The sequence below is a fragment of the Bemisia tabaci genome, chromosome 3 (genome assembly GCF_918797505.1).
Source record: "Bemisia tabaci chromosome 3, PGI_BMITA_v3".
In the NCBI taxonomy this organism is placed as follows: domain Eukaryota; kingdom Metazoa; phylum Arthropoda; class Insecta; order Hemiptera; family Aleyrodidae; genus Bemisia; species Bemisia tabaci.
In genome coordinates, this window is record NC_092795.1 from 59559029 (window position 1) to 59618349 (window position 59321).

The 59321-nt window shown below is 39.6% G+C and overlaps 1 protein-coding gene, 1 long non-coding RNA gene and 1 pseudogene across 2 annotated transcripts; 2 read left to right on the forward strand and 1 right to left on the reverse strand.

Moving 5' to 3' along the window:
* Nucleotides 1-10826: 10826 nt before the first annotated feature.
* LOC140223760 (uncharacterized) lies at nucleotides 10827-13069 on the forward strand. The gene is made up of 2 exons (XR_011899636.1): nucleotides 10827-11936; nucleotides 12889-13069. It is a non-coding gene; the product is annotated as an uncharacterized lncRNA (long non-coding RNA).
* Nucleotides 13070-15215: 2146 nt separating this feature from the next.
* LOC109030727 (uncharacterized) lies at nucleotides 15216-25834 on the forward strand (annotated as a pseudogene).
* A 17152-nt stretch (nucleotides 25835-42986) lies between these two features.
* Nucleotides 42987-46631, reverse strand: LOC109030766 (uncharacterized). The gene is made up of 2 exons (XM_019041887.2): nucleotides 45362-46631; nucleotides 42987-43463 (listed from the first exon to the last, which is right to left on the reverse strand). Exon 1 carries the CDS (start codon nucleotides 46178-46180, stop codon nucleotides 45365-45367), a length of 816 nt encoding a protein of 271 aa, XP_018897432.2. The 5' UTR covers nucleotides 46181-46631; the 3' UTR covers nucleotides 42987-43463; nucleotides 45362-45364.
* Between the last annotated feature and the right edge of the window lie 12690 nt (nucleotides 46632-59321).

The window sequence follows — 59321 nt, forward strand, 5'->3', positions numbered from 1 at the left end:
GACCTTTCTCCTCATTTTACTTTAAAACTTTCAATCTTAGAGGAAAATGTCATAGGACCCGAAATAACGGCCGTAAAATTTCCTATCGGTTCATTACACAACATTTTCGAAAAAATAATTTTCGTGACCAAAAATAAGGGTTTTAAAAAGGGCGCAGGCAAAAATTCTTATGATCAGCGACCTTTCTCCTCATTTTACTTTTAAACTTTCAATCTTAGAGGAAAATGTCATAGGACCCGAAATAACGGCCGTAAAATTTCCTATCGGTTCATTACACAAAATTTTCGAAAAAATAATTTTCGTGACCAAAAATAAGGGTTTTAAAAAGGGCGCAGGCAAAAATTCTTATGATCAGCGACCTTTCTCCTCATTTTACTTTTAAACTTTCAATCTTAGAGGAAAATGTCATAGGACCCGAAATAACGGCCGTAAAATTTCCTATCGGTTCATTACACAACATTTTCGAAAAAATAATTTTCGTGACCAAAAATAAGGGTTTTAAAAAGGGCGCAGGCAAAAAATGTTATGATCAGCGACCTTTCTCCTCATTTTACTTTTAAACTTTCAATCTTAGAGGAAAATATCATAGGACCCATAATAACGGCCGTACAATTTCCTATCGGTTCATTACACTGAATTTTCGGAAAAATGGGAGAGGCGATGGAAGGAATACATACAAGAAAAACGACTCGTACCTACCTGTGAAGATCCACTCTAAATTTCGGTTCCTCCGCACTTCCCATGGTTCTTCTTGATTCTCGTTGGCCCTGGGGTTAAAGCTTCGTCTCGAATTGATGAAATACTTCTAAATGAGCAGAGAAGATGACAGTTTTAACGGCTAATGATTCAATAAATTAAAATTAATCTCGTGCTAGACTATGTAGTATTCCTTGGTTATTTTGATCGTAGAATTCATTTTTGACCTTACTTTTCTTGATATAATGACGCAAATACACAATTTTACGCGTTCTTTCAAACTTTTTGTAGAAATATAAAACCATAATTTACTCACAGATAAATTTTACTCGTTCTTGAGGGCATTTCGTGTTGAAACTCGGTATTCTACGGGATTTTTGATCGTAGAATTCATTTTTGACCTTACTTTTGTTGATTTGCTGACACAAACACATGATCTCGGGGATAAAAATGAAGGGTACTCACCGATAGATTGCACTCGTCCTGGTAGACATTTCGTGTTGAAACTACGGAAACTAATGGTATTTTGATCGAAAAATTCATTTATAACTAAACTTATGCCAGCATATATGATGACACATAATTGGGGGGGGGGGGGGGGGGGTGGCAAGCGATCCGGATAAGCAAGGCAAGCACTGCTTGCCCAAATATTTCAGAAGAAAGAGGAAAATTACAAAATGTATCAGTAAGTAAATTGCATTAAAAACAGAAAGAGAGAGAGAGGCAGAGTTACGTATGCAGCAGCCACGCGCAGCTTGCGAAGGGCTGATGAGCGAAGCGCCCAGCGCCAGACGACTTGCGCCAGGCCAGACTGCTCGGCCGGCGGAATCATGGCGGGCGGGGCGGGGAGAGCGGTACGTTCCTAGTCCGAGCGCCTCGCTGCTTTTGCCTCCGATGCGCTGTCCGCTGTTCTGTTGCATCTTCCCGTCGCGGTTGCGATTGCTCCCTCCGAGGCAATTGTGTCCTCCATTTTAATAATACTAGGGGGCTACGCGCCACGCGGCCCAACCCCCTGAAGGCGCTCCGCGCCATCAATGGGCCGCCTCGCGGCCTTATTTTTACCCTCCTATCGATGTTAGTTTTATTTTTCCCCTAAAAAATTACGATATGAGGTATACTTTACTTTTAGAATGAAATAATTTTTGGTTTTGATGAATAAATAAACAAATTTTTTTTTTGAAGTCTGAAGGACGCGTTTTGGAATGACTGCTTGATGAAATATTGCAGTAAAACAACGATCATTGATAATCAGGTAATAATTAAGTACATCGGGAGTCGGGGATCGAACTCACACCATGATCTAAATGGACGCTACCGACGTCTTTGACGACTCGGCCACCGCTCGTCTTAAGGAAGGCAGTGCGAATCTTGTGTAGATAAGTGTAGAGCTGATGCGCAGGCTACACAGCTACTGCGCAACCTCCTCGACCACTGCGCATCCTCCCGCGCATAGCGGTAGCAGTCTCGGAGCATTCTGAAAATTCACTCACTTTTATAACGTGATTGTAAAAAAACCTAGGTCCTATTTCCAAAATCTGAATAGAGCGGGCTCATCTACGGCCAATTACCCGTCGATTACCGCAAAAAACTTGGAAATCGGCCCGGTAGAACGCTCAAACGAACTATGACAAAAAATATAAATTTACATTGTTTAAATGGGAGAATTCGCAAATTTACCACTTAATTTAAAAAAACCTGGGCCATATTTTGAAAATCTGAAAAGAGTTGGCTTATCTAGAGACAATTGCCCGTCGATAGCCGCAAAAATCATAAAAATCGGCTCGGTAGAACGCTGGAACTAAGCGTTACCAGTTTCGCAAAATTAGGAGGTCTCGGAGCTTATAGTATAGAAGAAGAAGAAGAAGATGCCGCTCACTTGGATCTACATGGTGATGAATCAGACAATTCTCAAGCATGTTTATTCGTAACGAGATGTTTTTTTGAGGAGTATAATAACTCAAAAAATTCTAAACGCTGTGGAGTAACGACTAGATATACCTCAAGTAAGGCAGTGGCGTGCGGTCCGGATAAGCAAAGCAAGCACTGCTCGCCCAAAGATTTCAAAAGAAAGAAGAAAATTGCACCTATTAAATGTTTTACATTTTAGCAAATATAATTTATAAAATGTGTTCAGTAAGTAAATTGCATTAAAAACAGAAAGAGAGGGAGACAGAAATACGTACAGAGCCACCAAAGTATGAAAGCGGCAGAGCGGATGGAGGTGGCGCAGCGCGCTGCGCGGCCCACGGGCCAACTCATGCGCTGGAGAATCGCTTGCGATCAGCTGAGCGGAGCGTCACTGCTCGGCGGCGGAATCAAGGCGGGCGGGTAGAGCGGGAGCGGAGTTCAATCGTCGACATCGGCAGAAGTCGAATTCGAAAAAAGGGCAGTCGTCGACTCGAAGCGAACGGGTCGAATGGTTCCGCGAACTGCCGCGAATGTCATGAACATTCGCCGGGGCGAGTTCGGACGAGTTTGTTATTGTTTCTCATTAAACTAACCCCTTTTGAGGACATTAGTAATAGTAATAGTACATCTACATACCTATTTATTAGTCAAGAATGTCTAATATTTTTCACTGAATAAATTTTCGCATGTCGTCGGATAAATTATTTTTTTGGCAGTGTGTCTGTTTAGTAGTAATTTCTTGCCTAGCCACTGCTGTTCATTGTCGGAACGGTGGGAAGTTAATCGAAGCTGTTCAATCCGGAAGTGTTTTTGAGTCAGTTTAAATTAATTAATTAATTTCTTTTTCAGTCTGAGCCCTAATTGAGTGGACATTCTACGACTTTCGTGTAGGTAGGTGGAAAAAATCCACTTTTTGAGGAAAAAGTAGTCTTTCAGCAGTTCATAGATTATCTCCACTCGCTACCACGCCAAAGGAGCATATCATTGCGTCTGATCATTGAAGGTTTCTTGAGAACCAAGTTGATGAAAAATGCAGATGAAACTGTAGCTTTTCTTGTTCTTGAAAAACTTTAATGGCAGATTTTCTTATACAGCGAGGGAAACGTCTCTGCTCCATGGTCATAGTCGCCATGACTGAAGATTTCTTCGATGGTAAAGTTCCTTATCACCTTTAATACGCTTTAATATCACAGGTCTTTACATCTACCTCATTGTAAGTTGCTTTCAAGCCTCTACTTTGACAACTTTATTCTTGATGTGGAAGCCAACGCTTTGTTACCCACAGGAGTTACTTGGAAATAAATACATTCATGTAGGATACCTAGAATTTACTACCGACACGCAGTTTCCTTTGCTTCAATCTGCTTTTGCGCAGTTCCTCATACTGTAACGTGACAAGACTGAGTCATAGAAGGGTGCCTCGGCTCCCTACTAAAGAGAGACAGGGTGCTGAAAACACGAACACAAAAAGATAAGAGGATGAAACACTAAGTATACTTGACTGCAAAAGTGAAAGAGCCGGTTGAGGCCCAGCCTCAAAGAAGTACAACTGGAACTTCTCACACTAGTCCTAATCGGAACATTTTAATTCAAACATGGAAAAAGTTATGACATAGGTACCTATCGAGCATTCTTTTTGCACATCGCGGTAGGACATGATACTTTCAAAGACGAGAAAAATCAAGTTTATTTGCCATGAAATTAAAAAAAAAAATTAGGCATTTTCACCGCGACTTGTTTCTGAAAACACAGAAATGAGACATTGATTTTTACACGCAACTTCATAAGAGTTTTTCACTTTCATTGAAGAAATTTGAAGTTCATTTTATAAATCCTTCCATTTTAAGGGGATGCATAATGAAGGTGACATCACTTAACCACAATCCTATCTGCAGTTGCATCATTTCAGATGTTCTTAAATTTTTTACTATTTTGAAGCATAACGGATCAGTACATGAAGAAAAATTGCATGTAATGCACCGATTCTGAGATGCTATCAATCCATATTCCTTGCACAATGGAAATTTTTCTAGGTTCACCATTGATGTGTATGTCTAATCACATTAAAAGATAAAAATAAATAAAAAAAGCCACTTAGCGCCCCAGCTGGGTCTTATTAGAAAAGATATTAAAAAAACTTAAATTCCCTCCAAGTATCAGAATGGAAAAATCCTGAAGACCTTTCTCTTCAAATCATGGTGCAAAATTAAGAGGAGAACGTTTCTCCAAAGTTCATTTTCAATTAAGTCTATTATTGGACATAGCCTTTCTCTGATGAAGAAAAGGAAGACATTAATGGTGACGCTAGGCTTTTATTGCTCATCAGTCGAGGTCAAATTAAAAATCGAGACCTGGTTACTTAGGTATCTACTTTAAGGGTCAGAAACAAAGCATAAATTTAGATTAATTTACAACCATTGATGGAATTTCCTGATCCACTATGGCTCTCGTTCTGCTAAGAGAGCTACTTAAACTTAGAGGTCTTTAGTGTCGTCCTCGGCAAAGACAAGCAGCCTATACATAATGCTCCATTTGCAACAAACGATAAAATGAAAAGCACAATGAAAAGTAAAATAAAATGCACAATGGTGAACTAGGTTCGATTGGTTCGGTGCGTTCGGGCATCGACGTATGACCATTCGCGAATCGACCTCTGACCGTTCGCCACGAATCGACCATTGCCGATGTCGACCTTTGCTACTCGTTCGTAGAGCGGTACGTTCCGAGTCCGAGCCCTTCGCTGCGCGATCGCAGCTCGCTTCTCTTGGTACTTGGTCATCTCTTGGCCTTGCTCTTGGCCCGTCACCGCAGCGCGCTGCTTCTGCCTCCGATGCGCTATCTTGTTCCCTCTTTCCGTCGCGGCTGCAATTGCTCCTCCGGAGCAAATGCCTTTATATTCTACTAGGGGGTCCGCCCCCTGGCCGCTACGCGGCCCTATTTTTACCCTCCTATCAAATTTTCATTCAGTATGTTATTTTTAGATGCTTAATTAAAAAAAAATCGGATTATGACCGTTGAAAGTTAATAATATTTTTTTTATTTTTGAAGTAGAACCAAGGTGATGTAATGAATGGTCATTACATCACCTTGGTTCTACTTCAAAAATAAAATTAAAATGGTGTTGTTCGAATCAAACTTTATTAATAATATTTGGTCAGTCCTGACTCGACGCAGCGCCTGCCTCCTCACTTTGTATCTGCTGTTACATAAATGCTGTTTACATTAATAAGAAATTCGGCAATTAAGTATTGACCAATGCCAGAATCAAAGCCGGAAGAATGAGGAAAAATTGAGTAAAAACCTTAGGCCGGGCGGCTCCGGTTATTGGGATTTCCCCCTTGCCCCTTCCAGCGCTGCGCCGATCCTCAACTCTCGGAATGAGGAGCCCTCCACGAGGGGAAGCATTGTTCTATTGTCTATTCGGATCACTCAGGTAGAATCTCACACCTCGACGTTTCTAGCGGAAACGACATATCTCTCACGCTCTTAACATTGGACATAAGTCCCATGTGCTTTAAAAGCTCTAGAACATTGAAAGTTCGGGGTTTCACAATTTTTTGCACATCTACAGCTATTACAGATGACATACATGTAAGGATCATCCTTATCGGTCCGGTAGTTCGTCAGAAATAGTGCTTCCAAGATTTTGCTTGTAGCTGTATAATATAGAGATAAAAGATAAAATTTCGCTCACTTGGATCTAATTGGTGATGAATTAGACAATTCTCAATCCTGTATTAAATGCAGAAAGCCCTTTTTTTTGGGGGGGGGGGGAGGGGGAATTTAAATCACTCAAAAAATTCTAAATGCTGTAGAATAAAGACTATAATACCTCAAATAAGTATCAAAATTAGGAGTTAAGAGTATGGAGCCGTCCTCCAATGATCAATAACATTCGAAACAAGTTGAGTAAATGAAATCATAAATAAGAGAGAAAGAAATAAAACCACTATTTTTCAAGACGTTCCATCAGATTTCATCCGAAAAATAGAGCAAATAGAGTAAAATTTTAAGAATTTTCTAGGGTGGCTAGGGGGAGGGGGAAGGGAAAGAGACTACGTTAAACCACTCCCCCCCCCCCCCCCCCGGATGGCGAACGCTAGAGCTTGCCCTGTCGCTGAACCCACCGCACGCCACTGAGTAAGTGGCAAATGGAAATCATAAGTAAGAGAGAATGAAAATAAAACCATTGTTTTTCAGGACGTTCCATCAGATTTCAACCGAAAAATAGATAAGGATATAGTAGAGAGATGAAATAAAACCATTGTTTTTCAGGACGTTCCATCAGATTTCAACCGAAAAATAGAGTAAATTGAGGCTCGCGAGGATCTAAATTTTAACAATTTTCTGGGGAGGCTCCCTGAGGAGGGAATGGGGGTTAGGTTACGTTAAACAACACCCCCCCCCCCCTGGATTACCCTGAGCTTGCCCTGTCACTAAACCCACCGCACGCCACGGGGGGGGGGGGGGGGGGTATTTTCAAACTTTTAGTATCGGAGTGAAAAGAAGTTATTCAAAGATAGATTTTACTAGTTCCGGTTGAAAATTCACGTTTAATTGTTGATACTTGATGGTATGTTCATCGAAAATCCCATTTTTGACCTTACTTATGTTAATTGATTCACATCAATACGTGATTATTCAGCCCATCTCACTCCCTTAAAACTGCACTTTTTCCCCTCCCACCACCTTTTGAGTCATTTTGATACCATCTCTACTTACCTTTTTCCACCCGTAGATGCCTTTCATTATTCAAGGACAACTCTTTTTCAGCCCTTTTCTACTAGACCCAATATGAGAGTCGGCTGAGAGGAGCACAATCCCAGGAAGTAGTGTTTTGGAGGTAACTCTTAAACCAATGCAAAAGGGCGGACAAATATAACGAACACTTCACTCAAAAGTATTAATAGAACATGTAGTAGGTATTACTTAATGTTCTCTCCATTAAATGCCCAACATTTGTAAGCAAACCCAGCCCACCAAGCCCTTTATTATTTGAATAACAGCTTTTTTCTAACTCCGACCAACAATTCATAAACTCCACGAATGATAAATTTCGGTCTAACGAGCAAAAGTAAGACTAAAATTGACTTCTACGATGAAAATACTGTAAGTGTATCAAGTTTTAAAATGAAAATCCAACTGATTGTATCAGTGACGTCCATTAGCTTCGCAGTGTTCGCCGAATATAACCCTGTGGAACAACCGAACAAAATATTTTGAAACAATCAATAAGTATGGCTGGGAGCGGCGCTGGCTTTCGACAGCGGCATGCGGCGCGGGCGCGGCGCGGCGGAGAGGGAAAATCCTGCGACGCGGGACCGCACCGCAGAGACAGGAAGAGAACGAGAGGGGAACGCAATGATGAAGGGGCAAGGGGTAGGGTAGAGGTGATGAGGCGCCGCGCCGGCGCTGGCTCGGCGCAGCCCTGATGACAATGAGATCAGAGCAGAGCGGGTCACTTCTGACCGCGCTCGCGGAGTAAACGTAGCAAAGAGAAAAGGGAGAAAGGGGAGCAGGGATAAAGCGGGAGAGGAGAGGGAGGAGAGCCGCTCATCCGTTCAGAGAGCTGTTTCTGCTGCAAACCGCCGAATTTCCTCATTTTCCTCCGAGCCGATTCGTCCTCCGCTTCCCCCCTGCGCCCGCGGGCGGGCAGCATCTCTCAGTTCTGCATTCTCCCATTTCTTCCTGCAGGTGCGTGTTGCGGAATTACGCCATCACTTAAGGGTGATTTCTCGATATAAAAGGAGTAGTCGTGTCGCCGTGAGTTACCAACGACTTGAAGCCAAACGATTGAAAACCAAGTTGATAAATCAATAGGAATGATGTCCCTGAACTTATCCATACTGAACACTATGATTAGTTATGATTGTATAATATAAGACTTTAAAGGCCGAAAATGTCCGGTCGGTTACGCGTCGCCAACCCCGATTTTGAAGCAAAAGAGCAATTATTTGCGTTAGTAAGTCAGTGCTGATTTGGCAACGTATTTTTATCAAATTGTTCGCTGAAGTCTTCTTGACCAAACCATATTAATAAGACGGCTTTTTCTACACTGAAAACTTTAATTTTTATGAAAACCAGTGAATTTTAGGTCAGTAGCACTAATTTTACACTACACAAAATCCTTATACTAGGGCCCACGAACGATGATCCCTGAGAAATCGGGCGAATAAACGCATGGACCATGTAAATGACAACGCTGCAAGGTCGAGCACGCACATCGACGAGACCGGGTATTGTGAACGCGAAAAGCTACCTATTGTATGCGAACTGCTGCTATTCTACCCCTATCTTCAAGTCAAAATTCTTCATAGGCAGTGCCGCCATGGTTGTCTGCTCTTGAATAATGTCACAATTTCTTTTAAATGATGGAAGCTTCTTTGCTTGTTTGATAATGTAAAGAGCGCTGAGTTTTCTTGTGTTTAGGTTCCTGTGCTTGAATCGATTGATGTAATGTTTAATAGGTAAATGGACGCAAGAAATAGCAGCTGATCAGGAAACTTAATCGTAAAGTGTGAGTACGTTCGTTTTAATTTTTGATAATTTCCTTTGAAATTTTAAGTTATTGAATGCTGCCAAGACCAGGGATTGATAGTAGGTAGACAAAACAAAGCATTCACAGGTGCAATGACCGAGTTTCATTCTGAGCCCTGGTTCACCATTACTTTTTCAAAATGTAAAGAGCGCTGAGTTTTCTTGTGTTTTTGTTCCTGTGCTTGAATCGATTGATGTAATGTTTAATAGGTAATGGACGCAAGAAATAGCAGCTGATCAGGAAACTTATAATCGTAAAGTGTGAGTACGTTCGTTTTAATTTTTGATAATTTCCTTTGAAGTTTTAAGTTATTGAATGCTGCCATGACCAGGGATTGATAGTAGGTAGACAAAACAAAGCATTCAAAGTCGCAATGATCGAGTTTCATTCTGAGCCCTGGTATCACCATTACTTTTTCGAAAATTGAGTGCAATGAACCGATAGGAAATTTTACGGCCGTTATTATGGGTCCTATGACATTTTCCTCTAAGATTGAAAGTTTAAAAGTAAAATGAGGAGAAAGGTCGCTGATCATAAGAATTTTTGCCTGCGCCCTTTTTAAAACCCTTATTTTTGGTCACGAAAATTATTTTTCGAAAATTTTGTGTAATGAACCGATAGGAAATTTTACGGCCGTTATTTCGGGTCCATGACATTTTCCTCTAAGATTGAAAGTTTAAAAGTAAAATGAGGAGAAAGGTCGCTGATCATAAGAATTTTTGCCTGCGCCCTTTTTAAAACCCTTATTTTTGGTCACGAAAATTATTTTTTCGAAAATTTTGTGTAATGAACCGATAGGAAATTTTACGGCCGTTATTTCGGGTCCTATGACATTTTCCTCTAAGATTGAAAGTTTAAAAGTAAAATGAGGAGAAAGGTCGCTGATCATAAGAATTTTTGCCTGCGCCCTTTAAACCCTATTTTGGTCACGAAATATTTTTCGAAATTTTGTGACCGTGAAATTTAGGCGTATTTGGTCCTGACATTTGCCTAAATTGAAAGTTTAAAGTAAATGAGGAGAAAGGTCGCTGATCATAAGATTTTGCCTGCGCCCTTTTTAAAACCTTATTTTGGTCACGAAAATTATTTTTTCGAAAATGTTGTGTAATGAACCGATAGGAAATTTTACGGCCGTTATTTCGAGTCCTATGACATTTTCCTCTAAGATTGAAAGTTTTAAAGTAAAATGAGGAGGAAGGTCGCTGATCGTAAGAATTCTAGCCGCGGCCTTTCTCCGTGAGCCGGTGCGAGAAGAACGGAGCTGAGGTGGTTTTCTTGCCAAACTTCGTGAACGATCGACTATAGCTGTGTCCCCGTAAGAAGCTATGGTAAAGAATCGATAGTGCGATATTCGAGTAGTCGCATGCGATACGATATTCGATATTTGTTCAGCTGTAGGATTCAACATGGCGGCCCGGCCATGCACGTTTTTCTTAGCTCTACCACGCCGGTGCCGGTGCCCGAATTCTGGACCGCTCAATTTATATTACTTTATTTAATCATTAGCCGTTGAAACTGTCATCTTCTTTGCTCATTTAGAAGTATTTCACCAATTCGAGACGATGATTTAACCCCAGGGTCAACGAAAATCAAGAAGAAGCCATGGGAAGTGTGGAGAAACCGAAGTTCTGAGTGGATCTTTATAGAGTACCTGTTTAGGTACTCTAGGTCTTTATAGGTATGAGTCAGTCGTTTTTCATGTATTCCTTTGTCCTTTCAATCACAATCTTTCAACTAAATCGCGGAAGCTTACACTATGTACTGATTTCTCTATGAGAACGTAGGGAAGTTCCCATAACTTACGATGTTACAACAGAACTGTCATCAGACTTCTGTGACGGAACATGTCTTTTTGTCTGTTTGTCTGCATGTAGTCATGCTGTGATAAAGAGGCCAATTTCATCATTTTGAAAGCTCACTAAGACCATCTCTTCCCTGCGAATCGATAGCTTAGCCACTGTTTCACCCTCTCATTTCTCTTTATTCAATGGGCCAGTTGCGCTGGTAACAGAATCATGTTTTGTTGCTTGGTTCTAATCTAGTAGATTAGCTCTAAATAGAAAGATCTGTCCCAACAGCAACTCTCTACCTTGAATATTAACCAAGATATCTCCCCTTGAAAAACTCGATTTAAGTATGATGTCATCCACTGCGGTAGTGCATAATATGATACGTCCTACTGTGGTGGATGATGTCATGAATCGAGTTTTTCTAGGTGAGATACCTCGGTTAATAATCAACGTAGAAATTTGCTGTTTGGGCAGATCTTATCATTTTTAGATGATCTGCAAGAATGAAGTATCATAATACGATTCTGAGACCAGCACAACTGACTTATTCTTCCACTCTTCTGTTTTATTTCCATTGTTGCAAGTCTACATTGCAATTACCTGTTTACTCTGCTCTCTAGAGGTGTCGTCAGCTAAGTTGGCACTTGTTTACATTCCACTTGCAAGCAATTGCTATGCAATTGTTGAGCAGCAATAGAGGATTGACAGCAGTCCGATAGTGAGCTTCGTCAATCATCGATTCCTGATGGATGACTACATTTTAGTTGCTTGCGAACAATATGTATTCAAGTGCCAACGTAGCTGACGACACTTCTACCTCAAGTTAGCAGCCTTGCTTCTTATAGTTTTGTACAAGTTTGTCCTACCTCTTGAGGGCACAAAGTTATTTGACCAATTTTATCTACTCTCCACTGTCAACCTTCTCTGGTATTGAATTGTGCGACACTCAAGAATATTTATTTTCGGTTTACACTGTACTCTCCGTTTTTATTTGAACAGAGTGGGTATGTTTTCAAAACCATTCATTTCTCTAAGTTCCATGTACAACAATGCTTACTTGCTAAGTCACATTTTTACGTCTTTGATGGTCTTTTGCACAAGGGAGTCTCAAAAATGAGTTTTGCTCAAAATGGCGGCAGTAAGGTAACATTAACTTATGCCTTACCCAACATCGACGCCTTAGATGGGCTTATGCTACCTGATCAACCATGTTTTGAAGCTCAGCCATGCTATAGTCATTTATCAAGCTAACTTTGATATCAACTTCGAAGACTGGAATGGGTTTGTCACTGGCGTAGCAAAGAAGCCACCGTTCATGCCAGTTTGGGAAGCTTCACATTTCTGCTGCTTGACCACCGTTAATCTGTCTAATTGAATGGATGATAAATGATATTTCATAATTTTTAGGAGCTTTTCCAAGATAGTTTTGAGAAAAATGAGAGGAAATCGCAAGTTTTGAGCAGGGAATGAATATTATCAAGAACTACAGGTAACATGCTTAAATCGGTGCTCAGAAAAAATGATATGACTCGTTCACTCGTACCTAAATCATTTCAGAGCCGCGGCAGGATCAGAAACATTGTATCTGATAAGTTAGTTCCATGCAAGTGTTTTCAACTTATGTAAAGCAGACATTTTTTAAATTGGTAGAGGCATCTATTTTAAAATAAAATCAGATTTTTATGTATTTCTTTGATGGAAGGTCATCTGATCGTTGATTTCAATTTTAAAGATTTCAAACTATCCAAAGAATCCATCGCAGATCGACTTTTAAATGTAAATGTATCCATTTTTGAACCTTTATAGTAAGTGCACCGAAAATAGTCAACAGGTTTTTTCATTGAAGCTTAATCGACACTGGTTCTGGTCGTGTTAAAAATTCAGAGCTTTGCTATGTTGTGAATTAGAAGTTGTCAATCTACCAATCCTGTAAAATATCTATTTGTAATGCTCCAGAATGATCTGTTGGAAGATGGCTTGGAACATGCGGTCATGCTATACACGTGGCAATGTTGCTCTCGAGCCATCCAGCAACCGAAGTCCAATGAGCAGCTGAACCGGGCGGAAATCTATGGAAAGACTGTTGAAGTATTAGCTCCTGAAGTGAGCAAGCTGCTTTATTTCATGCATTTTCAGGTGAGCATTCTAATTTTGCTAGTTTTCGACATTCGGTAGGTAATTGGAGTAGTGTATTTTAGATGAAAACTTGCATCAAGTTCTCTACTAATGTGTCTAAGAAGTGTAACTGATCTTGCCGGGCCAGAAAAACATGCAAGAAAAAAGGGATATTTGAATGCTTCAAACCACAATTTCCACGAATTGCCTTAATGCTAGTACTTAGTCTAGGTTATTCACCTGACACCTGTAGTCTTTAGTTACATAATTAAAAGACAAATAACTAAACGAAAGTATATCAATTACACTGATAAAATAATTAAATTAATTATCTTTGTCTCTAATATTAAAAATTTTAATAAAAATATTTATTTAATTAACTGAAATTACTTCCCTCTGCTGTTTAGTTCCGTGCAAAAACTGGTGATGGTGCCTATATTGCACAACTATGTGATCTTTTATTTATTTAGTATGAATTGGTACAATTGAAACAATAAAAATTGTTATAGTACAAGGAAAATACCGGTCACCGTGCCTGAAATTACTTGGCGCATTTAGCAAGAAAAGGGTCCTGGCTGTGGATTTGTCAAAGGTCTTGGTCTTTTTAATTTTCATTCAGTTTCTTTGTCTATTGAACTTCCATCTTATTTTTGCCAATATTCATCGGAAAATTTCATTTTATCTAGGACATATGCCATAGGTTTAGATCTCAATTGATGATACAATGATAAATTCTCGCTTGCCAAATTATAATTACTTTATTGAACTATTGCCCTGAGGAAAGTTTCATGCTTTCGAGAGGAGACTACCAAGTGAATTTTATGAAAATTTTCATTTGGAGAATTGTAAAATCATGAAGAATATTCAGTAGGAGTTTCAGCGAATTACTTACATTTGCTCGATCAAAATGGATGAAAAATTGGTGAAGATTCTGAAACACTGCAACTGAAGAGTATCCTTTCTGTGCTTTGATTTTCTCAAAAATTGGAATTACTTAACAAATCCTAATAATGAATTTGAATTTCACTCCATCATTTTCTTCATACTTTACTTTGATTACACAGCACGACAAACAGCCAAACCAATTTTTTCGTTTCCTAGGTGTTAAAGAAGTCCGAAAATGCTCACATAAACTTCAGGAAAATTGTCTGCAGGGCGATTATTGAAATGATATCAACTCTATGTCGCCGCTTTGTCGTGTCGCGCCATTGATTGAGAGCCACTCAGTCGATGGCGCTGAACGATAAAACGGCGACATGGAGTCGATATCATTTCAATATTCGCACCGCTGGTGCTCAGGGTTCCGCCATTTTGAATTTTTCCAAATTGAGAAAACCCACGATTAGATTTTTGCAAATATCTCCTCAAAGGTTCATCTCACAAATAAAACAGAAAAAACCAGCAGAAAGAACATACAATTTCCGGCCGGAAATCACCCTCCTTTGTTTTATCTAGCTTAATTTTTAGGTTGTAAAATTAGCGCTTTCTTCAAAAATTAGCCACAAAAAAGGTGCATTTTTTCTGATTTTAGGAGAAACTTTGCTTCAAATCTCCAGCCACGATTATCTGAGAAAAAAACTGTTAAGCTCATTGAAGAGAACGTAAAATTTACTTCTAAAAGTCATATGTCAATAGTTCCTAAACTTGATTTAATTCTGTGAAACAGCAGTTTATTAGCTCCACCCTTAAATTGAGCTTTTGTCGACTATCTCCTTTAAAATCAAGAAAAAAAACTAAAAACTGAGGCTCAAACTGTGTAAAAATGCGGTAAAATAGTGCTGGGCCCACACTATTTGGAGAGGGGGGGGGGGGAGCCAAAAAGTTCAAAAACTTTCAATCAGAGCCAACAATTTTGAGCTCTAATGAGGATCAGTACAAAACTGATGGGGGAGAGTGTTCAGCTCAGGCAGTTTGCATCGGAATATTAAGGTGAAGTCACGTCGAGAGATCTATAATTTTGTGTCTCTCTATACCTCATCAGTAGATCACACTCGTCAGTGAACTCAACTGAAAATCTTGCACAATCCAAGACCGCATCAAAGCTTAAGTTTGAGGTACAAGTTTTGTACTGCAAGACGGTAAGTTTCGTATTAGTGCTCATCAGAGCTCACAAGTTTTGATTCTGATTGAAAATTTCTGAACTTTTGGGCTTCTGATCTCACTGCATAATGTTATCTACCGATGAGGTATAAAAAGACACAAAATTAGAGATCTCTCGATGTGACCTCATCTTAATATTCCGATGCAAACTGCCTGAGCTGAACACTCTCCCCCATCAGTTTTGTACTGATCCTCATTAGAGCTCAAAATTGTTGGCTCTGATTGAAAGTTTTTGAACTTTTTGGCTCCCCCCCCCCCTCTCCAAATAGTGTGGTCCCAGCACTATTTTACCGCATTTTTACACAGTTTGAGCCTCAGTTTTAGTTTTTTTCTTGATTTTAAAGGAGATAGTCGACAAAAGCTCAATTTAAGGGTGGAGCTAATAAACTGCTGTTTCACAGAATTAAATCAAGTTTAGGAACTATTGACATAAGACTTTTAGAAGTAAATTTTACGTTCTCTTCAATGAGCTTAACAGTTTTTTTCTCAGATAATCGTGGCTGGAGATTTGAAGCAAAGTTTCTCCTAAAATCAGAAAAAATGCACCTTTTTTGTGGCTAATTTTTGAAGAAAGCGCTAATTTTACAACCTAAAAACTAAGCTAGATAAAACAAAGGAGGGTGATTCCGGCCGGAAATTGTATGTTCTTTCTGCTGGTTTTTTCTGTTTTATTTGTGAGATGAACCTTTGAGGAGATATTTGCAAAAATCTAATCGTGGGTTTTCTCAATTTTGAAAAATTCAAAATGGCGTCGTCCTGAGCACCAGACAATTTTTCTGAAGTTTATAGGAGCATTTTCGGACTTCTTTAGCACCTAGGAAACGAAAAAAATTGGTTTGATTCGAAGGACAGAATCCATGTTGAGCAGTGTTATTCCTCAATCTATTTACTCCTATTAAACTGAACATGACATCTTGAAAAGTCTTACTTTCTTCTTGCAAAATCATGTTTTACGCTCAGTCTGCATTTCAGCAGCTTCTGTGGTCTCAATCATCAGTTGTATGTCAATGTTGATGGTGGCCAGGATCAACTGGCCAGGAGGTCCTTTCACTGCGAAAAGCTATTGAAAGATTTTGTGCAGGACAAAAAGGCTGTGCCATGCTGAAATGAGGAAGGATTTTGTGTCGGAAGCCTACTTGCTCACCTCAGGAAAATTTATCAATACATTTGCGGAGCTAGATGAACTGAAAAACATGAAATCAAGTGTGACAAATGATTATTCTACCTATTGCCGGTAAGTTTATGTCTGTAAAGTAATAAAAGATTTCTCTATTTTGAAGTTTTCTCCTGTGTACCTGAATGATGATTACTTTCAAAAAATGTGTGTACAGAAGTAATATCGCAAAAGTCTGTACAAGAGCTGTCCAAAAATAAATATTTAAGTCTTTTACGTTTTAATTAGCGTTTATTAGAGCTGGGGAAAGAAAAGAAGAGACAAAAGTCACATCAGTCTGAATGCATCAATCATCAGTTGGCCCATTGGTTAGCATGTAAATATCTGTTGAATGGTGCAATTTCTGGATGTGACTTTCGTCTCTTCTTTTCTTTCCCTAGTTCTATGTTTTTCAGCCATCTGGCATACCTTCAATTGTCAAGGAATTTCACCCAAATGAGTCTGGAAAATTCCTTTTCTAAACTCAGTGGCAACCCTGTGTTGCATTGTGGAGAGTTAAGTCCTTTGTCCTTGACATCGAACAGTTTTCTTCCTTCCGATTCATATCAAACCTCCGTTGTAGCTCAAAAGTACCGTGACAAGTCTCTACATCATTGCTTCTTTTTTCAGTGCCGCCCAGTTCTTGAAAGTTGTGGCAGATTCACACACCCTGCAGGAGTCGCAGAATTTATCCATGTTTCTTGCTACACAGAACAAAACTCGAGACATGGTAAAAGAGAATTTGGAAAAGTAATCGGTTGCGGAGAGCTTCTGTCCGATGTTGTCAATCAGTGTGTGCACATGTTCGAAACAAAAATGTACCCGACACCCACCGAAAAGCACATGCTGGTCAAAGTGAGTATCAGGTCATCCCATCTTCGCGATTCATTCGACCTTCGAAAGTTATTGGTTTTGACATTTTTTTCAAGGCCTTGAAAGTGCTTGAATTCTTCTCTACTGATAAGAGTCAGCAGATAATTTAATGAAATGAAGAAACATTTTTTGATGTTTCATTGAAGGTAGGAAAACATCTTGTTCACGAATGAAATGGCTGTCTTTCTGAAACGAGAATCCAAAATTGCGGACTCAAGCTCTTATCACAGGGAAATTACTATGTTTTGGAAAAATGTTTTAAAAAAAGTGGACTGTTGTTCCAGTCATAGGCCATCTAAGACTCAGAAGATCTCAAAATTGAGATTTTAACACTACTCTCAGAAAAGTGTTTTTTAAAAATTCTCGCTACCATTAATGCTCTCAGATTTTAAACCAAACTTTTAAATTCAAGAAATGTAACTGAAGTTCAGGCGATTCGTGAACCCTTAATGAGATTTTGTATTTTGGCCATGTGTCTCATTGTCAGACCTTCTTCTGCGCTGTTCTGGACTTCATAGCAGGACAATTCTAAGTTACTCAGTATTTTTCCTCAGGTTTCACAATATTTCGCCTTTGAAAAAAAAAAAATTACTTAAGCTTGCGAATCATCCAAGTCTTCATACTTCATAGCAGGACAGTTCTAAGTTACTCAGTATTTTTTCTCAGGTTTCACAATATTTCGCCTTTGAAAAAAAAAAATTACTTAAGTTTGCGAATCATCCAAGTCTTCATTTGCGATCAGATCTGTGCAAAGGAACCTTGTCTTCTGGGAGAAAATTTTCCTTAACTTTTTTCTAACGTTTAAACCACGCTTTTCCACAACCCTAAGAATTTTTTTATGGAACTTCAGGACGGACTTTTCCTTCAATTCTTAAGATGTTAGGGTCAAACTTGCGTCAAAATGTCTAGATTTTCTTCCTCCTTGAATGAGCAAAAAGTTATGGGAAATTTTCTCAGCGGAAAAAATGTCCCTTCTCACAGATTCGGTCACAATTACATGAAAATACTGTCAGTAAAAACATCGTTTTGTCTTAGTTTGCAGGTCATGGGCTTTGGTTTGTTTTTGATGGACAACGAGCTCCGCAATATCAACAACTTTGACCGAAAGAAGAAACCAAATCTCAGTAAAATCGACAGAATTTCAAGGTATCATTTTGTCAAATTTAATCACAGTGTCTCATTTTCCTCATTGACTTCATACACTCTTCGACAAAGCAGTCAATGATTCCAAGTTGTTAATTGCTCCAGTGTTTTTCCGTATTTCTTCTTCCAACTCTCAGTTCTTTCGGTTTAATAGCTTAACCCTGTATGACATTGATCAATTTTGGATCTTTGGCTCTATTATCTAGTTTTTCCTAAGTTTCTATTTTTGTTTTTTGTAATTATTATGAAAGGACGAATCCTGTGATGATTGTAAAAACGAAATAAAATAAAATAAAATAAAAATTTGATAATTCAAAGTGACACCCTGCCATAGTACTGTACTAGCATGCATTATAAATCGAAGGAGCAAGTCGGCAACAACGTGTATCTCGTTTGTGGTGTTTGAAAATCTCCCCTTCTATTTTATTTCTTTTTAAAGGAGAACAAATGGACAACATTCTTGAAATTTTCGGAGAATTTTCTTGGCACTGAGAAGAAAAATCAGTATTTAAGAATTGCCATTGAGTAGTTCTTCATTCAAAAAATTAAGTATGTCAAGAAGTCTGCTGCATCGCAAACCGGGATACATGGTTGCAGACTTACACTGTTGAAATGTATTAAATTAAGACCAAAATGTCTTTATCTTACCATATGAATTCCCTATTTGTAAGCTTTAATTTATGTTTCAATGTCATTATCATCCTTGCACTCAACTCTTATCCGCCTCTGTTGTAGGTTTCGTCGGCCCTTGCCACATGCACCATATGTGTAGATTATTAGGTTACCAAGACATCGCAGTTGTGATGGAAGAGCTCCTCAAAATCGTCAAATTACTCATCCCAGGAAACCTCCTTCAGTTCACTAAGACTTTGATGGAAGCAATACCCAAAACATGCAAGCTTCCACGATATGACCATGGATCTCCAGGTTTGTTCAAGTTATCATCCTATATTTTTAATCTGCCGATAGATTCTTCTTCTTTTTTTGAATTTGTTTTGTTCCCTATGCTGCCATGCTGAGGAAAAACGTCGTATGAACATTCGAGAGTTGCCAAGTTTCCCTCAATAAATTGTTAATTTTTTATGAAAGTTATGAAGATTTTCCCTTGAAATTTTCAGGACCTTTCAGTGGAACTGCGAGCGAAATTATCTGATTAACTGGAAGGAAAATATTCATAAGTTTACCAGGAAATTTTAGTTTTATCGAAGGAAATACGGCAATGCCTGAAGGTTCATACGGCGTTCTTCCTTAGTGTGGCAGTATGGAGACAAAAATAGAGAGTGAACCAGTAAATCTGCCGTCAAAAGAAAAGACGTTGTAACTCAACTCAAGATTTTCACTTTTTTCCTGAGGAAATGTATTATTAAACATATGCAAATGCATACATATTCTTCAGAATTTCAGTACGGCTTCGGCTTATCATTGAAAATACAAATCAAAGAAATGACACTTAGTGAGGATCAGTTTCCTCCAAATTGAACTTAATAGAAGGAAGAAGATAGCAAAATCTGAAGGTAGATGAAACATTTTTGCTTTGCTCGGCAGGAGAAGATCTGATGTAAAGGACTTAAGTCACGTTTTTTCCCCTCAAATTTCACTCACTAAATGATGGATGCACTTGCTAGTTTGGAAAGTAAATTCTTGAGCCTAATATGAATGTTCATCAGGAAATGAATCTAAAGATTTTTTTTGTTTCTGAGTGTCGCACATTTACTTTCTAAAGAATATGTAGTAGAGTAGAGAATGAAGAGGCAAGAAAAGTAATCTTTTTCTAACTACAGCATTCTTTTAAGTGTTTAAAATATTGTTTGTTTATCCTTGAAAAATCGCTATCACTCCATAATTTTACTCATTTAAATTCCTTGAAAAGTCCTTGATTTTGGTTTTAAAAAGCTATCATGAGCTATGGTCGGTTAATCATTGTTATATTATGGTGAGAGAAAAGTAATTAATGATCTCTCTTCTATTTTCCAGGGGTCCGAGGTTATTATCATGCTCAATTAAACGATATCAAGCAATACCCAGATGCCAGGACGGAACTGTTTCACAACTTCCGTGAGTTCGGCAACACAATCCTATTTTGTCTGCTCATGGAGCAGGCACCCGTGCGAAAGGTACGATCTAGTCCATGCTGCCGCATTCCAGAAGATCTTGCCATGGCCGTTTTGTAAAGGTAAAGAATCCCTCCATCTGAAGCTTGAAATGTCCGAAAAGTATTCAAAAGATGAAACTTTCAACGGATAGTCCAAGATCCCCTTCAAAAAATTTCAAATTTTTAGAGGGGTCTTGAAAAGTTAGAGAATTTTGTCCACCTCGGAAAAGAAAGTGGATTTTGTTGTGGAATCTTGACATTTTTTTTTCAGCAAAGAATCATATTTTTTTCAATTTCATGTGACTGCGTGCTTAAAATTTTTCGTGAAGAAAAATTTTATCTCTGTTCTCAAAAGAAAGACAAAGTCTTAACTCAGAAAAAATGCAGCATGTTTTCCGTTTAAAATCTTTTGCAGATAACCATTCAAAAGTTAACGGAATGCATCTACGAAGCACTTGATCAGGGGATCCCTGTTGCCAGTCTACACTTAAATTTTGCTAAGGCATTTGACCTCATTAACCATAAACTACTGCTTAAAAAACCTAGTTACTATCTTCACTCTGTCGACCTTATAGCATCATATTTAAGAAATAGAAAACAGAGAGTGAAAATTGACTCAATTTTTGGTCCCGTCCTATGAATCGTATATGGACTGTCAGCTGGTGTTCCCGAAGGATCTATTCTTGGACCTTTATTATTAATTATTATTGTCAATGGCATGCCTGGTGCGGTGGAATTCCTCACATACTTATTTGCTGATGATACAACATCCATTATATCTTGCCTGAATCTTGATAATCACTGTATTGCGGCTGAGCAAAAGGTGTCATCATGGTGCGCTGTAAATGGACTTATGACTAATCAAGAGAAAACTCAGAGAATTTATTGTAAGACTTCGTACCATAAAAGAAGTCAAACTAATGATGACAGGAGCAGAAAATCTGAAGCGCTTACCCAGGTTAACTTATTGGGTATTATTATAGATGAAACCCTCAACTGGTCACCACATGTACTGAAAGTCACTTCTAAAATGAACTCTACGAAATGGGCACTCAGAAACTTGTCTAAAGTTTTATCTTTGCCATCGTGTTTGATGTACTATCATGCTAACATAATCTCTCATTTAAGGTATGGCCTATTTTTGTGGAGTGAACAGATTGGCCCAGATATTCCGGACCACATTTCACCAAAAACTGCTGTTTGTCAAACCGCCGTCAACACCTACCAAGCGGCGAGTAGGCCTTCGGCCATGCTCGGCAATCTTCGTAGCCAATCAGGTTGCCGCTCGCCGCCCGTAATCTCGAAGAAGGTTCGGCTCCTGCACCACCCTACACTTTTCGAATTTAGGCATTCGGCCTGATTCTCTTTTCCTCTTTTCCGTAATTAATAACAATAAAAAATTCATTTAATCATTACTTAGCGGCACCTTGTCCAATTTGTGCCTAGCGCCTCTACAACTTTGCAAATTTGGACGTTACCTTTTGAACATTTCATCCCTTCCCTTTGAAATTACTTTGAATAAGTACACTTCACATATCACACGGGACTTTTATCTGCATATTTACTTGGCTTTACTCGCAAAGGATCTTTTAAGAAGTAAATTCTTTCGATAACTTATTGGGGATGGTCAAGTCACCAATTAGAGCCCGTCATTCCATGCCATTATTATTACAGGATTAGGTTTCTTACCTATAATTTGATGGGCACCGTGAGAATAATAGATAACCGTATTTGATCCGTGCCTTAAAAAATGAACTGCTGGTGGCAGAACCATCTTGGTGATGTTCATTAGGAATTTTAGACTTTATTCTATTTTTTCAGCAGATGAACCTTACATGGTAACTTGTAAAGTTTTGCCTCATTTTCCTTGAGTTCTACTTAGTTTGATGCCAAAAAACAAGAAAATTCATGGAGAAACGTGCCTTAAAGGTGATAGTTCCCCCTCATACTTACTATCAGAGTTCCAACGGAAAAAATCTTGTTGTCATAGGTAAATACGGTTTCCATTGCTTCTTCAGCTGTTAATAGACAACTATGCGGGTTTGCTGGAGAATTTGGTGACTGCTAGGATTGTTAATTAGTATCTCCGAAGCCTGGTTGTTATAGCTAAACTTAAAGCATTGGCTTCAACGCATCGCAAAACCAGAACCTTGGAGAGACCAGTGAACATCCATGAGAAAGTGAGTGAGGAGCAAGGTACCTAGCATTGTACATCCGTCTGGTTTTCACAACTACCGTTCCTAGGGATTTAGGATTCAGATTCGCACATCAACCAGTAAGCTTTTCTCCCAATCATCTTGATATAGAGGCAGCTATGCAAGGCGCAGCCAGGTAGAGTCCCTTTATACCCAGAGTTAAGACAACTCGATTATCAGCTGACTGGCAGCCGGCCTTGGCTGGCCATGGAGGCCGAAACGAGTGCACCCAAACGAACTATATTGAGGGATAAGGATCAGGAATCCTGCGATGTCTGTCACACAAAAACAACAACATCAACAAATTGATCAATTAAAAAGAAAATGAGATTGGTTTGTGAATAATTTATTAATCTATTTTCATTTTGGACCGATGGAAATAACAATTTACTCTTGATAAACCTTAATTAGGTGATATTTTCATTATTCTTGTTCACATTCGGGGTACCGCCATCTTGGTGCACTCGTTTCGGCCTCCATGAGCGAGAACCAATCAGAATTGGATTTTTTTTTAGGCCACTTTCAGCCGAACCAAAAGTGAGTTGTCTTAACTCTGGGTATAAAGGGACTCTACAGCCAGGTAGTCCAATGCTCAAGCCACTTAATCAACACAAATATTATCCTAACTTACAACAAAATTGCTTGTTTCTTCTCTAACAATGGAACCAGAAAATGTTACTTTGAATGCGCGAGAAACTTCTTTGGTCGAGATGAAGAAACGTAAATGAAGAAATGAGTCCGGAACATCTCGACCAGGTACAGGCCGCTTTGTTTACATTAGGAGTCTGGAGTATCTCGCCGCAATTTCACTTGAAATCACCATGAACAGATCAAGGGGGTAACTGATATTTGATTTTACGAAAGGGATAAATGTTAGACGCGGACGAAAGTTCTTTTGTCGAGGTGAAGAAACGCTAACGCTGAGAAATTGAGTCTGGAACATCTCGAGGAAGTCCGCTCTGGGTACGCTCTTTGTTTATGTCCGGACTATGTCGCCGTTCGTTTGTTTACATTAGGAGCGAGTTTGACACCGATGACAGACTTTGGTTTTTGATGAAAATTTGGTCTGGAATATCTGGGCCAAACGCAAAAACCATTTTTGTGGGGTCTCAATCACTGCTCAGGGCAATTATTTATTGAACAGAAAAAATGTCTGAGACTGATATTTAATAAACAATTTAATTCCCACTGCAAACCCTTATTCATAAAGTACCAACTTTTAACTTTTCCGTCTATTTTTATTCTAGGCAGCCTAAAATTTGCCATTGACACCGGTTTGATTAGTAAGGCTATGATTAAGAACATAAGAAACCCTTTCATTAATTATGAAATTGTTCGCCTGAAGGACGCTGAACAGTCTGTGTCTCAGACTGTTCAAAAACCTTCCCTTGAACCTGAGAAAAGCTCTTCAGAACTGGAAAGTGAGTGGGTTCATGGTTGGTCTTAAAGCCTTACTAGTTGACAAGGCTTTCTACTCCTTAAATGATTTTTTTAATGATAGTTAACTTGAATTTTCTGTGCCTTTTATTTTGTAAATTGGTGTAATATTCTCAAATGCTTTCCTATGATTTTTAATATACCTATATTAATGTGTAAACAAAAGGGGGGGGGTTTATTGACAAGTATTGTAAGCCACACCATGTGCCATTTATGTACACTAATGTTAAATAAATAAATAAACAATTTACACAATACAAAGTTCCGAAATCAAGTCCTGAATAAAATATGAACAAATATTTTAAAGTAAATAAAATGGAAGTCTGATAATGCAAATGACATCACTTGTATTTTTGCCGTTTAACCAATGTTAATTGTAAACTTCACTTCTGTTGTTAACTTTATTGGCCATACTTTATCAAATTTCGTAAAACTTTTTCTTACCGATTTTTATCCGATTTATTACAGGTGAAGTATCAACAACAATTTTCAGATCAACAATAATTTTTACAAAAATCGGTAAGAAAAAGTTTTACGAAATTTGATTTAATTGTAAACACTTCAATATTGTTCAGGAGTTGATTTCTAGACGTCTCATCGTATAATTTGTTTTCCCTGCTAATATCAAAGAGTAAACATGCTGCACAGTACTTAATCTCATAGCCTTTGTAAAGGCTCATTATCGTATTTCGCTCTTGTGTTTGAAAAAGAGATTTTTTAATGGCAATTCTCTAATAAGTTGCTTAATTTTTCAGAGGGTGAGAAACCAGAAGTTAAGTTGCGGAAGCTAGAAGCCAAATTTGATTCTCTTCATGCGGTCGCGCATGTAGAAAAACTTGGATCTGCCAAGGTGAGGAATTTATAAGCTAGCATCCTATCCAAAAGAAAAAATTATGCTACGGCTTACCTTTAGATACGACAAAAGTAACTGATGTAATGATTACCATCGTTCTGTGAGAAAATTGGACAACATCAAATGCATTTAGGCTGGTTCCAGTTTTAATCCGTCCAATTAACGTGATAATATCAATTGTATTTATCATAATATAATACATAGGGTGTCCCAAAAGTACTGCATGTTTTTTCTTTTTTTCGGGCAAACAGTAGCAGATATCAGAATGCGGTTTGTGTAGAGTTAATGTTCCAGTAAATACCGATAAAACAAGACCAATCCAAGCTCTCTAAGTCAAAAATTGCCTAAGTTATAGTGTTTTGAAAATGATATGTCGAACTGACCCCTCCAGGATTTTTAGTTTATTGCATTCTTTGATTTTCGAGGGATGGTGTACCAACATTTTGTCCCTCTTGGGCAGACAATCACTTAGGAGTACTACAGCTCTGTACTGATGACACTACATGAGCACATTGCCAAGAAGTGGCCAGAGATGAAGGAGGCATGGCTCCTGAGCCAACGACAACGCCCACCCCCACATGGCCCAGTACACTGAAGAGTATGGATAAATAGGGGATTGTCTGTTTTCTGCACCCCCTCTACAGCCCGGACCTCGCACCTTACATCTTTTGGTTGTTCCTCATGTTGAAGAAGGACTTAATAGGCAAGAGGTTTAACTCCGTCAACGAAATAAAAAGAGCTGTTGAAACTTTCTTGAACAACCTCAGGAAAGAAGATTTCGAAAAAACATGTTTGCAGAAGTGGGAAGAACGGTTGCAGCACTGTGTGGAAAGTGAAGGAAGGTACTTTTAAAAAGAAACTAGTGACCAGTCGTCCAGTGAAGAATGGTAAATGCTAGTAATCTTGGTAAGATTCTGTAAAATTAATTTTATAAAACCTCTTGAATCTTTAACTTGAATCTTTCATTCTTTGGTTATTTATTTATTTATTTTTTTTTTTCCTCCCCAGAAAAAAATGCTAAAAATCCTGGAGGGGTCAGTTTGACATGTAATTTTGGAAACACTGTGACTTAGTCATTTTTTGACTTAAAGAGCTCGGATTGGTCTTGTTTTATCGGTATTTACTAGAACATTAACTCTACACAAACCGCATTTTGTTATCTGCTATTGTTCGCCCGAAAAGAAAAACGTGCAGTACTTTTGGGACACCCTATGTAGGAGCAATTCAGTCTCATCAGATTGCTTTTCAAGCGTGATTCCGTATAATGTCAAGATCTTTTTCTTTTCGTTTCTCCGTGCTGTTTTTTCTTGTCTTTTGGTTTCGATCAATAATATCTGCTTTTTATCCTCATCAAGCAAACTATGATTGCCAAAGAAGGAGATCTTTTGACCCGCGAGAGATTGTGCTGCGGTTTGTCGATATTCGAAATTGTCTTGTCTGGCCCTCGTGGGTTCCTAGATGATTCCATCTGGGTTGGAGTACCGCCCACCAACGGAGTCATGAATAATGATGAGTGCACGGAATTGCATAGGCTGTGGTCTGCTCTGCAGTTCGTTTATTTCATTCCTGTTGGAGAGACGGAATTTATTGTCGATTGAGTACTCTTTCTTGATATTGAATTTATAACAGGAGGATGTCCAGCTAAATGCCAAACTACTCCCAACTCCCCTCCCCCCTTAATGTTACTCACTGCATCTCTACTTAACTTGGGCCCTTTTCATTTCTTTTAAAGAAAAGTATAACATTGATTTTTTTAAAATCATGGTGCAGCACTGATTATGATGTGTAAAAAATTCATAGAAAATGTTGAACGGTTCTGTTCTTTTCAAAACTCGAATCAGAGAGGCATTGCTGCTGTGTTGCACTGCTTAAATGTGTCCAAATATGGATGTGTTGCAATATTTTTCATTCTTTGTTCCTTTTAATCCCAACAAGTCGTATGCCCTAGTATTTCTCTGCAATATTAACTTAAAATAATCTAGTGCAAGTAGATGCGAGAAAGTCTTCAAGGACCTCCCTCAATAAATGGGTGTTCTACTTCACTCATCGCTTTTGCAGGGCGAGACCCCTTTCCAAAGAGTGTTTAATTCAAGGAGACAATATTTATAAACATATTAATGTGCTTAAATCTCTGGATGGTTTATTTTCTCTTTTATTATGATTCTTGTGTCATCTTTCAGAGAACTTTTCGGTGAAGGTCTCAACTGGGCTGGCTGGCTGCACGATGATTGTTCTTCTAGGACAGCAACGCGGATTCGAAGCCCTCGACTTCTGTTATAATATTTGAAGAGTCCAGAGGGTTGACGGGAAAGACGAAAATGTCAAAGGCATTGTAAGTCCATTTACTAATTTTTTAAATTTTTTTTGTTGTCCCCCCCCCCCCCCCCCCCAATCAGTTTTGAAGTAATGAGCAGTGGCTAAATACGAAAAATACATTTGTGTAAAAATGAAGAGATCTTTCATTTCTTTTCAGTGTTTGCCTATTTAATAACCCATGTTTATTATTTTGATTTTTTTTCTCTTTTTTCTTTTTTTCATAAATTATTCTCCAGTTTTTTCTAAGAGGTTATTGAGTAATTACCAAGCCTTTTACGTATGGGAAGTAATGAGTTGACTTCATAGGGTGTCTTCAGCTCTTGAAAACCAGGAATTGTCAGGAAATTCCATCAAGTCAGGGAAATTGGAAAAAGTCATGGAATTTTATGGTAGAAATCAGGAATTTTAAAATCTTGAATTTTGAAAACTGAAAAAATATCACTGGTGTCCACACAATCGAAAAGAAGCTCATCAGTTTAGTTCGGAGCTCAATGCCCCGAGTTATGTTTTCATCATTTATAGTGAAATTAACCAATGCTAAAAATTTTTCATTTTCAGTTCTATGTGTGAAAATAGTAGACAGGGAATGTCAGAAAATTTTAGTCAGGGATAACCTGCAAAAGTCAAGGAATTTTTTCCTGCTGAGGCTGTAGACACCCTGTTCAGCTCCCAGGAATTTTCTTGGGATTTTTTTGACGAAAACAACCTACAAAAATCGAGTTCAAAGTTGCGTAGTTTGAGCTTCCATTGATGGAAATTGCTGAGAAAATTAAGATAACGCAGAAAAATATCTGTCCTGTTGCAGATACATTTATGAGTGACCCATTGTGACTCCTCTGCCGAGATTCATGGTCTGAACAGCATTGTTGCCAGATAGTGCTGAAATTTCAGTGCATTTCTACATTTAACTGCGTATTGCAAACTGCCTGAGCTGAACACTCTTCCCTCTCAGTTTTGTACTGGTACGCATTAGAGTTCAAAAATTTAATGTTGACTCTAAAATTAATTTTTTGAATTTCTCGGCTTTGTTTTTCCCGCGAAATGATGTGGACCGAGCACCATTTCTCCACCTTGTTACTTACAGTTCAAGCCACTTCTTAGTGTTTTTTTTTCCTTCTTTCATCTCTACATTTAACTAAATGTCAAACGCCCATATCTTTTCTCACAATCTAGCAACCTTGCTGAGCAGGCATTCCAGTACACAACTGCATGCAGTAGAAACAATTAAAGAATCATGATTTGCCAAAATAAAAGACAAATCTTGTCTAAGAAAGATAAATTGATCAGGAGTGAATACCCTTAAAATCCTTAATTATCTAAAGCATCCATCTGTTTCCTTAGCTAGGTTTTCTGAATGTTGTTAATTTCTTGTTTCAGAACCTCAAACGGATGGTGGACTGAATCTGCAGGTTCCAGGTGCTGAACTCTCAGATATTCGCAATGTTAAACAAGTACCTGAAATCAAGCGAACGCGATAATGCCTCAGTCGAACATGTCTGCTGTTTCCCGCCACCGATTCACCCCTCCCTTGCAGCGCACGCACACTACTATCGACCGGAGAGCCTGCAGTCACAAACCGTGCATAACCTCTGAATTCCCATGCCGAAAGGAATTTGTGATTTATCTTCGTCTCAAGGATTATTTCATTCCATTTGCAAAAGGCTCTCTGTTACTGTGAGAGATTGTGATAAGGAAATTTTAGTTTCATCGTGTGAGTACAATACCTCTTATCCACTTTTTTTTACTTCCAAATTTTTTTTTTATTTTTGTAGGCAATTGGTACCCAAAACACATTTTGTACCTATTGAAGAGTACTTATATGTATAGCTCTCCTCAGGTAAGAATTATGTGGAACTGAAATTTTACCATTTTTAAACTAAATTAGTATTCATGCTGTCTGGTTTGTACAAAGAAGTGAGCACTCCAACCTGCGTAATGTTGCATCATGACTTTGCGAGAAGTCTCGATTCCAAAAATTTTTGGTACGGTTGTTCGTCTATACTCAGCCATTGGCCTCATCTCCCGTAGCTAGAGAATTCTTGTGCGCTTGGCAAGGCTGCTTATACCAAAGGTAGGTGTTAGGATCTCGCGATCATCTGAAGACAAGCCTTCTAAGTTCGTTCTTCTCAATTATGTTACACCTTTTTCTAATATTTCAATTATGTGTACAAACGCGATTAGTTTATCATATATTATCTGCCATTGTTAGTGAATATACAAGATATGAAAATTATTTAGCATTGCTGTGTGTATGCAAGATGCTTGATTACCTTTTTTAGTGCAAGGGTATTAATTTCCCTACTCAGTTGTTCCATCTCGATGAGAATAATCGATCATGCAGTTCAAGAAAATGCATGCTGGTTTATTCTCACCCATCGTTCAGTTATTGTCGGAGTATTCTGCTCGTGGAAGAATTGTTCAAGATTTTTTTGTCTTCCATTTTTTATTTTATTTCAGTTTTTACTTTCATTTATTTCTTAATTGTTCTGTGATAAGATATAGTTAACCTCCAGTGCAGTACAGTACTAAACATTATTTAAACCGGTAACCATTATGTATCTTCCTGCAGCCTTTTCTTTAACCAAGGGATTGAATTTTTGTTTACAAAAAATCTGTGTGCAATCTTCGTAGAAATGGCTCAAAAACTTTTAATAAAGAGCCCAAGGAGAGGGTTAATTTCCGCAAAATCGATTCTAATCTTCCTGAGCTCTTTAGAGTATTTTTCCAAATTTCTACGTTAATTTTCATAAAATGTAAATTGAGTAGGTAATTTAGTACTTAACATTAAGCTTCTGCTCTGAGATAACCTACTGTTGCTGCCTTAATGGTCTATTGTCTCCTTATTGGCTTTCAAAGTATCCTGTTAGTGTTTTGCATGTAGGTATTTATAATGGTTTACCAAAAATATTACCTACTTGTATTTTTTAAGTGTGTAGAGGAGCATCACTTCGTTACAGTGTTTTCATTTTTCTGCCAATTCAAATTTTTGACAGGGTCAAGAAGCCAAGAATTGAGTATTTGGATGTCTTGATTTTTATTTTTTATAATGGTTTTTTCTAATTACCAGGTTTTACTCACATTTCAAGCAGCTGAGATGTATGAAATATGTATAACCTACTTGGATAGTATTCGGGGTTAGATTTATTGAATGATTTTCGGTTTCCTTTTACTTTTAATTCGGCTGTTATGACTTTTCTTGATTGCAGCATTGAGTCCATGCCTAGCAAGTTCACGTAATTATAGAGAGTGACAGAAGATCCGCAATCTTGATTCTTGTATTTGTATTCAATGTTTAACTAAAGATAGCTGATCTTCACTCATATTTTAAAAGTTCGTAAATGTTTTTGGCTCAGACTCTAGTCAGGAATTGGTTCTGAATCAACTTCAAATAAGTCTGTGAACATCATGGAATTCAAATTTTTATTGATTTTCACACGCTCTGCAACTTTACAAAAGAACATCGAAAAAGGAAAAATGTCCCTTGAAGTTTGCACCGCACAACCTGAAGCACTCAACATAATCTTCTTAATCATAATATATACTGTGAAACCTAACATTTTCTGCTTTTTTTAAGAATAAAATCTATTAATGATAAATCACTCTTTATTTACGAGCCTTTTTAAGATTGGGAACAATATCTGCGTTAAGATTTTCTTTCCTCAGAGGTAATGAATTTATTTTGTCCAAATTCCAAAAAGATCATTTAATGTCTTTGACTTAACGTGTTGAATAAACTTAGATCAACATTGTGATAGAAATTTTGAGGAATGAAATTTCTACATGTTCCCGAATGAGTTCTGGATTTGTCTCCAGAATATTCAATGTTGAGTGGGTTTGTGTGGGTAAGAAGTGGCCTGTGGAGACTTGAGATTGCATAACTTCAAGCTTTACTTGCACACTTCTCCATGTCTTTGATATTTTTTTATTTTTCAATTAATCGTCGAGCAGGCTGGAAATATAGGGTCAAATGTATCTCTCAATAACATGTTGCGTGATCAAGTCTCCAGACTCTCTGAATATGGAACTCATTTTCCTGGTTTTTGGGGGTTTCTATTGCTTTAAGCTGAAACCCATACAAAAGTTCTCATGACTCATTAAGAACAACAGAAGTTCTTACAATACAAGTGGAAAGCAGGGAGAAAAAATTGCAAAAACAAGGCTGATATACGGACTGGAAACATTTTAGCCTCGTTTCCACTATTTTTTTTCCTCGTCTTCCTGATGCTTTGGGCTGTTCCTTTGTTCCTTGTTTTTCAAAGGATCGGTGTTGAGTAAAAGCATCAGACTGTCCTTTTTATCTCGAAATTGTTCAAGTCATCAAGTCAACCAAGAACCTCACCTTTTCTTCTTAAACATGCAACCAAAATCAAACATTCAGCTGTGTGTTTACTATCTCGAAAGTTAATGTAGTTTTGAAACCCTGAAAAAAAAAAAAGTCTTGCAGAATAATCAGCCCTTGATCACTGTAGTGATCCTCTTGCACATTGCTTCTCAATTTTATATGAGTTTTTTTATGTAATCATACGTTTATCATTTTTATCATTGTACAAAATAATTTATTGAATCATTACCTTTTAATTTGAATCTTGAAGTGGTATTTTTTCAAATATCCTGTTTCCGTTGTCAGCTGCCTGTTTTGTCTGCGGAAATATTGGAGACTCCGTGTGTCCGTAGAAGTATCGAATACTCATTGGGAAGGTAGTCGAAAGAGCTATCATTCAGTCTGCGTGGTGCGGAGCACTAGAGCTCCTGGATTGTCCAACTTAATGCAACGGTAGGAGGATGGGGGGGGGGGGGATGGATGAAGAATTTGTTGGGAAGTTGAGAAATCAAAAATTTAATGGTTGTTTCCAATCATCGGTTGGGTGAAACATAACTTTTCCGGAATGTGGAAACTCTTAAGATCAAGGAAAAGGATCGGATCATTTTTCTCGTTGTCCGGTACGTACCAAGGTTTTTTTTTTTTTGGAAGAAGCAGCCTTGTGTTATCTCGTGATTCTGTTGCTGGCATAAAACTTGGTAAGAAACTTAAGAAAGCCCATCTACGATTTCTTTGTCTGAAGTTATGAACATGGAAATGTAGTAAAAGTTGTGCACTTGGAGGCTGTGTTTGGAGGGTTTTTTTTGTTTTTTTTTCCTTTCTTTTTTTCCTTTTTTCCGTTTTTTCCGTTTTTTCCTTTTTTTCCTTTTTTCCTTTTTTCCTTTTTTCCTTTTTTTCCTTTGTTTCCTTTTTTCCTTCTAGTAGACAAGAGACTCTCAATTTAAGCTGTTGAATTTTTTTTTTTTTTTTTTTTTTTTTTTTTTTTTTTTTTTGATATGAGAAACGTGGTGGGGGTAATGAATATTTTTAAGGATATTGAGGGACATAGGTATAGTTCCATGGCTCATTCAAAATCTATGCAAGTCCTACCAACGGGCCGGGTAGGTGAAGATTCCCTTCCTGTCCTAATCCAAATCCTTCCATTGGGGGTAGCAAGTAGTTAGGATTAGTCAGGATACCAGCACAGCCTACTTACAACTTCAAAGCTTTCTTTTATAAAAATAATATTTCCGTGTTCTGAAAATCTTTTGTCGTTGAAAGGAGAAATCTAGTCGGTAACATCAACTAATGGAGGGTCGGATAATCTAGGGACTACTGAACTTCTAATTTAGTCCTCATCATATTTTTCAAGAAACGAAATTGTGAAATTTTTGGTCGGTGGGAAACTAGTATAATCCTGGTAAAATCCCTTTCTACTTGTTTACCATCTAAAACCTCCGTTGAAGGCATAATAATAATAATAACGCTCAAAATAATGCATTCAAAACGGATGACTTCAAACATGACAAATTTGTCACGATCTTAGAGCATCATTCGTCCTTGTATCTATCAGCTGGTCATTTCCTGTCAGCAGACTAGTAAATTTTGCATGATTTTTTTTTCATTTGGTCATTGAACTCTACAGTCCCTTTGGGCAGGTGACTGTTAGAAGCCCCATAAATGATTAAATGTATAAGATGGCTTCTTCTGAATTTTTATCAGCTGAAAAACTACGAGAACTCTGTTCGGCGTAAAATAATATCAATTGACATTCTGGAAGAGTTTCCGGAGCTGCTGGTTCACTGCTGAAAACTGCTCAGAATTTCTTCGACTCTCTCAGGGATTAAAATAGACTCAACGAGTACTGAGAACGATATCTCTGATGGCCTTGCCTGTGTGTTTTGTTAAATTTCCTTTGAAGCTTGTTTTCAGTGACAACTTACTGTTCCTGACAAACGAAACTTTTGCCAATAAATCCAGAGGAAAGATCGTCTCTTCTGACTTTGAAAAAGCTAAACAAGTCTTCAAACACCGACTTGCACGAAATAATTTAAATTAATTTAATTTTAAATTAATCTAAGTCATGAACGCGTTTCGAGAGTTGCTTGCTCTCATACATATAATATCAACAATTTAATACAATACGACATGTCATAATCTACGGTGCAGTTGATTTGGCTGCGTATGCGTGCAGTCACCGGTCGATGGTGATTATCATGGACGTTCACCTACGTTATACTTTTAACATCTGCGTTATACTTTTTTAATATTGCCAAAAACAAGTTGTTGATGCTTGGCACGTACACCTCAGTTAGTTATGTTTGACGGTTGATATTGATCAAGGTATGTATTTATTATTTTTTTTTTTAACTCGTGACTTTTTTCGAACGTTTCCGGTCGAAATACCGCCAATGCAATTCCTCTATGTCTCTGTTTATGTAGCAGATGCTGGCCAGGGGGCTGATCATCGCAATTAATAGACATAGCGACAGACCGAGAGGACGAAAGGAAAATGAAGCGGTCCCATTGGTTGAAACAGGTGATTATTATAATCTAAAGAGGGGGGAGGGGGAGGATGCCACCATCTATGAGGTCTCTCGTGGTTGCCGTTAGTTCGCATACAGGGTGATCCAAAAGTCCCTTCCACCCCCTCTAACTTTTTACCTAATTGAGGTAAAGATTTGAAACTTGGGGGATATTCCTGGGTCAAAGGGAGCTACTTTTTGGCCCCCCTAAAATTTTCAGGGGGGCCCCCCTTGGGGGGCAACGGCCCCCAACTTTTAATTTTCAAATGGGAAGACCCCCTTTGTGATAGCTCGTTCGAAAGAGCATAAAAAAAAAAAACTTTTCGCGCAAACCCGAAGTCAATATCTCAAACCGTTTCAAAATGGCGGCCGGTTAAAGTTCAAAATGGCCGAAAATTCACACCCGTTATTTGTCGATGGATTTGCGCGAAAATCGGAATGTAGGCGTATTTTGACACGAGAAAAACGAATTTGACGTTAGATTTTCAAAAAAACCGAAATTTCCTAAATGGCCACCGGTTAAAGTTCAAAATGACGAAAAATTGATTTTTTTAGAAATCTAAGTTCAAATTTGTTTATCTTATGCCAAAATACTCTCAAATTCCAAGTTTTAGGCAAATCCATTGGCAAAAAACCGAGGTGACAATTTTCGGCCATTTTAAACTTTAACCGGCGGCCATTTTGGAAATTTCGGTTTTTTTGAAAATCTAACGTCAAATTCGTTTTTCTCGTGTCAAAATACCCTTACATACCGATTTTCGCGCAAATCCATCGACAAATAACCGGTGTGAATTTTCGGCCATTTTGAACTTTAACCGGCCGTCATTTTGAAACGGTTTGAGATATTGACTTCGAGTTTGCGCGAAAAGTGTTCTTTTCTTATGCTCTTTCGAACGAGCTATCACAAAGGGGGTCTTCCCATTTGAAAATTAAAAGTTGGGGGCCGTTGCCCCCCAAGGGGGGGCCCCCTGAAAATTTTAGGGGGGCCAAAAAGTAGCTCCCTTTGACCCAGGAATATCCCCCAAGTTTCAAATCTTTACCTCAATTCGGTAAAAAGTTAGAGGGGGTGGAAGGGACTTTTGGATCACCCTGTATTATTTGTCTCCCATGTTCTTTGCAACCACCCGCGTCCACCAATAAGAGCACTCCGTTTCCTTTTTGTCCTCTCAGTCTGTCAATTCCAGTAATCAGTCTAGGTAGTGAAGATGGTGTTGAACTTGAGTTTCGAGTGTTTCGCGATTGCGATACGCGGCGAACTTCACTCGTTTCAAATTGCCCAATGAATTCGCGATAAGGTAAGAGCACTGATCATGGCCCCCTGATTGTAAAAATACTGAGCAAAATTATGCGAAATCAACCATTTTTGCGTTTAAGCAAATCAGTGTGAACCGACGAAATTTTCCAAAAAAATTCGTACAACTCTTCCGCGGAATTCAAGCGAAATTTACAACAAAACACTAACGCTATGTTTTCGCCGTGTTTTCAAATCATCCGCCATTTTAATGTGGTTTCCACCCTCTCGGACGCCATCGGCTGAAATAATCGGCAAAGTACCATTGGTGTCGATGGACGCGCAATTGGCTGAAATTTCGCGAGACGTTCCTGTATCTCTTCCAACAAAATTCAAATTTCAATGGAAAATAGTGAATATTTTTCTTCTAATTTTCCGGACTATTTTGTTCATAATCTAATATTAAGTATGTGAAAATTTCGAAGAAAAATAAGCATAAGTTTACTCAAAAATGAATATTTTGTCGGGGGAAATTAGGCAACATTTGAATTTTCATACGTCGTTCTGTCTCAGCCCGGCAGAACGTCAATATATACCATAACCTACATCTTCGAAAAATTCAGGATTATGTTGTAAGCTGCAAAAGCAAAAGTTGTATTTTTTTCCCCAAAAAAATTAAGACCTCTCTCATCGCAGATTTTCCAAAGTTGTCTCTCTGTCATACATTACAGTCAAGCAGCAAATCAAATTCGGGCTCTGTTCTCATTTTCCCCCATTATTTTATACACTCACCTTTGCCGAGAACTATACCAGGCGCCTGATAGCTAAAAATGAGGCTACCTGGAATTTCGGGTACCTACACAGCTATTTTCTGGGCTTACTTCATGTTTTTTGGGTCGCTGAAACCGAATCTGAAGTTTCCTTACACTTATCTGGTGTGCATTGCCGCCATTTTTTCTGAAAAGGCCTTTTTTGCGTTTTTTTTTTTTTAAACAGCGGCTACGCATGAGAAAAAATACCGTATTTAGTTGAAGTTTTGAATAGCCGACGTAATTTGGAAGAAAATGGTATATAAATATGATATTGCTCAAAAAAATGAGGAACCTCGGAACTCTGAACTTAGGAACGCTTTGGGACTTGGCGAACCGCGGTGAATCGGACCGCGCGTTGACAGGTGCGCCGCGAAAACGTGAATGGGCGCGATGTTCACGATGCTATATCTTCCCCAATTTTTGAGCAAACCCAGCTTATGTATGTATCATTTTCTTCCAAATTACTTCAACTATTCAAAACATCAATAAAATGCGGGATTTTATCTCATGTGTAGCCGCTATTTTGAAACAACCGCAAAAAAGGCATTTTTAGGAGATTTTTTCAAAATAGCGACAAATGCACACCAGATATGTGTAAAGTAACTTCAGATTCGGATTTAGCGACCCAAAAAACACATAGTAGGAAAAAAATAGCTGTGAACCCGAAATTCCAGGTAGACTTACCAGGCGCCTGGATTATAGATACAGCTACATCGCAAGGTGGTTTTTCAGGTGTAAATATATTTCTCACTGTGAAGAAGATAAAATGGTTTGATCCATAGGATGAAGCGAAAAACCATTTTTTTCCGAAATCGCTGGACAGCGACATCAGAAAAGTTGCCTCTCGTATCTTCAACGGACCCGGATTTTGTTCTGTAGTTTCTTCGAAATTTCAACCTCTCCGGTGGCACGGTGCACCTGATGTCTCAAATTTCATGGGGGGAAAAAAAAAAAAAAAATCACGTTTCTAAGCTGAATTAACGAGATATGGCTGTGTTGTCTCACTTTTTCGTCTTAAAACTGACTTATCCTTATGATTTTGGTACTTCAAGTTCATTTATGACCATTGCAACGTCGCAACAAGTATAAAATGAGGGAGCTTTTTCCGCATAAGTCACGTAATTAAAATTTTAGAAAGATTAGTAACTCACTTGCGGTAATTTCTTTGGCGGCAGACGTGTTTCGAGTTACGGCCCCGAGTGACGGTGAGTTGCACCGATGATGAGTCGTAGCTCAAAATGCGTCTGCTGCCAAAGAAATTCGTCACAAGTGAGCTAATAATTTTTTTAAAACTTCAATTTGTTGCGAGAAATAATCCGATATTTCCGCAAAACTTGGGAAAAATACGAAATTCCGTCGTTTCCGGTGTACAAAACTCACCTTAGAGTTTCAGGAGCCGTGTGGCCCATCAAGTTCAATTTTTAGGGGCCATTGAAGATTTTTTGACTGATGGATCACGAAAGTTTCGTAACTAATGTTTTCTCGAGTTGCTAATTTCGAATTTGATGTCAAATTGCCTACATTTTAACACTCTGACCTGTTAATTGGCAGCGTGCTGCGTGCCGCCGCTACGAGCTCGAAACGCGCACTGACGCCTACAAACCTAAGGGGATACTTCAAGCATTGCGCAATGCGTGAAGTAGCCCCTTACAAACCTAAGGAGATACTTCAAGCATTGCGCAATGCTTGAAGTAGCCCCTTAGGTTTGAAGGCGTCAGTGCGTGTATCAAGCTGGCAGCACGCCGCGGCACCCCCGACGGGCAGGTGGTGAACGATTTCTTGCGGGGAGAGCTAGCTCCCTGGCGGAGAAACTCGTATATCGTATAACTTTTAATTTTTTTTACTTTTTTTTTTTAAATTTTCGACTTATAAAATTACACACTGATCGTGTGAAGTATTAAAGGAACTCTTAACGCTAGATGAAGTGTAATAATGGCTCATGAAATTCTCCCCTGTGCTCTGTCGGTGAAATTGGACCGTTCACCAATGAGCAGAGGCTCTCCTACCTTCTAGCACTAGGTTTATGGGGCTCTCAGAACCACCCCATTACAAAGTAAAAGTATCTGATCCTCTTGATGATGCGTCCAACATTTATTCTGAGGCTTGCCACTATCTTTGCCTCTTTTGCCTCATCTTTGCTGAGCTGAACTCCTTGTTTAACACTGGTTGGCTCAATAATGGTACTTTCTTTTCTATATTATAGCAGGGGACAATTTCTTTGAAACCTCTTCCGGTCGCTTCAACCATTCTCGGCTTTGCTTCTCGAGGTAGCCGCAACTTTCATAATCTTGAAATAAGTGGTATTCAAGTTCAGGGGTATTCCTGACGAGGAAAAAAAGGAATTCTGAAGAAATTCCGTTCGAACAATCAAATTTGATGGTGGCGGAGGTGGAGGAATACACGTCTGTGGAGGAGCTTCAGTTCCATTATCATTCAATGCCTGTTCGGCCGCGTTGAAGAACTCCAGGATTAAAATGAAATTTTGAGACTTAATTCCACGATAATAAAGACATTATTAAACCGCATTTGATAGCGTGCACGCACACACGCACAGTAACCGTCAGGCTTCGGAAGGAGAAGGCGACTGGGGTGGGGGGGGGGGGGGATTCACGCACGTTCGCTCATGAAGCACTGCCAATAAGTGCTAGTGGCGAATTAAGAAACTGATCTCTGAACTGAATACTCCCCCTGAAGAGAGTCGAGGGTGTTCATTTAAGCACTCCAGTTGGATAACCGGAGCATCCTGGTCGAAAAGTTTCGGTTCACCAAAACATACCAGTAGTTGAAGCTTACTTTTTGATTCAAAGAGACACGCAGAATTCAGTGTTTAAAACTAACTGCCGTAGTGTTAATTTTACCCGCATTTTGTATTTTAGGCTGGGCGAATAGGTCGCTTATATTAAAAAACAGAGTGTGTTTGCAACTACCCGTGCTTATGTATATTAAAATAGTGCAAACAATTAGTCCGCCCTAACACGCCAAACACTAGCGCTCGAAGTTTTTAACAGTGTAGCCAAACTTGCGTACCTACAAAAGTAAAATTTTTATGACTGCAGTAGTGTAAGTTCTTATTCGTGTTGTCTTCACAAGTTGTATATTTTGGTACATTTGCCAACCCTGGAAGCGAGACCGAAAGGGTCTTCTGCCAGACTTTCGCAGCTTTAAATTTGATGTACGAGGACGTATCAGGCCTCGGCCAATAAATTCTCCACGGGTACGCTCGGAAACCAGTAAATCTCTTGGTCAAGTGACTTGGAACTCTCATCGTAACAAAGATAAAATTTCGCGTTCTTCCTTGCGCTTATTTAACAATTTAACGGGACGCGTTTGCGTTTCGGGGTCGAGATGGCCCCATCATCGAGCCGGCAGTGAACTTATGGTGACCACTGTTTTCTGCAAGACAAATCATGTCCCACACGTAAAACAATAAAAGAAAAACACAAAAGCTGAGCGTGGCGGCGGTTGCTGCCGTGTGGGTGGAAATCGTCTGGGTTGCCACTTCCCTCGGACCTGAAACATATGCGAGATGTCGCCGAAGCGTCTTTGGGCTGGCAGGACGGCTGGTCCTGGCAGCAGGATCCGAGTGCTGGCGTCGGATGGCGGGGTCGAGGTGTCCGAAACAAGGATGGAGGAGGGCGAAGCGCACTGGTGGATCGCGGCCTCGGTGGAGTGGGCGCACTGGAAAAAAAGTAGCTTGAAACAAATCAAAATCAGCTTGAAGCAAGCTGGAAAAAATCTTAAATTTGCCGCCAAGAAACGTATAGCTTGAAATAAGCATGGCCGTGCTGCTTGAAATGAGCTACCCGGCGGAATCTTAATTATTTTTCGTTTAATGCTCGGATCCAATACTAAATACAGAAAGTTTTATTCATTTTTCATAAAATTCCGTAACGTAGGGATAAAACGTTACTGATTCTTCGACATGGATCATGTTGAAGTCGTCGTGCGTTGCCGCGGGTTTTGTTCTCGATTTGCAGCAATGTTAAAATGCGCGGCTTTTGGAGATATCCTGGAATGACTTGAGAATGTAGGAATGTATAACTTAATGCCCGTGTCAAAATGAAGGCGGAGTGGTTACAATCAAATGGAAACTTAATTCAAGAAGTTGGCTGCAAACTTAATTTAAGTCTAATTTTTTCAGCTATTTCCAAGATTCGTGTCATGCTTGAAACCAGGAATCTTGAATCGAGTATACATTATCTTGAATCAAGAAACAACTTCTTAGAATTAGCAGCCATGGTGGCTTGATGTAAGACTCAGCAGGTTTGACTCAATATTTTTGCGCTGCTTAAATCAAGCTAGCAGGTGATCCAAGCTACAAGGTAGCTGCAATTAAGAATCTCGAATCTTGAATTTAGCAATAAATTGCTTGTTTTAAGATAAAAATTCTTGAATCAAGCTGATTTTTTCTCAAGATTCCGAGACGGCTTGACCGTAGCAGACTTTTTTTTCCAGTGCGGGAGCGGGGACAGCACCGAGGGGGTGCCCCACAAACTGCACGTTTTTATGAACTTCCGCCTCGCCGCTATGGTTAGTGACGGAGAGAGCGGGGAAAGAAGTGGGGCGAACGTCCCCCTTCGGACAGATTCGTATGTTTGCGCCGGGGGCGGGGTGAGGAGACCTCCGTCCGGGGTGCCTTCCTGGCGTCAGCTGTGGTCGACGAGTACGGATGTCCGTCAGGTGGACGGCGGGAAAACGCGCTACGAATGTCTGTCGGGACGTCCGGCTCCAGAAGCGTGGTTGGGTTGGGGTCCGGAGCGTCTGGGTGGGACAACGGGCAAGACTCGCGGACTAGAGAAAAAAGGAGGTGTTGCATTTCGGGCATCTGGTTCTTTGATGACTGATGACGTAGGTGGGTACAGCGTGAGGGACGTCGCTGTACCAGCTGTACCACCTACGTCATCAAGTCATCAAAAATTCCAAGATGCGCGAAATGCAAACACCCCTTTTTCGCGAGCTCGCGGGATGCGGGCGGACGTCCGAGGGCTAAATCCCGCGGGGGGTGCTCTCATTCCGTGAGCTTTGAGTGCGGAGGCGCCCGAGATAGCGGTGGAACACCGTTGCAGCGGCCTTGTAGGAGGGTTGAGCTTTGCCCATTTCGTTTTGTTTTTTTGTGGCAAGTTCTATTCAAAGGGCCCATGGTTTAAGCGCAAGTTCAATCGACACCCGTCTTTTGAAGGACTTGAAGTAATATCGGCGTGTTATCGGTGACAAAATACTTTATTTTTAAACTGTAACTACGTCTACAAGCAAGATAAAGCACTGAAAATTACATTTACGTACTCATTTACAAATTTGTAATCAATTACAAAGAAGGCAATTTTGTGAGAGAACTTGACTTCAAAATTGTTTAAGCCCTCTTCGAAGGGGAGAAAGGAAAAAATTGATTTGTGTCTCGCATGAACTCGGCGATACGATTGAAATTGTTCGACGTTTCATATCAACGGCGTTGTGAGCATCTCGAGGTGTGGAGTTTCAGGTGGATGGCTTGGAGCGCCCGTTTGCGGGGACGCCGTATCATTGAGGTGGCAAGACCACGTTCACGGGTCTCTTTCAGAGGAGGCCGGCGGGACGGCTTGCCTCGGAGGGTGCTCGGAATTGTTCAGTGCTGGAAGCATGGGGGCCAAAAGCTAGCCGAAACCTGCCGGAGGACGGCATGAAAAACCGTACAGTGGAAGGTATCACGAGGGCACGATAGGAGCAAACGTGACCAAATCATCGACCAATCAGAAGCTTCGCTGCGAGTCAGGCTTTGCCACGCTCGCACCCGAATCGTCGAACCGGGCTCGATTCAGCCATCTGGGAAATCTTAACGCCCTCGCCAATTGCCAATTTTCATCAACAAGTTGCTCACCGAAATTGCTCAAAACACTTAAACCACACCCAAAACAGGGCGGACAAAGGTTTATTTCCACACAGAAAGAAAGGTGATTACAACTTCAATCGTATGTCACTAATCGGCATTAACTGTCGGTACCCCTTATCTCACTTCGCGACATCGTCACTCGTGATCGGATATAAAAAGTCGGGGCAAAACAACTGAAATTGAACACCTAACACAGGGGAACCGGAAAATTTTTCATTACCGGAGGATGTACCTTTCATGAATTGCGTAACGCTCTAAAGGTATAGTTCGGGGAGAGCGTTACGAAATTTTGTTTTTACTACGTTTCAAGGGATAAGAACCTACCCTGTGATAATTCCGAGCGCGCTTGTTTATAAAGGGTGTGTTTAGTTCAGGTTATTTGACCGAAGGAACTTATTCTGTGTTCTCGTTATCCGCGGGTAAACGATACGAGACATGTTGCATTCCAGTAACGTACACCCGTGCGTTCCCTGATAAATTATTTCGGGCTAGACAGGGGGCTTTCTTCATCTGGGGGACGGAGGAACTTACTGAAATGCAACGCGTCGTATTTTGCTCACTCACGCGTGGATAATGGGAACAATGAGCTTGTGTTCTTGGGGACAAGTTATCGAATCAAACACGCTGGTGCGTTCAGATATATATTTAGCACACTGGGGAAAAAAAAAAACACTGGATCTAGAGTCCAGACTCTTGAAAACATTGACAAGAAAAAATACTCTTGATTCAATCACATTTAAGCATTAATCAAAAGGCAATCCGCTCAAATTAAGAGGCTGGATTCTTGATTTAAGCTTAAATCCGATTGAATCAAGAGTATTTTTCTTGTCTGTGTTTTTAAGAGTCTGGACTCTAGATCCGATGTATTTTTTTTTTCCAGTGCAGTGCGCATCACTAAATCATTATGAAGGGGGCTGGAGATTTGAAACATTTTTCATTTACAGACATTGTCAACCTCAAATTCTCAGGCATTTGCTAATGTTTCTTCTTATCCACACGTCAGTTCTAATTTAGTAATGCTATGAATGAATTGAATCAGAATCTTATATTTTAGACAAAGTATAATTTTGCAGGCGTATTCATTCTGCGATCAGTAATTCATTGTCACTTTTTTTGTGTTAAGTGACTTAGATGCAGGGTTACGCCACTTGCTGGCACCTCTCGCATTCGGTTCTAAACTCGAAACTTATCGTGGAGCTTTTAACTATCATAGAAACTTATCGGAGGTAATTTTCTCCAAGTTATCAGCCAAAGTAGGGTCCAAAATTTCACCTTTGAACATTCAAGCTTTTCTATTATTTGGACGCGAATGCTAAAAAGAAATGGACAAAGCCAGTCGGAAATAGCGCCCTTATTCCTATTCTTTTTGGTAGCCAACCAAACTAGCCCTTCGCGTAGAATTCTTCCTGCAGGGTTTGCATTTGAACATTACACTCCAATGCCTGCACATATGCCTCGTTAATTACCGTCGCAAAGTTTTAGGTGTGCAGCGGAACTGCGGTGTGCGTCCTTACTTTATCCTGAAACAAAACAAATCTGGAATATAGCGATGGACAATCATTATACACAGGAATTCAAGGTTTCAAGTAAATCCCGAATTTAAAACGGAATATCAACAAAATAAGACTTATTTTGTGCGTGTATCAAGGCTTCCTCAATGGTTGCTGATTCCATGTCGGTTGTTGTTCTTTTGTTTCGTTTAGAAGCGAAACGTTATCTTTGATAGTGGACTAAGCCCACGCACACTATATCTCTCTATTTCATATAGTCTCAGGTTATGTTGCTAAATATTATGTTTAGAACTGCCAGTTTTTGTTCACCGGAAGTTGCTGCGAGTTGCCGGTGCTTTTTTCTATATGTATACGGTGACAGGAAACTGCCCGCAGAAGCAGGAAATTTGAAAGGGGGTGTTTCAAACAACGCAAACTGCGCCATTAATGAGAAAATTTCACAATTTTTAATGCCACCATCGTAATTTTTGTGCGACGTCACCCCCACTAAATCTACTCACACGGATGTTTTTCTTGCGTGCAACAGACCGTTCCAATTGCTGGAGGCATCTACTGCTGGATGGGAAAATCACAATGCATTTCCCGATACTAAAATTATTGTTCGGTTTTTGGCTACTCATAATTGAAAGGAAACAAAGTATCGAGCTTTTAGCCAATTCAATGGAAGCGAAACTATGTAAATTCAGGCCATGCTTGACAATAAAACAGTGTGCAAGATAATTACATGCTTATTTAAAAATTACCATTGTACCATGGTGACTGTAGCAGGCGCTTCAGCCTTGACCATAACTTTCCATCAGTGCAATGAACAAATATAGTATGAACACTGGAAGGATGCAATCACGGAACCGAAAGGAAAATCACTGTAGGTAGCTACACGGAAAAAAATAAATTGCTGATTCAACAATTCAATTGCTAAAAACAGTGAGTGTAATGTTTCAACGTAGATTTTACAACAAAAAAATGCTACTCTAACCACATTGTAAACTAATTTAACCGACGGGGTGGTTAAAGTAGCATTTTTTTCTTGTAAAATCTACATTGAAACATTGCACTCACTGTTTTTAGCGATTGCATTTTTGAATCAGCAATTTAATTTTTTTCCGTGTACACATGGTAGCTCACATGGTGTTAAAGGTTCATAAACTACAAGGAGTGAATTTTAAAGTCTACCAAGGAGTGAAAAGTAAATTAAAGCAAAAGTGCAATCAGTTGTAAGGCTAAAACACGATCACTGTTTTTAAACGAACATGTAATTCTTGTGCAATCCGTTTCATTTTCAAGCATGGCTTGAATTTACATAGTCTAGCTTCCACTGAATCGGCTAAAAGCTCAGATGGCGATTCTTGGACTGAGTATCGATTCTTCAGGATCGATGTGAATCGGCAGGGAGGAGAATCGATCGGATTCAAAGATCTGGTCAAAAGATCGATCCAACGATCCGATCTTTCCCGGCGATCTGAAATTTCAAAATCAGCTAATGTTATATGATTTTTGTCATGTGACGATTCTGAATCGATTCAAGATCGTCACGTGACGATCTTTTTATACCTCAGTTTGTAAACAAACGATCGATCCACGCGGAAGATCGGCGTGAAAGAATCGATCTTTTGGAAGATCGATCCAAGAATCGCCATCACCAAGCTCAACCCTTCTCTGGAAAAAAAAAAAAAAAAACACATTGGATCTAGAGTCCAGACTCTTAAAAACATCGACAAGAAAATGTCCTCTTGATTCAATCAGAATCTAGCTTAAATCAAGAACCAAGCCTCTTAATTTAAGCGGATTTCGTTTCGATTCAAGCAAAAATCCGATTGAATCAAGAGTATTTTTCTTGTCAATGTTTTCAACTCTAGATCCAATGTGGTTTTTTTTTCCAGTGTTCGTTTCCCTTCCCGATACTCAACCTTCTATCCAGTCCTCAGCTTTCTGCACAGATCGCCGTAGTCGAGCACCGATTGGAGGTTCGATTTGATGACGCTCTCGAACTTATCCTTGATGTCCGTCTGAAGCGCCCCGAGGGCCCATCGCGACACCATGTTGAGGCCCCAGTTGAAGGGGCCCAGCCCCGTCATGTCCACCTGGACGCCGTCGAATTTGTCGAGGCGGATGCGGTTGAGCTTGACCTTGCACGAGCGGCTGATGCCCACCTTGGGGTTGTACGACACGGTCACGTCGACGTTGAGCGAGTTGTCGCAGATCTTCATGGCGAGCCGCCCGTCCGGGCCCACGTTGAGGAACCTGATGTGGTAGTTCTCGTACCTGAGGAGCGCGTCTTTGAGGCCCACGGAGAAACGCACGCGGAGCGAGGCAGGACGCACGTCCGCCTGGATGTCGCCCGTCCGGTAGATCGTGCTCAGGTCCTCGAAAGACCCGTTCCACGACCTGAACTGCCCCTGAATCCCGAGTTTCTGGAAGGGCTCGCTAATGTCCGGGATGGAAATGGTCCTTTGCCCGGCGTTCACCAGTAGCGTGCGGACTTTGCCCAACATGTAGTCGAACACCTTGTCTACGTTTTTCGAGGTGTTGCCCGACGAGGCGGTTAAGTTGGGGCGGTGATGCTGAGTCGGGCTGGTTTTGTGGAACGGGTTCAGGTATTGGAACCAGCTGGTGCCGTAATTTAACGGATTCAAGTATCTCAACCAATTGTTGGTGTAAACGGTGCCTCTGACCCTGCACGCAGCAGATGTAAGCATAAATGTTAACAACATGTAATGCAGCTTCATTGCGTGGTGAGGGTGATAATTATTATTGGTCGTTCACTGTTGTAAGGTTGAACAAAAACTTCACATCACTTGTGGTTATCATGAAGCGCACTCGGTTCAGTACTAATGCGTACTGCTTCGCAGCAAGCACAGTTTATTCGAGGCTGGTCCTGAAAGATCTCTGCCTACTTTTCCATCTGCTTGTTCCTCTCTATACTTGGGTTGAACGAATTTTGACCGAAACACTGTTGTCTGCTACTCAGATATTATTCAGCTACGTTAATGCATTATTTCTAACCTAAATTTACTTTAACATATGTTTTAAAACCAAAGCCTAAAAGGAAGTTTTGTCACGCACTAACGGCCACCGCAGAACATTGGGTTAGGATGGATGATCTCGATTTATACGCGCGTTACCAGCAAGTCTCAAAAACGAAAAGACGGGTCTATTTCAATGATGTTGCAAGAGCGTGGGTGTATTATCTGGCCGATCAGTGATAAGCTTTAGTGATGACACATGACAGACATGTGTCGTCCTTTGAACTTATTGTGACGTACTTTCGACGAATTTAGTTTTGCGCAGAGTCTCTGGTGACTATTTAGCGACGGAGCGGCGCGGCGCGCGTTGCTGATAACAGTCTCATGAAGACGCACTCGTTCCGCTGTGAGTGCGTAGTCACTAACACACACGCACATGAAACACACACAGACATTTTCGCTCATTCAATGTCAGAATTCACGTTTTTGGCTCTTCGAACTGTGAACAAAGCTTTGCCTTTTTTCAACCTTGGCATGATCTTCGAAATATTTTCAGAGTTGATAGAGGATTACTTCTCGAGATCCAAAACACTGTCGATTTTTGAAATCGGACAATCCGAGGGGAGAGGGGAGGGGAGTCAAAGTAAACAATTTAAACTCGCATATCTCGCTAATGGTTTGTTGAAGACAGGTGATCCTGGGTCTCAAAATTTAGAAAATACCACATGCTTTCAGGCAATGTTTTAAAAATTGGTCCATTTTGAAAATGTCATCCATTGCTGCCACGTTGCCGTAATTCCAATTTTCACACTTTCAGCTGTAACGTTGAGGGATTCGCAGTTAAAAGTAACAAAAATATTTTTGGTGAAAGGAGACCGTTTAAGCTTCAAAAGAAGCACAAGTTCATCCTCGGAAAACAAATTGGAGGAGAGATATAATTTTTCAAAATGGGTGCGGTACACTAGAACCTGGTTTGTTCCGAGTCCCAAGATCACTCATGCCCCCAAACCGACCACGCATTGCGATACCCCATTAGTCATTCCCTAAGAAAATTATTAAAAAAGAAGACAATATCGAGACATATGAATGTTACAGGAGTAGCCTCAGCTGACGCTCGCTGCATCAACTTTAAAAAATCATGACTCTGTTTCAAATTGTTTCTCTAGGATGGACTAAAATTTTTTAAAACGCTCAAGTGGTACGCTTTTATTAGCAGCTCCTCTTGTTTCCTCTTATTTATACCGAGAGAACCGGTTTGAAGGTGTTAAACATAAATTTTTTTATGATCGAAAACTTTGATTCCCCTGTATCCATCGCATATTAATCATTTATCCTGATCTTGTCATTTTTGACGAATGATTTTGTCTAGGAGTGACCTAAAAAGGTATCACCCCAACTGAAAATGAAAGAAATTGAAAATTTGAGCTACGCCATCGTGACAGCAATGGGTGAAATTTTCAAAATGGACCAATTTTGTCATTATTATGTTAAAATTGGCGGTTTTCTCTAAATTTTGAAACCAAGATCATCTCTCTACGACAAGCCGTTCACGAGTTATGCTAGTTTGAGGTTTTAACTTTGACCCCCCCCCTTCCCCTCTATCCGTAATTGTTTGATTTCAAAAAATCGTCAATGTTTTGGACTTGAGAGGTGATCCTCTATCGACCCTGAAAGTATTTCGTAGAACAGGGGGAGATTGGAAATGACCACTTTTGAATAAGACCGTCTCATCACCCACTCTCCTTCATTTTATTGAAAGACTCCTGCATGAAATGTTCCTGCAATTCTGCGGTAAGTTAATGTCATAATATCATAGACAGATTTTTAATTTCACCTTTGCCCCGCATTAAAAACATATCCGGAAAAAATTGATGATAGTTAGAAATACCTAGTGATTGTCAGTAAAAGGGAGAGTAACAGTTAGCAAATTGGAGTAGAAATATAGTGTCATTTAGTCCAGTGGGTCAACTTTTCACCCACCTCTCTTCACAAAATGGCGCTGTTGGGTGAATGTTCCCATTTAACCATAGAGTACATAGAGTCGTAATATAATTGGGAGAGCTGGCGCCACTTTTAAGCATTTTCCATGTCCCGAATTCCGAGACTCCTGTGTGACGCCGGGTCACTTTTTCGATACATAATCGATTGTTTGCGATACACGGGTACCCGGCCATCCGATGACAACAACAACAACAACGGAGATAGGAATTACCACGTATTCCACACCGCCATTTTGGATCGAAAATGTATCGAAAAAGCGACCCGAACTCGGCGCACACCGGGCTCGGAATTCGTCGAGCAGAACATGGCGCCAGCTCTCCCATTTACATTACGACTCTACGTACTCTATGCATTTAACCCATAGTTTTTCTCACTTGTCAGCAATAGCAAACTTGGAATCGATGTCTGTCAGTGGCAAAATTTCAAAATGTTCAGTCTTACTTAATTTTTTCCCTTGGATGGAAAAAAAAGTATCTTGGATCGAAAATCCAGACTCAAGATTCGACAAGAAAAATACTTTTGATTCAATCGTTTTCCTTGAGTCGAGCCCAGCCTCTTAATTCAAGCGGATTTCCTATTTGTTCAAGCAAAAATCCGATTGATTCGAGAGTATTTTTTGAGAGTCTGAACTCCGAATCCAAGAGACTTTTTTTTCCAGTGCAGGTAAACGAGTTAACATCATCGTTTGCGCTTTTCGTAGATACTTCCTTAAGTACAAAAATTACGTCGAATTGTGTTTTAATTGAAAAGTGTCGGAAAGGCTGTAAATTCGCTAACTAAGTGACGAATCCTTCTCCTCAATCCAGATAAAGAATCATGAGAGATTCAAAGAGGTAAGAAAAAGCTTAGTTTCTTGTCGGGGAACGAATAGTCTAAAAACAATCGCATTTGCCAGAGCTTTCTTGGAACTGTATCTTTTCTCCCTCTATTTCTTTTGGTGTCCTTGAGAAAATGTGTGGAATTTATGTTCGAGTGAAATCCTTTTACGAGTCTCCTGAAATGGAATTTAACAACTAGATCAAATATTAAGAACTTATAACAGATAAAATGGTATTAAAAAAATGACATGCATGATTGCAGGTCCCCGTTCAAACAGTTTACACCTCTGCAATGCCATGACGAAGTTTTTACTCCTCGTAGATCGGGAAATGAGACAAAAATTCAAGGATTACAATAAATTCAAAATTAGGCGTTAAAAATAAATTTTCCCAAATATTTTATAGTTACTGCCAGAATAAGTAGACGATTTCCGAATCGTAAAAAATTAAACGCAGATGGACTCAAAGCTGTCTGTCGTGCATAACATAGGAGTGTAACTGAGTTTTTGGCGCGTATACGTAGTATACCGCCTTTGCGATCGTTTCGAACCCTTCTCGATACAATAACCGAGTCCCTTAGTTCCTTACCGAAAAGTGACTACCGCGAACTTCTGAGATTTTCCAAAGCATGTAAAAAGTTTATTTATCCGTCAATAATTATGATTTAAAGTTGTTTCTCATTCTGGGGCTTCTAGTTTATGTGTAATGAATACCAAGAGTCTACGTTACTTGGTTTTTTTTAAAAAAAGCCTAAGAATGCGACGCGCTGATTTAAAATATGCATATATAAGCAGAAACAAGCGAACTGATTCGAGAGTCGTTCAAACTGACGGAATAGAGGCCAACGTTTGACCAAAAGAATGACCCGAAAAAGCATCAAATGATGCTCTTCGGGTCGGCACACCGGTGACCCTACAAAGATGGCGGAACCTATTTTGCGCGGCAAATTCAAATTAAGCGCGGTATTTTTAATTATTTTCAAATGCGTGACTCCGGTTTCTCTGACGAAGAAACGCTTTGCGCGGTAGTTTTGTTCCTAATTTCTCCTCAAGTGTAAGATAGCCCTTCAATTTTGGTTCTACGTTCAACCCTCTTGATATTTTTCTCTTTTAAACTGACTTTTCTTTCACTTCTTTTTAAACCAATTACTTGTGTTGCTGATGAATAATCCCTGTTTGCATTAATTATGAAAAGCGGGGCACAGAGCTATGTCGCTTCATCCTTTTGCTGGCAATAATTAATTTTTTACCCACGTATTAAAATATCATCAAATTATTATGTCATGCGCGCCCTGTAGCTATAAAAACTTATTTTAGGTAGAATTTGTCAAAATGTTCTTTTGGTCACTAAGAACTCTTAAATTTGCTCCGAATGGAATTATTCATCTTATTAGGTACATTGCTTTCATTGATTATCATGAGCTGTAATTGAAAATGGAGTTAGATAAATGGAATAACTGGTGAGTATTTTTAATGCAGCAGTGATAGTTAAAATAAGGTTTTTGTGACTGAAAATAGTAAAATAACGATTTAAAATTTGTTACTTACATCTTATCTGTGACAGAAATTACTGCCGATAGGAGGGGGAGGGGGTATCTTGCTCGTAGAAAAAGAACAACAAAAAATAAAAATCACGTCACGTACTCACTCTCACTCATAGAAATCTCTCATTACACTGAGAATACGTCGTAAAGAGGGAACCTGGAAACTGGAAAATACTCCGGAACTTTTATTAAATTTATCATCAAATTGGCAGCGTTTAAGGCCAACATTGCCAGTCAAACAAAACATTGTTTATATTTTGGCCTTTTATACTCTCTCATTGCCGATGTTTCAAGTTTGATAAAATATCCATGCGCGATTTGTAGAGTCCCTTTATACCCAGAGTTAAGACAACTCGATTATCAGCTGACTGGCAGCCGGCCTTGTCTGGCCATGGAGGCCGAAACGAGTGCACCCAAACGAACGATATTGAGGGATAAGGATCAGGAATCCTGCGATGTCTGTCACACAAAAACAACAACATCAACAAATTGATCAATTAAAAAGAAAATGAGATTGGTTTGTGAATAATTTCTTAATCTATTTTCATTTTGGACCGATGGAAATAACAATTTACTCTTGATAAACCACAATTAGGTAATATTTTCATTATTCTTGTTCACATTCGAGGTACCGCCATCTTGGTGCACTCGTTTCGGCCTCCATGAGCGAGAACCAATCAGAATTGGAATTTTTTTTTAGGCCACTTTCAGCCCAACCAAAAGTGAGTTGTCTTAACTCTGGGTATTAAGGGACTCTAGCGATTTGGTTTGGTAAAATACCGTTTGGGGAAGTAGCTGCCCTCAACGGAGGAACAGGAATGATTTTCAAAATGGCGGCCGATTTGTTTACGTTGTGCGCACCGGTCAACGTGAATGAGCACCGAATTGGTGCGGTTTCGGGGTCATCCGCCGAATTCCAACGATGGATTCCTCCTTTCCGCCAGTCGGTAAAACCCCTGATGAGTTAGATGGCTGACCAGGCCGGCACTCTAGGAATGAGAATTTTACTCCTCCGTTTCGTTCATAACGTTGCTTTGACAGATCTCCACACCACTGTTAGGCTTTTCAAAAGTTGGTACCTTTCCTCTGATAGCGAAGGCCACCCAGGATAGACGTAAGTGCAATCTGTGATGAGCCTCAAAACTCATTAGACCATGTGCTAACCATAACACATACAGAAATCAGTTTGCTTTTACAGAAACCACTTACCCTTCTCCTCCCCGCACACCGGACCTCTGTCCCGACACCGAGGCAGTGTCTTTTGTCCTCCCGAGCGACCCGACCCGGACCCTCACCCTTGATTTTACGCTTGATTAACCATTTCACCGTCACGCTAGGATTCGTCCAATTTTCAAAAAAAATTGTTTCGCGTGTACTTAGCAATTTTTTCCTTACTCTCCGTTAAAAGACGAATTAAAAGAGGTCTCATTCATAAAAATCGGCCGAATAGAAGAGAAGTTACAGTATTCGAAATCCGAAGAAATCAACGAAACTTCTCCAGACAAAAAATAAAATGAAGGGAAAAAAAGAAATGTATAAATTACAATTAAATATAATTGACCTCAGAATTTGACAAGCAATTCAATTATATAACGGAGAAAAAATTGGGAGAAATTACAAAAAATTCGCCTCTTGCAAGGGGCTTCCTTGTAAGAATTTTGACCTGAAGATAAGGTTTGAATAGCAGCAGTACTCCATACAATACACGGTGTGCCTGAACGAACATTTTTTTTTCGTCAAAATCGAAAATTCTTTATATTTTTTAACTACAGTGTCTCTTAAGTCGTTTAAGCTAAAAAAAAAATTCCGTCAAGATTCTGGAAAGTAAAGGCGCTTTAAAAGTATTCTGGGGCTATAATAGCTAAATCACCGGGAGTAAATCCCGTTATATTATTAAAAAGAAACTGACTCCATAGTTTAATGCCTTAGTTTCTTGAATACGATTATTTTAAGCACTCAAACATTTATACCACCAATTATAGCCATGGGGTGATTTCCTGAGAGCCGATAATATCACGAATTTCTCATAGAACCTTTCAAAAATGGCTTGCTTTTTGGGCAGCCGATTCGGTCATCGAACCGGGATTTAAATGGAAGCTGATAATAACACAAAGCTCTGAGAAAAATTTTGAGATGAGTATAGGAACGGTTTGTAAATAACGAGGAGAGGCGGGCAAAGCGGCTAAAATCCTATCTAATTTTTACCATTATTCTGTTGAATGGATGTTGCCGCGGACTGCTAACTGTGTCCACACATGGTTTCTGTTCTGGTTCTGGTTTTCTGATATGCATATCGATACGTGAGTATTTTTACACGTAGAATCCAATGTTCACGTCAGGGAGTCGACACATTTCGATTTTTTCGATTTTATACGGAAAATTGATGGTTTTTCGGGATTGAAATTATTATTGTTTCATGAAAAGTAAATGCACCCAAAATGACTATAGCATATTGATTTTTACACATTTGCACTCACGAAATTGGTTAATAAATTCAACGAGTGGGTGCATCGACTTGGTATATCAAGTTTCTGCAATTTTTTACGGCAAATCGGTAGATTTTCGGGATGTAGATTGCTTACTTTCAATTCATGAATGAATAAAGCATGGACATGGTTGAACTTCTTTGCATGGAAATACGTTTAAAATAACAAAATCAAGACATATCTAATGCAATTGCATTTATATCGAGTCAATTTCTTTTCAATAATATAACGGGATTTATAATGCCGGTGATTTGGGTATTTTAGCCCCAAAATACCTTTAAATCGACTTTATCTTTCAGGAGTTCGACAAAATTTTTTCTTTCTTCGCTTAAATTATTACGTAGCACTTTTCTTTAAGAATCTGATAAGGTTTTGCTTGGGGCAGATCAAAAAACTTAAACTCGTTCGAATGGCTTTCTACATTCACAATACACGGTCTCGTCCAAGTTCGTCGTTGACCTCTCAGTGTTGGATCGTATGAATTCTCTTGTCATGCTACTTGCCTATTTTGAAATCTCTGTAAATGAAAACTAAAGGGGTTGATATGTGCGAGGTAATGACGCGCCTTATCAACACATTGTGTTGGAGTTCACTGCTTGTCTTCTTTTTCTTCCTCTGAACAAACGCTAGGAATTTTATGGTTAATCCCAATGCAATTGATAGCGCTGAGTTCACTTGTGACCATAGTTTCCCTCCAACATTTTTAGGAAAACCAAGGTTTTCCTTAAAAACGGGCTGTTTCGAGGAACTAGGCCCTAAGGCCGATCTGCCACTGGCAAATACGTTCCCACGGCGCGTCGAGTATGCGCGCCTGTGACGGATAGCAAAATAAAAGAAGAACAAAAAGTTGTGACCAAAGCTTAAATCATGTCAAATTTCAAAAATAAGAGACATCTAAACGCGATACAACTATCCGTGCTAGATGGATGTCCATATTGCACATGAAAAATTTAAGGTGCTATGGTGTGAGTCGTCAGGCGTGAATTCGCAATGCTCTGCTCTATGCTGTTAGTCAGATCCGGGAGAAAAGTTAAATGAGGTCAGATTACGTTTTTCCTATCCTCGGCTGTGTTGCTCACGTAGCCCTTGAAGCACCACTACAAGTGAGACAAACGAAACCATAACACAATATGGAAATAGAGCAAGGGAAAGGATGTGCGTTGACGACGGCGTAGAGATACGAATATTCGTACTTAATGGATATCCGTATTGCATCTGCAAAATTGAAGGCGCAATGGCCCGAGGCGTGAATTCGCAATGCTCCGCTATATGCTGCCAGTGAGGTGTTGCTCAGATTCGGGAGAAAAGTTGAAAAAGGGACTCGAATAGGTCTTTCCTGTCTTCGGCTGAGTTGATAAGCGATTTTTTTTCAGGTCCATGTCCGATTCTTTTTTGGAATGATTTGCAGACCAACATCTAAAGCTCGCGTGAACCGGCCCCATACAATCTGCGGGGCAGGTTTTGTTAGGAAGCCTCGAGTCGATTTGACCCGGCTTCAGCATTTAAGGATTTATGAAAATATCATTAAAATGACTGCATATACCTCGCAAAAAGTCAGGATTCAACATTGGATCCAAAAGAGGCCATTCAGTCTGTGAATTTCAATAAAATTTGGTAATGCAATCTCACAAAATTAGGCTCCAATTGTTCGGTCACGTCTGAAAATATTCTCATTTCCAATAAAATGATTCCTGAATGGGACTTCCTGCTATAGACCTCTGATGCATTCAATTGATTTGTTCCTATCTCTTTTTTTTACTTGCCTTACTGAACACATTGTTCTTAGCCAAACTCAACACTCTTTTCCCCCCTCTCTCTCCTTCAAAATTTTACATTGTACTCACTAGATTGCATGTTTCATTTTCCGATCGAGGAGGCTAAAAAGATCTTTCTAGCTGACATGTTTCTTGGGTTCATAATTTTCAGACTTATAGACATTAAAGCAATAATTTAATTCGCCAGCTCTGCCTCGGTTTCTCTAGAAATAACGGTGCTTGGATGCTGCTAGTAGCTGTGATTTGTTCTCTTTCTTTTTCATTTCACAAGTCTATCCGTTACTTTTACACGTTCAATTTTGAAATTTTTTCTCTGTGCTATCAATCAATTTTGATCCTGAAAATAGCCTAAAATTGTGATGATTTTCCAAACTTTTCTGGGGCCCCCTCCGCGTAGAGGGTGAATCCCCCGGGAAATATCATACTCGTTATCAGAAAAAGGGTGGCATATTTTTTAGACATGCGGTATGCGAAATATGTCTGGCTAAGTATCTTTAGCTCCTAAATTCAAGAATTACTTTGGTTTTTCTCAATCATGCATTAATTTCCAGACAATCAAATTTTCCAAGGAAAATTCATTTTTAAATAATCCCAATTCACCTGGAAAATGGCGGAGACAGGGAAAAACCAAGGTCATACGTAGACCCAGGGCTGAATATTACACGAGAATCCGCTTTTAAAGCACTAACTTTTTTTTTTGGTGCATACTTGTGTAATCTTCCATAGTCAACAGCGGACCAGTCTTGCGTCATTTTTAAACTTCCTGCGCGAAAAAGTGTATCCTGAGTTAAGGAATTCTTTGAAATAAGGGCGTATACTAGAAAAAGTAGTTCCGCAGAAACCGCTTTTGAAAGTTCAAAAGTGTATAGCGCTGGTTGTAGCCAATATCTTCGCACGAAATTTAATTAATTTAAAAGAACAAGTCTTTGAGAGTATACTTGCAAAAACGGAACATTGTGACTACATTCCCCTATGATTCCTACATGATAACGTGGATCGCTGTGTAAAAAAAAAGGGGGGGGGGACTTTTTAGTACACTATGTATATTCCCTGAAACTAGGAAGAATCCAGTTTCAGTAAACGCGTTCTCCCGAAAAAGGGCGGATGCGCGCATACGCCTTTGTCCCAAAGAACTCCATGTAACCTGCCGGCGCGGCGGCCGGCGTCTAGAAGAAAAAATCAGTTGCACCTCATGAAATTTTAGCTCTATTTTCGAGTGACCGCGGTGTTGCGCTGTCTATCATAGTTTGCACCTGTAGATGCTTGTCTGAGGGATATTTTCTTGAAAAAGTAGTAGATTTGTCAATTGTCCATGTGCCTCCGTTTTCCTCGTTGGCATGAGATGAGATAGGTCCAGTCAGCACCCGATATGTCCGAAACGCGCCACGCTGCGCTGCGCCTCGTCGCACAGTTTACATTTGATTTGGAGCGGCCTATGCGCAAAACTAAATTCTTCGATAGTACACTGTCAAAAGAAATTGAACACAAAAATGTGCTCATTTAGAACTGTTTTTCGCTGAAATCGTCTTCGCGAGTTATGAGAAACCAAGCATTGTCTCAGTGAAACACACCAAGTACGGTGTTCCTGAAGGGGGTTTAAATCGTAGAAGGCGCGACTTTCCTCGAACGTGGAGACGTGGCATACCGACAGCTCCATTTTCGAGGGAAAAAATTGAACACAACTAAATTTTAAGATACGCTTATCTCCATGATCCTCCAGGAGGTCATGCAAGAGACCTCGCGCGTGAAGATGTACTCCGTCGGATTTTATCGGTAGGATCCCGTTTGCTGCTTTTTTATAGAACACGTGCTCATGAAATGAAGCCTCTCTCAGATCACCTGTACTGAAAAACAATTGAAAAATGTCTAAAGTTTCTACAATTTGAACGCCCAATCCATCGGTGTAAGGGCTTATAAGTTCGTCGATTTTAGAGATTTCGGACCACTTGTCATGGAATCTTGGAATTGGTGGAAGTTTCATAATTCTAACATTAGGAAACAAATTGCGACAAATATATTTTGTTCATTTTCGTTTATCGCGCTAATTGCCAGTTAGCAGTACTATACAAAAGATTGCTCCTTGCATCCTACATTTTCACATGTTTTTCGTGTTAAAACCGAATGATTGGAATGATATAGCTCCTGATTTCACCCTGCTCCTTTCGGTCAACATTGCAACATTCTATCCCGGTCCATGTGCACAGAGCACGTGAGCCAAACGTGAGCTTTTGATAAGAATTTTCGGAATTTTAAGCAGCCTCCCGTTGGGTTCAGATGGCTGAAAAGACGGACTGGCGTTTCAAAAAGCAGAGTTTGACTGAAAGGCTGCGTTATATTTTCGAATAAACGTATTCAAATTTAAATTTCATTGTTGGCAAATATTTAAATACCAAACTTGCCGCCAATAAGTTAATATTAGCAGCAGGAAGTGAGTTGTTTCACAAAATGTTTGTTGATAACATTGGAATACTAACTGTCATTGAAGTACCCGACGTGGAGGTTCCATAGTCTTTGAAGCATTCATCCGGTTTCTGTACACCGATGAAGCCGTTTTAAAGCAGGAAATAGCTTTCCCCTTATTGTCGGAGTCTGCTTATCGACGCGGTCGAGTGAGGACGTGGGCTCCGTGAGCCGTGCTACATCGACGCGCTGTCAAGTCTCTTTCATGCCGTGTTTCTGAGTTTTTTCCTTGTGTGAAATGGATCCAAATTCTCCGGGAATAAACTTTGTGAAGTGTGCTCATGAGCAAATTGCTCATCTTTGCAATCTTTGTGACATTAAAAGATCTAACTTTTTCACCAAAAAATTCTGGTGCTCGCACAGAATTTTATTTCAGCAGTGCGGTACTTGCACTAACCTTCCAGTGTTCCCTCCCCCTTCAAGTGCTTTTCCACCCTTAGGAGATAGCAAAAAGGGTAAACAAACTATCAATGTTCGCGCTGTAGGACCTCTTCCCTCTCAGAAAAGTGTGAAAAAAGTGGCTTCCCAAAAAAGTGTCACACTATTACAGTGTGAGCACAAACAGTCGGCTCATCTCTGCAAAAAATGCAGTGTTAAGGCAGCTATTGACTGCAAGTGTATACACAAAAAATACCCCTTCAAGTGCTCTATGTGCAAAGGCTTGCCCTATAGCCCTGATGACCTCGATACACCCGAAGCTTTTACTGATTCTGACACTGACGAAGGGTCAACTGATCCAGAAGTAGAATCCATGGATTTACAACCCATCATTTCAGATACCCAGTCTTCGGAGTTTCAAGGTGTTAAAACAGATAACGACAGCTTCCAGGTTGTCACCCGCCACAAGAGAAGGAAATCTCACTCGTCCTTAACCAACTCTCCATCTAAGGCTCCGTCCAAGAAGGCTATCTCTGCAAATAGGCCACCAGTACCTGCGCTTAATTTAAGTTCTAAATTTAATATTATTCAATCCGATAAGTCAGTAGAACCATTGTTAACCCCCCCTCCCATTTTCATTTCTCAAAATCCAAACCCCTTCACCTTTAAAGCAGAAGTAGTAGATAAAATATCTAAAAATGCAAAACTCAAATTCATTATAGAACCCAGTTTAAAATAATTTTAGAAAAAATCGATGAATATCGTTCTCTCACTAAGGTCCTCAAGGACAAAAAAATAGCATACTTCACCTACCAAATTAAAGAAGAAAAAGTTACTAGAGTTGTATGCAGGGGTATAGACGCTATTAGTGCCACGTCACAGTCGGTATCGATTGTATCGAACTGGATCCAAACAATCAAACATAACCTCATCTTGACACCTCCCTCCCAGAATTTCACTGTCAAAAGCCAAGAAACTGGAGTGGCATAGGAGTGGCCTAAATCATGGTGGCCCTCGTGGGTATTTTCACCTTTCTGAAACTGCTTTATCCCGTCAACTTAAGAATGCGGGAACGTTCCGCGATTAAAAGAGCTGTCTCTAACACAACTTTTTTCTCAAACTGGGCGAATTATCTCTGAAATTCTTTAGTTTCATATTGAATAGTAAGGTTATGTTTGATTGTTTGGATCCAGTTCGATACAATCGATACCGACTGTGACGTGGCACTAATAGAGTCTATCCCTACGGATTATCCTCAAGCTGAGGAAACGATACGTTCCTGTCTTGAGGAGAAATACAAGATACCCGTCAAAAATGTGACTAGCATGCTCAAATTTACAGATAAATCTCCTCTTCCATTGCATTATGTAGACTTACTTCCTTTTTCAGGCTCTAACGAAATGATTTGGCAGGTTAAGGAAATCTCCAATCTAATGGGCCTGT

Excerpts from the sequence above, each read along its gene's own strand:
- LOC109030766 (XM_019041887.2), bottom strand. The coding sequence starts at position 46,180 with ATGAAGCTGCATTACATGTTGTTAACATTTATGCTTACATCTGCTGCG.